Source organism: Martes martes (assembly GCF_963455335.1).
Source record: "Martes martes genome assembly, chromosome: 7".
Lineage (NCBI taxonomy): Eukaryota > Metazoa > Chordata > Mammalia > Carnivora > Mustelidae > Martes > Martes martes.
In genome coordinates this window covers 70451323-70523411 of record NC_137894.1, presented here as the reverse complement: position 1 = coordinate 70523411, position 72089 = coordinate 70451323, and the positions used below count along the sequence as shown (strand labels likewise).

At 45.0% G+C, this 72089-nt stretch overlaps 1 protein-coding gene across 2 annotated transcripts; it reads left to right on the top strand.

Annotated features, from left to right (window-relative positions):
* The first annotated feature begins 27801 nt into the window (after positions 1-27801).
* ONECUT1 (one cut homeobox 1) lies at positions 27802-70317 on the top strand. Of its 2 annotated transcripts, none has more exons than XM_080808212.1 (2): positions 27802-29127; positions 63601-70317. In XM_080808212.1, exons 1-2 carry the CDS (start codon positions 28023-28025, stop codon positions 63891-63893), a joined length of 1398 nt encoding a protein of 465 aa, XP_080664338.1. In that variant the 5' UTR covers positions 27802-28022; the 3' UTR covers positions 63894-70317. The 2 variants fall into 2 exon arrangements, with proteins under 2 accessions (XP_080664338.1, XP_080664339.1); XM_080808213.1 differs by lacking the exon at positions 63601-70317 and adding an exon at positions 29306-29399.
* The last annotated feature ends 1772 nt before the right edge of the window (positions 70318-72089 follow it).

Genomic DNA, 72089 nt, shown 5'->3' with positions numbered 1-72089 from the left:
CAAAGGAACTGTACCATTTTGCATTCCCACCAGCAATGTTTATGAGCGTTCCAATTTCTCCACATGCTCTTCAACACTAGTCCATTTTTTAAATTATAGCCATCCCAGTGAGTGAAGTGGTGTCTCTTTGCGTTTGGAATTTACCATTCCCTAATGACTGATAATACTGAAGATTTTTTCATGTGCTTTCTGGCCATTTGTGTATCTTCTTTGGAGAAATGTCTATTCAAGTCCTTTGCCCATTTATTTCAGAAGTAGAATAACCCACACTTGAAGACCAATTAATGTCAGGAGAAAAGAAAAAAAGGAAGGGATTTAAGATGTATCTCCTATTTGTTTGAGTAATATGAAATTGCCATTTTTGTAAGTCAAAAATTATTGAAATTCACCAATTTAAAAGTTACAAATGAGAAACTCAGCAAACAGTTATTTTATAAAAACAAAATATGGCAACCAGATGAAAGAGCTTATTTTGGAGTGACGATAATGATTTTTATTAAACAAAAGAAGTGAAGGATTAATTTCCTATTTTCAAAAGACAGCCTTAGAGAGATACTTTGTCAAATGTAAGAGGGAGTGTTCTCTAGCTCCTTTCTTTTAAATCATGGATGGCCTCAATAAAGAGCAAAGGATAAACTTCAAACTCAAGAATACAATCTTTCAGAACCCAGAGACCTGTATCCAGTGATTGCCATTGTTCTCCTTCCTCCTGGACAAAAAGTTAAACTCCATTCCTCGTCAACACTTGCAGTTAGGTGGCTGACACTGGAATGCAGGTGAAAGTTAAAGTCATTACTGGACATGGCCCATGAGACCTCCATGGGTGGCCTTTATTACCTTCCCAGCTCCCAAACCAATGCACAGGCTCCATCAGAGGACACCAAGACAGAAGGGGCATGTATTCCTGAGTGACCACAGTGAAGGCTCCTCATCAACCAGGAACATCCATATTTCTTGAACAAGAAATAAATATTTATTAGGACAAGCCATTAAAAATTTTTAGGTTAGTTTTTTATAGCAGATGGTCTACCCTAGCTAATAAAAGCTCTTTTTTTTACAAAAATTTTATTTATTTATTTGACAGACAAGGGATCACAAGTAGGCAGAGAGTCAGGCAGAGAGAGGGAGGGGGAAGCAGGCTCCCTGCCGAGCAGAGAGCCCAGTGGGATAAATACCGAGAAGCAGGATTGCTGTTTTTAATTCTTTGAGCAACCCCCAACCGTTTTTCATTGCAGGTGAACCATTTTGCATCCCTACCAACAGTGTACAGTAAGTCCGAATTTTCCATAATCTTTCCAACACTTCTCTTTTGATTTTTAAATAATAGCCACCCGAACAGGTGTAAGGTGATAGATAGCTCATGGTTTTGATTTGCATTTCCCTGATGGTTAGTAATATTGAGCATCTTTTCATATACTTGTTGGCCATTTGTCTGTCTTCTTTGGAGAAATATCCGCTTAAATCCTTGGCCTATTTTTAATGTTTTACTATTAAGTTATATCAGTTCCTTATATATTTTGGAAATTAACCCCTTATCAGATACGGTTTACAAGTATTTTCTCCCATTCCATAAGTTGTCTTTTTTTGTTGTTGTTTTGTTTTGCTGTACAGAGGCTTTCTAGTTTGACATAGCATTACTTATCTATTTTTGCTTTTACCTGTGTTTTTGGTATCTTATCCATGAAAATAATTGCGATGATCAGAGTCATGAAGATGTCCCCTATGTTTTCTTCTAGGAGTTATACAGTTTCAGGTTTTACATTTATATCTTTAATCCGTTTTGAGTTGATTTTTGTGTAAGGTGTTAGGAGTCCAATTTCATTCTTTTGCTCGTGGATATACAATTTTCCCAGAGCCATTCATCCAAGAGACTATCCTTTACCCATTGCATATTCTTAGCACCCTTGTCAGACATCAGTAAACCATATAAACATTGATTTATTTCTGAACTATCTATCCTATTCCTCTGGTCTACATATCTGTCTTTAGGTCATTACCATTTATCTTATTTACTATAACATACATTGAAATCAGGAAGTGTGATACCTTCAGCTTTGCTCTTCTTTTTCAGGATAGATTTGGCTATTTAGAGTCTTCTGTGGTTCCATATGATTTCTAGAATTGTTTTTTGTCTTTCTGAAAAGAAATGCCATTGGGGTTTTGATAGGGATGCATTAAATCACAGATTGCTTTGAGTAATATGGATGTTTTAAGACTATTAAGTCTTCAAAAAAGAAAAAGAGTATTAAGTCTCCCTACCTATGATCATAGGATGTCTTTGCATTTATTTGTGTCTTTAATTTCTTTCATCAGTATTTTGTAGTTTTCAGTATATAATTCCTTCATTTCTTTGGCTTAGTGTATTCCTAAATATTTTATTCTTTTGATGCTATTCTAAATCAGTTTGTTTTACTAATCTCAGTCCTTTTCCATTGATTTGTTTTTAGTGTATAGAGACATAGCTGATTTTTATATGTTGACTTTATATTCTGCAACTTTACTGAATGTATTTATTAGTTTTAACAGGTTTCATTTGGTGGAGTCTTCAGGGTTTTCTGCATATAAGATCATGTCATCTGCAAACAGGGACAATTTTACTTCTTCCATTCCAGTTTGGATGCCTTTTATTTCTTTTTCTAGCCTAATTGTTCTGGCTAGGACTTTCAGTACTATGTATGTTGAATAGAAGCGGTGAGAGTGCACATCCTTTTTCTACTCCTGATATTACTGGAAATTTTTACAGTTTTTCACCATTGAGTATGATCTTAGCTATTGGCTTTTTATAAATAGCCTTTATTTTGTTGAGGCAATTCCCTTCTACTCCTAGTTTGTTGAGAGTTTTTATCATAAAAGGGTGTTGAATATTATCAAATGCTTTTTCCGTATTGATTGAGATGGTCATGTGATTTTTATCCTTTATTCTGTTAATGTGATGTATCCCATTAATTGAGTTTCATATGTTGAACCATCCTTGCATTCCAGGGCTAAATCCCTTTTGGCCATGATATATGATCCTTTTAATATGCCATTGAATTCAGGTTGCTAGTATTTTGTTGAAGATTTTTACATCTACATTTAAAAGATGTCTAGTCACCAAATATCATGTGTGGGGAAAGGGTTCCTCCCACATTTCCAACAGGCAATTATCAGATACTAGCTGGGTATCCTACAATTCAACTCAATTGTAATATCTACCCAAAGATACTATCAGATCCCACTGGTGTTTAGGCCTAAAAAACTGTCCCCTCCAACTTCAGATGCCAGTCACAAGTTACCTGTACTTCTGACCAACAGATTATAAATCAGCAGTTCCCATAACCCTCTCCTTCGGTAAGATTAATTTACTAGAGTGGCTCACAGAACTCAAAGAAACATATTACTGTCTATGTCAGCAGTTTATTATAAAAGGATACAACTCAGGAGCCGATGAGAGAGATGCATAGAGCAAGGTATGGAGAAACAGTGTGGAGTTTCCATATCACTCCCCTTGAACCTCCATGTGTTCACCAGCCCAGGAGTTCTCCTAACCCTCTTTTTGGAGGCTAATGGAGGCTTATTACTAGGCATAATTGATTAAATCATTGTTCATGGTCATTGGTTCAACCTCCAGCCCCTTACCCTCACTGGAGGATAGGGCATGGAACTAAAAGTCCCAACCCTCTAATCATCTAGTTAATTCTCCTGGTAGCCAGCCCCCATCCTTAGATGAGATCTGCAAGTTGTCTCATTAACATAACAAAAGATACCTGTACAATTCTCATCACTTAGGAATTCCAAGTGTTTCTGGAACTCTGTGTTAGAAATGGGGACTAAGACCAAATATATGTTATAAATCCCAATATCACGAAGTCCATCAGAGATATTGGCCTATAGCCTTCTTTCTTTCAGGCTTTGTGTGTGTGTGTGTGTATGTGTGTGTGTGTGTATTTTTAAAGATTTTATTTATTTATTTGACAGAGAGAGAAAGACAACAAGAGAGAGAACACAAGCAGGGGAAGTGGGAGAGGGAGAAGCAGTCTTCCCACAGAGCAGGGAGCCTTACGCAGGGCTCGATCCCACTAGGATCATGACCTGAGCCAAAGGCAGACGCCCAACAACTGAGCCACCCAGGCACTACTCCTTTGGGGTTTTTGTCTGATTTTTATATAGGGGTAATGTTAGTCTTGTAAAATGAGTTTGGAAGTATTCCTTCCTCTTCAATTTTTTGGAAGAGTTTGAGAAAAATTGACATTCAAAAGTTCCATTTTTCGAAAAAAGACAGTCTCTTCAACAAATGGTATTGGGAAAATTGGACAGCCACATGCAGAATGAAACTGGAACATTTCCTTACACCACACACGAAAATAAACTAAAAATGGGTGAAGGACCTCGATGTAAGAAAGGAATCTATGAAAATCCTTGAGGAGAACACAAACAGCAACCTCTTCAACCTCAGCCGCAGCAACTTCTTCCTAGGAACATCGCCAAAGGCAAGGGAAGCAAGGGCAAAAATGAACTATTGGGACTTCATCAAGATCAAAAGCTTTTGCACAGCAAAGGAAACAGTTAACAAAACCAAAAGACAACTGACAGAATGGGAGACGATATTTGCAAACAATATATCAGATAAAGGGCTAGAATCCAAAATCTACAAAGAATTTATCAAACTCAACACCCAAAGAACAAATAATCCAATCAAGAAATGGGCAGATTTGCAACGACATGGATGGAACTAGAGGTTCCATCCATGCTTAGTGAAATAAGTCAGTCGGAAAAAGACAACTATCATATGATCTCCCTGATATGAGGAAGTGGAGATGCAACACGGGGGGTTAGGGGGGTAGGAGAAGAATAATGAAACAAGATGGGATCGGGAGGGAGACAAACCATAAGTGACTCTGAATCTCACAAAACAAACTGAGGGTTGCCAGGGGTAAGGGGGTAGGGAGAGGGTGGTTGTGTTATGGACATTGGGGAAGGTATGTGCATGGTGAGTGCTGTGAAGTGTGTAAACCTGGCGATTCACAGACCGGTATCCCTGGGGCTAATAATACATTATATGTTAATAAAAAATTTTTAAAAAAATAAATTTTTTAAAAGTTCCATTTTTCTTCCTCTCCATAGCCATGACCTTAGTTCAACCCATCATCTCACCTGATGGTGAGATCTTCCTCAACTTCCACTTCTAATTTCAACCTCTATTATTCATTGCCCATACAGCAGCCACAGGAATCTTTTAAAACATGAATTAGATCAGGTCACTCTGTTAAAAATTCTTTGATTGCTCCCAGTTGCATTTGGAATACGATGCAGATGTCTTTAACATTTGACCCAAAAGGCCTTTTGTAGTCCAGTCTGTGCCCAAGTCTCCAATCTTGTCTGGTACCACTGTAGCACTCAACTACTATTCTTTAACTATCAAATTAGTCCATCTTAGCAACATATATTTCAACTTTGTTGGAGTCAGCAGAGGGAAGGTGGCATACCATCTATATCAGCAAACAAAATAAATGATTATCCTGATATTATCTCTGTCCTTTTTCTTTCACATTTAACATTTCCATTGCCTTATTTGTACCTCTCAAATAAAATTTTAAAAAAATAAATAAATAGAGGCACCTGGGTAGCTCAGTTGGTTAAGCATCCAACTCTTGATTTCAGCTCAGGTTGTATTCTCAGGGTTGTGAGATCAAGCCCTACATTAGGCTTCACATTCATCAGAGAGTCTGCTTCTCTCTCTCTCTCTCTCTCTCTCTCTCTCCCCATCTCCCTCTGCCCCCTCACACTCTGGCTCTCTGTCAAATAAATCTTTTTTTTTTAATGAATAAATAGAAATAATTTTAAAAAGTTTAAATTTGGGACGCCTGGGTGGCTCAGTTGGTTAAGCTGCTGCCTTCGGCTCAGGTCATGATCCCAGGATCCTGGGATCGAGTCCCATGTGGGGCTCCTTGCTCAGCGGGGAGCCTGCTTCTCTCTCTGCCTCTGCCTGCTTGTGCTTTCTCTCTCTCTCTCTCTCTCTCTCTGACAAATAAATAAATATATAAAATCGTTAAAAAAAATAAAAAAATAAAAGGTTTAAATTTGAAACAAGTAGGCAAATACTATTGTTCTTCTTTGACCTCAACTTAAATGTAAAATAAATGTTTATGAACTTCAGTCTATAATTCATCCTGTGGAGTAATATTAAGGCAGCATCAAATATACACCCCATATTTCAAAAAGTCTTAAGAACTAGAATGTTACATCTCTAACATTTATATTTAAAGAATCATGTTTTAAACATCTGCATCATTTTCGTCTCTGAAAATTATGATATGATTCCAACTCAGATTATCTCTATAGAGCAAAATGGCATTTGGTTTTTTTGGTTTTTTTTTTAATTTTTATTTATTTATTTGACAGAGAGAGAGATCACAAGTAGGCAGAGAGGCAGGCAGAGAGAGAGGGGGAAGCAGGCTTTCCACTGAGCAGAGAGCCTGATGTGGGACTCGATCCCAGGACCCTGAGACCATGACCTGAGCCAAAGGCAGAGGCTTAACCCACTGAGCCACCCAGGTGCCCCGCAAAATGGCATTTGTATTGTCACTATGACAAAAAGAAAAAAAGTCTTGAAGTATATAATGTTAATAAGGGACTATCACTAATTTTCTAATGTCAAAAATCTAGTTAGGGATCTTTGATATTTCTTTTCTTTTTAAAGATTTTATGGATTAAATAAATAAATAAATAAATAAAAAGATTTTATGGATTTATTTATTTGAGAGAGAATGAGGGAGAGAGAGAGAAGTGGGAAGGACAGAGGGAGGAGCAGACTCTCCACTGAGCAGGGAGCCCGATGTGAAGCTTGATCCTAGGACTCCAGAATCACAACCCGAGCTGAAGGCATATGCTTAACCGCCTGAGCCACCCAGGCATCCCAGCATCTTAATATTTCAAAACAAAACTAAAAACTCAGAAAAACATGGAATATCTTTATCAATATGGTTCAAGATTTATTTTTATCTGAATGAGAAAATTTATTTTTAAAAGAGAGTTTTTTATTATATGTACTCACTTGTTAGTAATCACAGATTTTCCTAAGAATGAGGAGAATTAAATTACCTAGGGGAGCTGAAAATACTGGTTATGCATGCCTATTTAAGGTCAACACAAAGAGTACTAAACAATGCTTTCCCACTGCTTTTATTTTTTTTAAAGATTTTATTTATTTATTTGACAGACAGAGATCACAAGTAGGCAGAGAGAGAGAAGAGGAAGCAGGCTCCCCAAGGAGCAGAGAGCCCAATATAGGGCTTAATCCCTGGACCCTGGGATCATGACCTGAGCTAAAGGCAGAGGCTTTAACCCACTGAGCCACCCAGGTGCCTCTGTTTTTGTCATTTTTATATTGGCCTTCCTGTCCCCAGTCTCCTCATTCTGCCACCAGTTATTTTCCTAAGCAATAAATCAGATCATCTCATTTGCCTGCTTAAAAATTTCGTTTGGAAAAAAAAAAAAATTTCATTTGGTTCCCTGTTGAGTAAATTATAAAATCCAAGCCCAACTTGGCAACAGGGCCCCTCACAGGCCCCTATTGTCTTTCTTCTTGAGCTGTGTACCATTATGCCTACCAGGCTGAGCATTCGGACTATGCGACCTTAGCACAAATTATTTCTCTTTACCTCTGTGTCCCCTACATCCTCATCTTCACCTGCTCAACTCCATCTCCTCTTGAGCTTGAGGGTTTGCCTCCTTGGGTAAAGCCTTCAGTGACAAAACTCCCTGCCCCAAACAGCTACCCATCCTCTCTACTCTCACTGCTTTCTTCAGATCTCTAAAATAGCATCTAGATATCTGTCACCTCACTCAGATCAAGAACAACAACCACTTTGTTTCCTCTTGACTCCTGTGTGCCTGGCACACAGTGGGCAGTGGATGGCTGAGCAAACACTACATTTTTGAAACTGCCAATCACTTTCTACCCTATTTCTAAGAGTTTCAGGTACAATTCATTGTAACTTTCTTCCAACAGGGCCACTGCCCTGACTCAGGAGGCCTAAGAAGTGGATAATGAGAGTTCTCTAAGCCCATACCAAGCATTCCCCTAAAAGGAATGATGTCCTCAAGAACTAACACTCTTGGACACACCTCTGGGAACCACGGGTCAAAAACATTTCCCATGGGTATCTCAAAATAAAATTAAATTAAATTTTAAAATGGGGAGGGGAGTCTGGGTGGCTCAGTAGTTGGGCATCTGCCTTAGGCTCAGGTCATGATCTCAGGATCCTGGCATTGAGACTGTGGCAGGCTCTTTGCTCAATGAGGACTCTGTTTCTGCCTCTCTCTCTCTGCTCCCCCACCCCCAACTCTCTCTCTTTCACTCTCTCAAATAAATAAAATCTTCAAAAAATAATAATAAAATGTTGGGGATAGGGGTAGACTTGCAGAAACATTTCCCTTTCTATTTTATGGAGCTTCACACGGTGGAAAGAAAAAATGAGAAAGGAAGACCCAGAGAGCAAGGGGGTGGAAAAGCAAGACAAAGGGGAAAGAGTGAGTTAGCCAATGTCAGACTGCTATGTTGTCTGGGTTATACTTCGTATTACCCTGCTACTTAGGGAGTCATCTTCAGCCAGTCTGTGTTCTTTTATATTGATCTTTCTAAGCCTAACCAAAAATAAAAAGGAAAATTTGGTTTGTACAAAAAAACAAAATGATGTGATTTTACTAGGATATTTACTAAATAAATATCTTGTCAATATTAATGTCTGTATTGCAATAGGTAGTATTTATTTTATGCTAGCAAATAGCAGTTCAGGGTTTCTATTGTCTCTGCCACCAGCAACATTTAACAAGCCAATTCCATTTTCCCCTCAGACTCTTTGAGAAATATTATCAGAATAAGATGGCTTATCTTTCCAACATTTCAAGTTTAAATTGTCCGAAGATTCTCTTCCTTTCTTCAGCTGTTTACCCTCAGTGTCCAGCATCTGCAGAATCAGGCCCCAGAGTTAGATTAGTCCAGAGAGTTTCTAATTTCGTGAACTCTCTAGTCTGGCCTGATTCCTGCCCCCCTGGGATATACAAAGCTGCTTCTGGAGTCTTTCTAAACATACATGGACTGTTGTGTAAGGACATTTCAGTGATCAGAGTTTATGACTCAGAGCTTTTAAAAGTCCAAATTCTGGTATCTGTTTTACACTGCCTGCTGGACAGGGTTTCGGCCTCCTGCTTCTCTCCACTTCACATTATAGAAACTAGATCCAATAACTGATGAGACAAACATTTGCAAATATTGTGTTAGATTATGATAACAAGGTATTTTAGAGAAGACAAGAATAAATAAAAGGGACAGAAAGGTTAATGAATATTTGGAAGTCATTTATGAATTAACCAATATCAATTATCTACTATATGCCACACAATTTCACATTCTTCCATTTAATCTTTAAAGTAATCCTGTGGGACACCTGGGTGGCTCAGTGGGTTAAGCCGCTGCCTTTGGCTCAGGTCATGATCCTGGGGTCCTGGGATCGAGTCCCGCATTGGGCTCCTTGCTCAGCAGGGAGCCTGCTTCCTCCTCTCTCTCTGCCTGCCTCTCTGCCAGCTTGTGTGTGTTCTCTCTCTCTGACAAATAAATAAAATCTTTAAAAAAAAAAAAAGTAATCCTGTGTCATAGACATTAATTATATCCACATTAAAAGAGAAAGTTGAGACTCAGAAGGGTTAAATCCCTTGCCCAAGAGTCCCACTGCTAGTGACTATCACAGGATTTGAACTTAGATCATTTGACTCCTGGTTCAGAATTCTTTTCACTGCACCACTCTGTAGAAAAGACTAGTATATTCCATTGTTTGAAATTTGTCATCCATTGTCTGTGATCCACCTTATAATGTAAGTCTTACTAAAATAAGTTTTTATTATAGTACAATCGCAAAAAATTACCTTGTCTGGAAAAATAAAATTGAGACGTTGTACCTATTCTTAGGATCATCTCACTTAAGCAACAACTGAGAAAGGTGGAATCTATAGAGGCTTGATACTATTCCTAGGTTCCTTTACAAACAGGAATAAACCTCCGTCTAATGCAGACTACTCAGTGCTCCCTCCTTTTGGACTAAATGGGGCCCTTTTACTGAGGAAGCTGCTAATATGGCATCAAGCTATTAATGGGAAAAGCATTTACTTTAGATTAAGAACAGTGTAAAGTAGAGCGGGGGCCCACTATGACTGGCTATTAGGGATGTTAATTAAATATTTATAATGTCTAAATTAGCATAGTGAAAGCTCAATTCATCAATTTGTTCTGGTCTGTTTGTAAGGGGAAAAAAGTAACTCCAAATGCCCCTGAAGAAAGATGCTTTGTGAGTCAATAGGAAGATGACTGAACAATTTATTATGATTGTGGTAAACTTTTTATTTTGATTTTATTTAAAGTTACTTGTTGCAGCACCTTACCTTAAAGACCATTTACCACAGTCAATATACTGGAGCGCCATGCATTATTCATTGCTATCCAATGAAAAATTTGCTAAGGTGCTTCAGTGCTGAATGTCTGATTGATTAATTGATTTCTTGATAGTAACTTCTAAAAAGTAGGGGCTGGGGTTTAACATTGAGAACTGGGGCTGGAAGCCAGAAGCCCTGGATCCTTCCTCCATTACTAACAAGCTTTCTGAAGGACCTAGTTTTCCAAGCTTTGAAATGATATCTTGCTAATAGAGTTGTTTTCTGGCTTCATGGTTAATAATTGAGAGGAATAGTTGGATCTTCCACTGAGAAGGGTTAAGTATGTGGCTGCTTTTCCTTCTGTCTAGTGTCAGGAAGCCAATAATATTAACACCTAAATGCCCACAGCCTGTGAATGCTTAAAGAATGTATTTTCTGAATTCCATTAGCTTTAAAAAAATTTTTTTTGCCACATTTTATTATGGGAAAGTCCCAAAAGGGAAAGGCCAACTGTCCAGCCTATTTTCAACTGTAGATGAGACTGACTGGATTGGAGACTTTTCATCACCAACACTTTAAATGGAGTTGTCTGTCGCTGTGTAAAGCTCATCACCATTCACACGTTTGGATAAACTAATTATGGGAGAAAAGTCTGGAGTTTTTACAAACATGGTCTCCCCACACCAGACCAGCGGTTTCAGATCACACTAATGAATGTATTTTTTACCCAAAACTAAAAATTTTAAAATAAATCTTTATGAAGATGTTTTAGTTTGTCTTGGCTATAAGAAACTGTTTTCCCTTCTATCTTGTAGGTTTTCTTTTCCTATAGAGAAGCGACCAGAAATACAGTTTGACCCCTCTTTATATGGGTGCATCTGATCCCTCTCTTTTCTTTCCTCCTTCAGACAAGCTGGCCTTCCCTAGAGGGAGAGCTGGCGTGAACGGGTTAAAGGTTCTCTGGTCAAAATGACCCAACAGAAGGAGCCCGGCCCAGAGCTGAAATCTAAGTGCTAATGACCGCTGCCCTTCACCCCGCTGCTGTCCACCGGCCGGACCTGCGGCCGGGCGGGGACCAGGGCTGAGAGAGGGCACAATGTTCTGCATTTAACATTTGAACTTCTCCTATGCAAGGCAGCAGGCCGTTTTGTCCTGGGGTCGCTGACCCTGACTCCCCCATCAGCTGCCCTGAAACCTTAATTGAATGACAGATGGTCATCTTCGAGGTCGCCAGAAGCTGCGTGCTGCCAGCCGCGCGGGGGCTGCGGCCCCAGGCCCCAGCGGTCCTGCCCCGACTCTGCCAGCAAGGGGCGGGCGGCAGAGGCAGCAGGCGCCATGCGGAACACACACCCGGTCCACAGGCACGGCGGGGTCGGTGGGACAGGCAGCGCTCCGGGAGGAAACCAAGGCCTCAAAGGCCCGCGCGGGGCTGGGGGAAATCGCCGGATGCTCTGCCAGCCTTGCAGGCCGAACGCCCACGCTAGGCCTACAACAGGGCTCTCCCGCCCGCAGACGGAAGGCTGGTCCAGTTTAGGGCCCTGGGAAGCGATCACGGCAGGACAACACCGTCTTCAATGCGGGAAGGCTCAGGTTCCAACATCCTAGGGGCCCCACGCGTCAAGGTCTGGAGCCTGTGAGGCCTAAGGCCAACAAACCAGTGTCCAAACGCAGGACGCTCATCTCTAGGCCTGACCCGCCCTCCAGGGCCCGCAAGGAGACCAGGAAAAGGCCAGATCCCGCGCCGCCAGCCCTGCCGCACGCTGCCTGCCCTAAGCAGCCAGGAGCACCTTCGCTCTAGCGCCGTTCCTAGCAGGAAACCACCCGAGCCTCGCTGTGTCTGCGGGCCCCCAGCCTCCCAGGCTAATACCTGCGCGCTGGAATCTCAAAACCACCCCACTGTGGGAGCAATCAAGGCTCTAGGGTAAAAGATGGGCACCCAGAAAGGCGCCCGGAGGCACCACGTCTAGCCGCGCTGCCTCAGCAGCCCGCCCGCGCCGTAGTGTTCTTTTTTTTTTTTTTTTTAAATAAAAGCTGCGAGTCCTACAATTACTAGGATTACAGTGAGCGGGTATTGATCTGCAGCCGGCATTGTAGGATCAAGCAGGCGGGCGGAGGCAGACATCTCCGCCCCACCCCTCGCAGCCACCTAGTCCTGCAAAGCGCTAAAAAAACGTTTCTAAATGTTTGATTTCAGACGCACCATCAACACCTGCTGCAAAAGAATGACCTTCCCCCCTTCTCCTACCCGCCGGAGCGGCCACACCTCCTCCCCTCCACCCGTGGGCCTCCGAGCCCGGAGCCAGCTACGCCGCCACCTTCAGCCCCCCCCCTTTTTTTTCTTTTTTCTTTTTCTTTCTTTCTTTCTTTCTTTCTTTCTTTCTTTCTTTCTTTCTTTCTTTCTTTTTTTAATTACTGAGGGGAAATATACACATAAGCAAAAAAAAAAAAAAAAGAAGAAGAAGCCTCCCCGGCAGGCGCGAGAGGGGGTGGTGAGGAGGCCAGCGAAGGCGGTAATGCAACCCTAATGCACAGATAGCTGACATCAACTTCCGTCAGGCAGCTCCTGAAGATCGAACCTTTCGATTGTAACTGGGACAATTTGCATAGTGATTCCCTTTCAGAGCTTTCCCGGGTCCTTAACAAGCCCAGGCAGCTATTCAAATGCAAGTTGCAACCCCAAATGCGAGGCTGGCCTGACCAAAAAGAGCCATCCGGCTGCTGGGAGAAGCGAGACCCGTGCTCTGGTTCTGATCCTCCTCTGTTCTTCCTTTTTCTTCCTCTTCTCCGGTTCCTGATTTAGCTGGGAGCTGTTTATTTATGGCTGCAAATGTGTGAGTGCGAGGGAGAGGGAGAATTGATCTTTGCCTGGATTTAAAGATGGAGCCGAAGGCGCTGGAGGGAATTTGGGTTTGTGCGTCTGACTCAGACCCTGCGCGCCAAAGCGGGCCGCTTGGCACCGAGCCCGAGGTCTTTCTTTCTCGCACCCCTCACCTCGCGACCCTGCAGGAATCCGCGGGCCCAGGAGCAGCCTGGCTGACCCACCTGCCCCGGGCCAGGCTGTCAAGAAAGGCTTCATGGAGGGGGCCAACACGTCCCCGTCTTTAAAATGAGCACAATAAAAGGTATCACCTGCGACATGTGCGGATTATTTTTTTCTTGGTGTTCACTGACGCGGGAGCGGGGTGGGGCGGCTTATAGTTCTTACGGAGGGGGGAATCAGGGGGCCTGAAATTAGGCTCCCCAGTTTCCCGGTTTCTTTCACATTTGAAATTATGCAGATTGACTCTCGCTTCCCTCCCTCCTAGGGGGCAAATCCTCCAACACGAACCTGATCGCTTGTCACAGAAGCAACTTGCCATGAAATCCGCTAATGCGCCGCGACTCGCCCACCGGGGTAAGCCAGTCTCACAGGCGCGTGCGGGGGGAGGGGGCTGGGTAGGCCGGAGCTGGGGCTCCAGGGGCCCGGCCATGCAGGTCCGCTGCTGAGCTTGTAGCCACACAAACAGGGTGGGAGCCGAGGGCGGAGGGCAGAAGCCGCGTCACGGCCCGGGAGCCAAGCGGGGGCGCCCCCCTCCCGCCTGCCATCCCAGCCACTGCCGCTAACCCGTCCTCCTGGCGAGTTTAAAGTAGCAAATGAGGGCTGGGAGGAGGCCTCCCAAGCAGGGTTTAAATATCCCGGCGTGCCCAGCTGGGTGGCCGGTACGCGAGCGAGTGTCTGCGGCTTGTGCGCGGTTCTCCTGCGAAGCAGCGAACGGCTGCAGAACCGCACCTGCACTGGTGCGCGTTATGGAACTGCGGCCAGTGGAATTCACATACCGGGGCAAATCCCCCGAATGGAACTTTCTACACTTCCCTAGACTGCTTCCCGCTTTCTGAATCTCCTAGGTTGCTCGGTTGTCCCTCCAAAACCAGTCCAAACCTGCTAACGATGATCACAGGCCACTGTTCTTGCAGCACTGACCATTATTTCTGTGGCAGAACCAGCTCCTCTGGTCAGAGAGCAAAAAACGGCAGCTAAATTTGTGTCTTTTCTTTCTTTCGCTTTCTTTCTCTCTGTCTCTCTGTCTCTCTCTATTTTTAAGTGATGAGAAAATGTAGGCTTCTTAAACCCACAGAAGCAGCCAAACACACATTTGCCAATGTTCTCTGCTTATATTGGTTCTGCTGCAGGAAGCCGTCTGTCCATGAGCTTTTTCGTTGTACTTGTTTTATGCAGAGCACTAGGGATATTTTTCTCATTTTTAAAGTCTTTGTATCTTAAAAAATATATAGAATGCTTTCCTGATCGTTTCACAATAAGTTTCTAAAAGACCAGATAGGTAGGGGGAGTGTTTGGAATTGGATGGTGAAAAAAGCAGACTGGAAGATACAAATAAACCCAGTGCAAATTGAAAACAAATTGAACAGATGAAATTATTATGAAAGAAGATGAGAGAATTAACTAGTCTGGAAAGAGCAAGTTTCGGGTCTGAAGTGTCCAGATTTAATGACCATAGGTAACAAATTGAAAAGAATTAAATCTATGCCTTTGCCTGTGTATGCACCACCAAAGAACACAAGTCCTCCTGGGTATCTTGGTCAAGTGCAGGTTTATTTTGAGACTTTTCAAGGGACAGGTCAGTTTGGGGATGTTTTCCTAGTTTTTCAGCAAACTATAACCAATTAGGTGACCTTTAGTTCTGGTGCAAAACAATTTAAAATTTATTTCTGGCTGTAGAAAAAAAGTGAAAATTTTAATGCCCTGATAGTTAATAAATTACAGGTTTCTAAGGGGTTAATTTGATATAAATAACCTAATCTTCAGTGAGCACAGAGGGAGGAAGGTGAAGGCCTTGGCTACAGGAAACCTCTCTGGTGGTGATGGAGCTTTGTGTGTCTGAGGGGAGTGTGAGGAGGCTCTGAACCTAGCTTTGGGTTTGTTGCATCCCTCTCCCTCTCTTAAAACAGTAACTCAAGATGTAAGTAAAAGTGTTTTCATTTTTTATTGATCCTGCTAACATCTTTCATTATCCAGCATGTAGCCACAGCAAATTATTGCTCATTTGATACCGAGAATTCTATTGACCATCGCTTTCATTGGAGAGAGAATTCTAACTACTCCGCTGCTTTATAGTCAGTCAGAGCTAAGGCTGAGGACGTTCCTCTGCTAAAACTGAAGTAAATTGAGCCCTCTGCCTCTAGGAATTGATGGAGATGTGTTCATTACATCAGGCCACGTGAACATGCATAGAAATCTGCTTTTTACTCTGCCGACCTTGCCCCCATTCATGCAAAAGGTCGGCCCCTTTGGAACAGATCTGCCGACTTGGAGAGCTAGGCATTCGTTTGCCTCTCCTGGATCCCTTCTGGCAACTTCCTTCCATCTCTGACCAGGGTTGGGGTGATGGAAATGATGCAGTGGAAGCATGCTCCTCTGGTCGATCCCGTGCTCAAAACCAGCCCAATTTGGACACCTACAGAAATCATTAAACCTCCCCGTTCCCAAAAAAAAGAAGCCTCATAAAAATATGCGGATGAATGACTTTATGGTCTGGATATTATTTCCTAAATTAAACTGACCCACACACACACCAAGACCCCACCTCATCAGAGAGGGCCAAGTCAGGGAGGTGGGAGCTCCGAGATCAGCGTCTGTTCTCTTTTACTGTTGGCAATGAGCGTCTAGAAGAGAATGTAAAGAGAAGGCAAATCCTGCGCCAGCAGCGGTACAAGTGGAAGCTCGAGCCTAGTGAAGGTCTGACCTTTGACCCTCAAACCCGCAGCTCTAGGGCTCTCAATGCTGGAGAGGGAGGCCAGTCGGGAAAAGAGGTTGGAGAGAAGGACGGGGAAGGGAAAGGAGAAGTCGAGTTTGTTGGTGGCTGATTCTGCCTTGACACAGGAAGGAGCTGGAGCTACCACACAGCAGAGGCCACGCGACGCCCCAACCCTTGGTACGCTTTCCTCCTCCCTAAGGCTGCTCCTCAGACCCCGCCCGGTCAGGACCCACGCCCCCTCGCCTCTTCCCTTTGGACGTCTCCGGGAAAGGTGTCCTACTCAAGGGTGCGCTGGCCGGGCGGGGCGGGAGCAGAAAGCGACATCGAGTCGGACACCGGGAGAAGGCTGAGCGGGTGGGGCTCGACTTCTAGCCGGGTGACTGCGCCCAGCCGGGACTGTCAGATTTCCAAGGAACACGCAATCCACATCCGCTTCACCTTAAGCCCTCGACCCCAAGAAGAGGCCAGAAGACCTTGGAGAAGCCATGTCCCGGAGGACTTCGTAGAAGAGATGGTTGGGTTGGGTTTCATTTCCGCAACCTCTAGAAGTCCTCTCGGTTCCGGAACAAAGGAGAGCCAATTAACGACTTTAACAAACGCATCCGCGGTGTGTGCAGCCGATGAAACAGCGCCAGCTCCAAATCCGAAGGCGCATGGGACTCTAAGGGACCAGGCTTGGTATTTTCCTAATGGTGCTAAGTGCGCGTGAAGCTATTCACACTCTCTCGCAGGCGGCGCTCCATGAACCCTAGCGCAGTTGGGAGCCACTTTGTTCTAGAACAAGGCAGTGAACGAGTGGGAGCGTGCTCTGGGCACGCTGGTCTCTGACCCAAGAGCAGCAGCTGAGAGATGAGGGTAGATTCTAACTCGGCTACCGGGGATGAGGGGTCGGGGAGGGAAGTTTAAGCCGAGATTCACATAGTGGATTTTTTTTTTTTTTGCATTTTCTTTTTGTTTTTAACGTAGCTAAATAAACGCCCCCCCCCGCGTTGGTATAACCAAAGCGCGCCCAATAGAATCGTGTTCCTCGTATGCGCGCACCGCACCGCCGGCCACACTTGGAGAATCCAGTCCACAGAGGTTTCCGAAACCCCATTTTCCTGATTGCAACCCAGACTCTGGAAACCCACGAGCCTTCGCGGGAAGGGAGCCTGATTCCGGCCAAGCAGAGGGTCAGGCGCACACACTCACCAACCCATACACGCACACAGGACCGGAGGCTGTGCTTACTGGGATGGAAGATCCAGGGTGGCTGGGTGGTGATCTGGGAGGCTGTGACTGAGTGAAAGCAGTGTCATCCTTAGAGTTATTTAAGAGAACAAGACCTGGGACCTGGATTTGAGTTAAAGAAGTTAGGGGCATGGGACACTTGGCCCAGCATTTCTTTGGATTGAAGTGGAACTGAGAACTGAGGAAGCCCAGGGCATTGCAGCAAACTGGCGATTAGGAAATATATTATCCTTGCACACACAGCTGCACATATCTTCTCCGATGACGAGCTCATCCCTAAACAGGGGGTCTCTGGCACCGTCACTGAGTGTCACAGCTGCCCTTTCAGCCTCTTCCAGATTTTGCCAGGCAAATGAAATGAGCAGAACTCCATAGTAAATTATTTTGTCCAGCCCTCTGTCTTTTTATGAAAATAAAAGGCAACACTTTGTCATTTTTAATCATATAAGCAGACAATAAACCTAATTTCGTTATTGATTTTTTTCCAGAATCAAGTGATTTTGTGCAGTGTCTGTTGTGTTTCCTTTCCAAGGAATGGCCGCTTGCTTGCTGGTAGATTGTGTGGGTATAACGCTAAGTCTACGCAGCCCGCCTGGCGATTATCTGAAACATGCAGTTGATTGTGGACTTTGAAGCTGGATAGCTGAGAAGCGTCTCTTCCTGAATGGCAGGAAGTTTGGTTTTTGTCTAATTATCTAGATAATGGTTTCAACTGGGCTGCCCCTAGAGCCCTGGGATAGATTTAAGGTACTCAGCTGGTGCTTTGCCGAGTTTTGGCCTCAGAGATTCACTTTGTTGGTTGTTGTTGTTTGCTTGTTTTTTGTTTTTTCCCAAAAAAAGTCAAATAAATAAAAGTAAAAACAACAACCGAAGATTCTTACTACTGTCAAGGGCCCAGATGGCACTGTGAGGAGCATTGGCAAGGGGGACATACTCTCCCTATTTGCGAAGTTCCAATTCCGGGAAAGGAGTGCCACCTGAGCTTTGGGCCACTGCAAAGGCTCAGCTGAAAGTGTCAGGGCATGCCAGTTACGCCTAAGGGGCCTAGAGAGTGTTCCCTCCGCATCCTGAGCTCACTTGCCTTTTTCCTTTTTCCAAAACAAGATTATTTGATGTCAGAGCAGAATGGAGTCGGCACCTTTGTGGGAAAGTCTTAAGGCACAGAGAGGTGAGCCAGGCCTCCACCTAACTATAGAAGGAGAAGGAAGAAAATGAGGGGAGAAAGCTGCAGAGAAGAAAATAATAAAAAATGGAGAGGGAAGAAAAAAGAAAAGGAATGGAGGAGAAAATTTAAAAAGAGGTGGAGAGGGAAGAATAGAAGAAGGAAGAGGGGAAAGAAATAAGAGAAAGGAAATGGGAGAAATAGAAAAGATGGTGAAGGGCAGGAAGGAAGAAAAAAGGAGGAAAAACAAAATTTAGAAGAACAAAGAAAAAAAAATTACCCCATCCTTCAAAGGGAAACTATAATTGACCTGGAACATATAGTCAGCTCCAGGTGGCTCCTACCCCCTCCTGAAATGGAGAACAAATGACAGTCTCAAGCATAGATTAAAAGCCCCCCAACTTCCTACTCGAACCCAAAAGACTAAACTCAGGACCGCGATGTGAGGAGCGACCCACCCACTACCCTAACATCTTCTGCTATAAGGAGGCCCGTATAATCTGCTGGGAGGGGTCGTCCTCTCCTCCCCACTCCCCACCCCGCCCCTCCCCCCGCCTCCACTTCAAGGGCCTCAGACCCAGCCAGTGGGAGGGAACCTGGCGGCCCTATGCCCCCCACAGGGGGATGGAACCTCGGGCCTGCGAGTGACCCTCGGGCTTTGACCTTTCTCGCCGTCCTCCCGGGTCAGTATTTAACCTTTCGCTCCCGGGTTCCTGGCCCTCGGCTGGGGAGAAAGGGAAAGTGGGTCGATATTTGGGACCAGCGGGGAGGAGGGGGGCGGCGCCTAGGCCGAATTACTGGTGGATGAGGCCCAAACCAGAGCGCTAGCTCCTCTCCCAACACTTAGGAAACCGAGCCTCCAGGATCCCGCGCTTGCCGGGCGCTGAATGCCAAGGCCCAGTTACACCCGGTGCCTGGTAAAGAGCCTGCTGAGGCACGGCGGAGGAGAATGGGCGTCAATTCCAGTTTTCTTTCCCTGTTTAAGCAGTTTCTCTTTATCCAACCTACTCCCCTCTCAGACAAGAGCCCCTGTTCGCATTTTGGGGATCCGGAGACCCTTAGCCCGTTGTACTGGAGGCGACAATGCGGAATCAGACTTCTGAGCCCCCTCAAGCCCAAAGTGTTTGACTCCTCTCTGGGAGTGGGTGCCAAGAAGACCAGTGAAGAAATCGGCCATAGTCTGGGCTGCCGGGCTCCAACGACAGCTTCACTGTCCCCTCTGGGAAAGCAGACATCAGCCTAGCTCCCGCTCCATTCCACTAACTTCCAAAAGCGCCCGCAACCAGCGCCCTACAGGGCTCTCCCGGCGGGGATGGGGGAAGGTGGGCAGCAAACCGGAGGCTACAGAGGCCAGCGGAGCGCCCCCCACCCTCAGCTCCCCGAGGCTTGGGGTTTTCGCGGTCTCCCCAGCTGGAGCCGAGGCCGCCAGGAGCCAGAGCGTTAGGTTCAAATGCATCAAGACTCTGAAGTCATTTATCCGGTTTCATAAATAATTTTCTTATTACACTTAGGCCCGATTCCTGCCCCCTTCCCATTTTTATTGCGGGGTTTCAGCGGCTAAAAAGTTTCTAAGTCGTGTGGGCCGTTGTTTTCCTTTTTCCATCATTAACATCATTAATATACGCTATCAATAACCCTGTCGTTCCGAGCCGAGTTTCACGGTATTGATCCACGCAGCTATTCATCTCTGCCATGCAAGACACGGAATAATTTTCGCATTACAGTAGCTTGGATTTGCTTTTAATTCATATTTAAAGCTGCAACCGGCTCGGTGGAGCGCTCTGCGAAAGACTAGAGGCGCCTAATTAATAATAAGTTAGAAACGAAGGAAGGCACTGGCGAATAAATAATTAATACAGACATCTATGTCTCTTTGAATATTGCTCCTTTAAAAATTTAGACTTACCAGGACCATACTGTAAGTCTGCAATTTATATTATGGGGATGATTTAAGAAAGCTATTTTTTTTCCTTGAAATACAATACTAAATTATTTACAGTGTTTTGCAAACCTAAGTTCCTTCATTAGCTAGCCCCTCCGGTTTGTTCCTTCCAGGTAGAAAACACCCTTTAAAAAATAATAATAATAAGCACTGTAAGAATCATAAAAAAATCTCCCAACAAAAACCGCCGGCTGCGATTAGCTGTGAGAGTCAAGGGTGGGGCATATTGGCCTGGAGAGTCATGTATGGACTCTAGTTCTCCAAGGAGTTGGGAGCTGCCATATAGGGGATTTGTTAGGGAAGATAACAAAATCCAAAGTACTGAGCAGCGACTTTGGGCAGCTGCTGGTGCCGGCAGGGACAGAGTTTTAAGTAAACTCAGAGTCCTCAAAGAGCCTATGGAAGGGAGGAGGCTGGGATTTGGAATGTTCCTGGTTCTCCCCCAATGTAAATTGATAATAATAACAATAATAATATCGGGATTTCTAGGGAAAGATTATTGAAATACAGGACTGGGTTGCAGGTTAGCCAGGAACCACAATAGGTGAGGAGAATCTACAAAATACAAGTGGGTAGAAATGACTGAAAATCGGACACAGTTTTTGTGTGAGAGAGACTAGGATTTGTTTGCAATATTGTTAGCAATATTGATTTTTTTTGTTACTTGGATTAATGTATGTTAAACAGAAAAATACAGGCATTAGTCAAGTACATTATAATCATCTATTGTTGAGAGTAAAATTTCTTCCCCAGGTGAGTGCCAGAGACTTGAGAGGCAGTTGTAGGGACCTCAAGACACTAAGGCTTAGGTTGGGGCAGCTGAGCCACCCGGGTCTGGCAGTGTGAGGAGAAGGAGGCGGCTTTACCTCCAGCCCACTCTTCTCTCCCTTTTAGAATTACAGCTTTGTATTTAACAAACCCGCTACCCAGAATGTGTCAGGCTTGACCTCTCTGCTGGGTTAAATGATGATTAGAGAAGATGAGAGGTGGAGGTATTCTTGGCCACCCGGGTCCCCCAAAATTCCTCACCTCCCCCTCGTATCTTCCCCACAGCCTCCTAGCCCCACCTCCAGGTGTCTCGGCCTGGTACCCATGGGTACAACACTCTCAGGTCTTGACCCAGGGCTATGGGCTCCCACATCCCAGCGCTGGTAGCTTGAGGTCTGGCAGGCTGGGTGGTGGGGGGTGGGGGGGAGGTGCCTGCACAAATAAATGCAGGCACACACAGGTTAGGCCTGAAAAAAGACACATGAGGTGGAGAGGGAGACACAGGAGTAGCTATTGACAAGCACCTGCAGACCTTCCCAACACGGACCCCTGGACCTTGAGTGCCCACAGGCTCAGAGAAGCACACCTCAGAGAGAGGACGCATACACACACACACACACATACACACACACACAACCCAATCCCTAGGGATGCCACCCCTAGGACCTGCCTCCTCGCCCGGCTTTGGTAGGTTGGGACCCAAGGCTGTGTTCTCAGCTTTCCTTCTCAATGCCTCTCCCAGGCCCTGGGTCACCACATTTATGTGGCAAGATCTTGAGAGGCACGCAGGCCCCGACGCACAGGTGAAGGTCTTTGCGGAATTCCAGTGAAGCTAAAGGGCACGGAGGATCAAAGGGGGACTAGAAAGTGAGCTTCAGGATTAGAGGGCAAAGTTCTGAGGAAAATATTTCCTGGCACCTGAGACTTCATAATTCTGTGCCTGCATGGCACTCGGGCCAAAGGCAGGCTCGCTCGCCCACAGCACAAGGAAGGGGTCCCATACTCTGAAGATGGGTTCCCGTGCCAGTCACGGGAGTGATGGGATCAGGAAGCCGAGACCAGCAAGGCCGACAGGGCCAGATGGGCAAGAAAAGAAAGAAGAATGTGGAAAGTATGAAGGGGAAAAGAGAGACGCAGGAAGGGAGGAAAAGAGGAGACTAGAGAAAACAAAGGACTCATGGGGGCCCAGCAGACCGTGGAGAGAAGCACAGGCAAGGGGTGGGGAGCCCAGAACACCGGCGTTTCATTTTTAAATCTTCTAGGTGTCTGCAGGTCAAATAAAGACAAGGGCAGTAACGATTATTCTGTTAAATCTATGGTACTTGACTGCGCAAACACTAATTGATTAGACACCAAAATGATTTGTTTAAAGAGTTTTCCTTCCCAAGTGCCGCTGTTCTCGGGCCCTGATGGAGGTTATCCTGTGAGGCTGCGGAAAAGCCCGCCAAGTAGGCTGTATGCCCGACCGCAGAACCCGCAATCTACACGGGGTAGGGGTGGCTGGGCCAAGCCTCTCCTGCCTCAGATTTGCGACTGGGCTGAGACCCGCGACTTCGCCCTTCTGTTCTTCAGGGCTGGAGGATGGAGCGCCCCGAGGCCGTCATGAGCCGACTTTGCCCTCTGCCTGCCTCCCTTCGCTCCGAGTTTTGCTCACTTAGGGCCGCTTTGATCTATCTGCACCATAAGGGACCCTTCTCCCTTGCTCCTGTCCTCCCTAGCTCCTGGCCTTTGTACCTTCTACCCTGGCATGGCTAATCCAGAACGGAGCCCCAGAAGGGTGAGACCGAAGAACAGCCTCAACCATCGCCCCAGAACTGAAAAAATTCATCGCTCCCCCGAAGCCATTATAGGTCTCCTTCGTAATATACTTCAACTGTATAGAGATAAGATCACGAAAGAAAATCCACTGAAGGGTTGGTGAGTGAAGGCCAACTCTCCCGGAATAGAGCTGACTGCGTCCAATGCCAGGTCCTCTGGCCGGAGCACCTCCCGGAAGCTTTGGACAATATCCTCAGAATACACCATCTCTCTTCAGCGCTCTGAGCCTGAGGCCTTAAAAAACGCTCACCAAAGTGAAATGGATTTAAGCCCGAAAGAAGCTGCCTCTAGTTTATAAAATAGCCCAGGAGAAGAAGTAATCAGAGACGCTCAAGGAACAGTCTAACATCCTGAGACTGCTGCCTCTTGCATCTCCCAGAAGGCAATCTTCGAATCTTCTAGAACCCAGAGTCAGGAGGGGTTGGGTAAGAAACCCAGAGAGCCCTTCACCAGCCATCTTCTCTTTGGGATTTAGAGAGGGTGGGTAGGAAATGAAACAAAGAGAGTGCAAAAGTACAGAGTTATATATATGTATATATTTTTCATACACATACGTACTTATGTCATGGGCAAAAGCCATAATTTAGGTTGTTAGGTTTTCTTTTTTTACCTTAAAAAAAGAGAAAAAGTTTAACCTAACAGATGAATAAAAACTACATGCTAAATAGAAGATCAGAGATTACCAAAGAGAGCTAGAATAATTGGTTACCACTTCCTCGGCCCCCAGAGAGTAGGAAGAAGCCATTGACTAATTTAAAAAAATTTTTTTTTCAATAGTGAATCACCAGGGCGCTTTGAATTTTATGGGTGTTCTATGCTAAGCTAACAACAATTTTCTGAATAAAATTTTTGCAGAGGTGTGAAGAAGGACAGGAGAAGCTGGCAGGAAGCACCCAGGATCAAATCCTTCATCGCACAGTTATCAAGTTCCCTACCATTGCCAGACACCAAAGAAATGGTTCCTCACCAGCAGGTTAATTGTAGACATGCTACAGGCATCAGAAATTCTGGTGAGTTCCATTCTGAGACTCTGGCCAAGGAGTCAGCCTCCCCTTAGAGCCCTGGATGGGGGACTCTGCCCTGACACCAGGTTTGCTGTTTGTGCGGTCAACAAATGGGAAGTAAACATTGGATGGCTCAGTGGGGCTAGAAACATTTCTTTGGAATAGTCCTGAAAACTGGGACTGGGGGATATATTACACCTCTATTACTCACCAAAAAAACTAAGGCAGGAACTCTGAAACTGATTGAAGATTCTGAGAGAAACTTATGTGGCCAGCATTTGGAAAAAATGGCCTTATTCTCAGTCTCTATTCTAAATATGGTGGAGTTGCCTGGCAAGCTCTGGTCCACTCAGTAGAGGAAGGATTATACCTGCCCAGGCACCACCACCTGACTTTTACAAAATAAGCGGTCTGAAATCCTTGTTTCCACGTTAAAAATATTGCCAGTAACAAGCATCCAGTCCATAGTCATATTTCCTTTTTTCTTAAATGTATATACAAATGTAATTTTGTGGTGGTGATTGACCCTATTTTTCTTTCTTTAATTTTCCTGCAGCTACTCAAAATCTAACCAGCTGAGAGTAAGCCCTCCCCTCAAACATCTTGGCTGTTATTAAAAATTGAACAGCATCCTGTAATTGCATACACTGACCAACCAAGTAGTTTTAAGGGACTCCTCCTTGGGCTCTAATTCTCTAATTCCTCATAATGCACCTACTGGATACCAGGCATTGTGCTGGCACTGGAAAGGGGAAAGGAAGGGAGGGAAAAATTATGAAAAGCTATCCCACCCCTCCAGCAGTTGGCAATCCATCTACTCTCCTTCCCACACATACACACACGTACACTCACCTTTAACTAGGCCTAAGAGCATCCTTCCCACTCATGACACATCCTTAGTAATGGGAAAATTTTCCAAAAGTTCAAATAAGAATACAACGTTTGCTTAAAAATCACTGCAATTCAGTCAACTACAGGTAAACAATGGTAATGAAAGGCATGAAAAGCCAAGAAAGATTAGGGAGATTTGCAAACCAAAGCCAAGTCCTGCACACATATTAACTCAACATAGATCTTTCCTTTGGCTTCTCCTTTAGGGACAAACACTGAACCAGACCTTCTTTTCACGGGGCTTGTGGGGGAAGTGTTGAACTCACCTGAACTCAGCCGTCTTTAGGTAGGCTCCAGGGGCCCTGCCGGGAACCATACATGAAGGAGGGTTTCCAGGATCAAGTCCCTAATAACTTACACAAAGAGAAAACCATGAACAATTTGTGCACTTAGTGGTATTTACTTCTTTCTTTTAACAAACTGTCTTTGGGGAAGAGAGTTGTCATAAGGGCAAATCAATCCTTTCAGAGATGATTAAAATGGGGTGTGTGGGGGAGACACAACAGTTTAGCTCAAAGGTAGCCTGCTACTGAAACCCACTGTTCGGTCTTATATGAGAGCTACATGCTCTGTGTTACAAGAAAAGAGAACCAAAAAATGAGAAGGAACCAAGGATGCAGCTTCCCACCAATATATTGTGATCCACTAGGCAGAAAATATGTTCTATGCTTTTGTGTCTATGTGTATGAATAGTTAGATGTAGATATAAGTTGAAATAGAGTAATTTTGTTTTCTGAGCTCCTTTGTGTCAGTGTGTTACACACACACACACACAAACACACACAATTTTTCTTCTCTGGGGGCTTTAAATTCCTAAATGTTCACTGTGCAGGTAGACACTAAGTCTACAGAGATGGATTCCCATCTCCTAGGCCTCTGTGGGCATTATTTGGACAAGATAGGAGTGCCTGTGGTGATGAAGCCAGCCAGATTAGCCAATCCCAGCACAAGGCTGCCGCTTTCAAGGAAGTCAGGTTGGACTATACCCACTGGCCTTGACCTACTTGGATCATGATGTTGCCCTGATTGTGCCAGGGAACTGGATAAAGAGATGAGCCTGCTCATGCCTTAGCTGGTGGGAAATTTCCCCCAAGGATTGGTTGACCCAAGTGTCTGCCTAGGGTACACAGTCACCACTACTCCCACCACCCCAGCCCCCGCCTTTCCTAGGAACTAAGAACATTTTCAGCAGAGACACTGTCGGTGGGCTCTGATTCAGTAACTGCCCCAGGAAAGGAACATACAGTCTAAGTTTGGCCCAGCAAAGGCCACACACACTTTGTTCCACATCAGATCCAGATACCCAGGCTCTGAGAGGCTGTCCCCCATTGTGACCACAGCTCGCCCCGGGCTGAGGCTCGGCGCTGACCCGGTCGTAACTGCCAAGGGCTGGACAATGGGCACATCTGTCCTTTCTCTGAGGGATGAAAGCACCTAAGCAGACAAGGCTCTGCCTTTTGTTACGGATTTTTTTTCCTTTCTTTTGTAAATGAAAGAAAGCCTCGGCATGTGGTAGCCGGGTGTACGTCCCACACTGGGGGCCTCCCCACGCGTCCCCACCGAGCCCAAGGACCGGGTTCGATTCCAGATTGGAGCGTGATTGTAGGAAGCGGACAATTATGCCCGAAGCTGAATTGATTTTCAAATCTGGAGGCTTCTCGCGGGGACGCCGGGAAGAGGGCGTCCCTACGGGCCAAGCGGAGACCAGCGCGCCTTTCCACTCTGCCGGCGTCAGTCCTTCCCGCAAGCAGCGGCCTCCAGGTGCTTTACCAGGAGAGCGGTAGAGGAACCGCAGGAACAGCCCAAGCCTCAGCAACCCCACCAGCACCCAGAAACTGAAGTGGGAACCCACCAGGGCACTCCCCACCCCCCAACACACACACACACAGTCATTCGCGGAGCAGCACCCCGCCTTATTATCAGCTGAGATGAAGAAGGACCCAGGCGGCGGGGAACAACGAGGTATGGCCAGGGCCAGAATTCTTGGCTTGAGCGTTCCCTTCTCTGGCCCGTGGAAGAGGAAGGGTGGGCAGAGGGTAAATAGTCACCAAGCTGACCAAGGCACTTAAGATATTTACTTCTCTTCCCTCCAAAACTGCCAAGCACCTGAGGATGGGAAGAAGACGGGCTCCCAGAAACCCTCTGGGAAATACAGCTCGGTGGGCCAGGGTGGAAGGAGTAACGACACAGGCTGAGGCTCTGAGGGCAATCTACACCAAGAGGTAGCAGCTGGAGAGAAAGGTGAGGACTTTCCGGTCTTGGCGCACCACCCGGGACAGGAGCCCGGCAAGTGCTACTGGGTGAGAGCCCACCCGAGCCTTAGAGTCGAGACGGGCGCCAAGTCTCCTGGGGTTGCGTTGGTTGCCCCAGGTCGCGCTCCACGCCAGGCCTTCGCACGTGCGCGCCGCTCCACGGCCATCCCGCGCCGCTGTTAAGGCGAGGACCGCCCCCCCCCTTCATCATTTATACAGGGACGTCACGGGCCGCGCGCGCGGGGGCGAAGGGGGCGGGGCCGAGCCGCGCGCTTGCGCGCTGAGCCCGGCGGGCGTGAGGGCGGGCCGCGGCGGCGGCGGCGGCGGCGGCAGCGGCGGCAGCGGCGGCGGCGGCGGCGGCGGAACCGCGGCCACAGAGTCTGCAACAGTAACCGAGCCATGGCTGGAGCTGGCCAGCGGCGCGGGCAAGCAGCAGCCGCGGAAGACGCGCGGACTGCGTCAGGGGAGCCGGGGGCCTCAGAATTCTAAGAAGGAGAGGGGCGAGAGGGGCCCAGGGGCGGGCGGGCGGGCTGGGGGCGCCGCTCTCGCCCAACGGCACGGATCCTTTTTGGAAATTAATATTTAAAAAAAAAGCCGAGGACGCAGAGGGGAAGGTGGGGGCAAGAGGGAAGGCGAGACACACAGAGAGGGAGACAGAACCCCACAGTGAGAGGAAGGAAGGAAGGCAGGCAACAGTCGCCGGCAGCCGATGTGAAGACCGGACTGCGTGCGCCCTTCGCCGCCTCTGCCCGGCCTCATCGATGTTGTGTCCGTCGCCCGCTCGCCCGGATCACGATGAACGCGCAGCTGACCATGGAGGCGATCGGCGAGCTGCACGGGGTGAGCCATGAGCCGGTGCCCGCTCCTGCCGACCTCCTGGGCGGCAGTCCCCACGCGCGAAGCTCCGTGGCGCACCGTGGCAGCCACCTGCCCCCCGCGCACCCGCGTTCCATGGGCATGGCGTCCTTGCTGGACGGCGGTGGCGGCGGCGGCGATTACCACCACCACCACCGGGCCCCCGAGCACAGCCTGGCCGGCCCCCTGCACCCGACCATGACCATGGCCTGCGAGACTCCCCCAGGTATGAGCATGCCCACCACCTACACCACCTTAACCCCTCTGCAGCCGCTGCCGCCCATCTCCACCGTTTCGGACAAGTTCCCTCACCATCACCACCACCACCATCACCACCACCACCCGCACCACCACCAGCGCCTGGCGGGCAATGTGAGCGGTAGCTTCACGCTCATGCGGGATGAGCGCGGGCTGGCCTCCATGAATAACCTCTATACCCCCTACCACAAGGACGTGGCCGGCATGGGCCAGAGCCTCTCGCCCCTCTCCAGCTCCGGTCTTGGCGGCATCCACAACTCCCAGCAAGGGCTCCCTCACTATGCCCACCCGGGCGCTGCCATGCCCACTGACAAGATGCTCACCCCGAACGGCTTTGAAGCCCATCACCCGGCCATGCTCGGCCGCCACGGCGAGCAGCACCTCACGCCCACCTCGGCCGGCATGGTGCCCATCAACGGCCTTCCTCCGCACCACCCCCACGCCCACCTGAACGCCCAAGGCCACGGGCAGCTCCTGGGCACAGCCCGGGAGCCCAACCCTTCGGTGACCGGCGCACAGGTCAGCAATGGAAGTAATTCAGGGCAGATGGAAGAGATCAATACCAAAGAGGTGGCGCAGCGTATCACCACCGAGCTCAAGCGCTATAGCATCCCACAGGCCATCTTCGCGCAAAGGGTGCTCTGCCGCTCCCAAGGGACCCTCTCGGATCTGCTGCGCAACCCCAAACCCTGGAGCAAACTCAAGTCCGGCCGGGAGACCTTCCGGAGGATGTGGAAGTGGCTGCAAGAGCCGGAGTTCCAGCGGATGTCTGCGCTCCGCTTAGCAGGTGAGCTGGGCGCGTGGGGAGATAAGGGATTGGGGAGGCTAAAGAGACTGAAAGAGGGAAGGAAAAAGAGAGAGCTGGGCACGCATCATCCCATCCTCCTTTCCCCAAGGGGAGGTGGATAGTTCCCTGGGCCTGGTAGAGCTAGCGACGGCTCCTAGGAGCAGACGGTCTCCTCCAGGACTCTGTACATTGGGCTGCGGTAGGCTCCGGGAGCTGAGCGGTACTGCCTGAGCGAATGCGGGGACGTATTTGTGCTCGGAGACTGTGCTGGAAGCGGTGGCCACCAGAGGCGAAGAGAAACCCCCGCACCTGGACGGACACGGTCTGTGCGTCGCTTCTCAGTTGGGCACTCCGGGTTTGGGAAGAGGGAGGCGATTCTTGCATGGAACTGTGCGCAGATACTGCCCGCTCCTACCCCCCAGCACATATCTGGGAGTTGATTTGGTGCGTGCCGGAGCTGCACGCCCACGTTTGGCTGAACTTGGTGCGGTGACACCCCCCCCCCACTTTTTTGGCGCGAGGCAGTGGTGGGAGGGATGGGAAACACCCTCTGAGAGTTCCGGCAGAAGGTTCTGAAGCCCCCGGGAAGGTGTGTGTTTGGCGCCGAAGCTGTTTAAGAGTTAGCAAGCACTCTGCCCTGGTAATCGGCTGTGGCAAAGAGAGGAAGGCAGATGGTGCCGAGGTAAGGGTGAGGGCGGAGGGACAGCAAGGGAGCTTACAGCTAAGCCCAAGGACCGCTTTTGCTGCAGACTCATTTACGACTTCATATTTCGTTTTATTCCTCTGCATTATGTTTTGAATGTATCCCCATGCATGGGGGTGAGAGTGTGAACATGACCCCCAAGTCTTGGAGCAGAGGTCTTCCGGCTCCAAAACCCGGGAGTTGAGCTGGAAGGTTTCCGAGGCGGGGCACAGACAGCGCCTATCCTTCTTAGCCTCTCTAAGCCAAGGTGCGTGGAAGGCTCCGGGAAGCTGGTCGAGGGGACAGTTTAGCCCAGTCTGAATCACGCCAGATATTTCAAGCTGATTCCGCGACCCCTGAGGGCAAAGAACACACGGGGAGGTAGAGCCAAGGGCAGCTGAGGGCGGACACGGTTTGATGAGACCCTGCCGACTTGATTGACTCCTGGGTCGGTGCTACTCACCGCCCCCCCACCCGCCGCAGTCTCAGCCTGGTGCCCTGGCCTGAGTCCTGGCCAACAGAAAGGTAAAAGCCAGAATGAGGGTTTGTTAATTAACTGATCGTTCTCCATTAATTCGTCCCTGGAGAATGAGAGACAGTCAATCCGATCAGAGCCGGGGGCACTGAGCCGTTTCACAGTCTAAAATCAAAGCGAGAGGCCGAAACCCCCTCCCCCACCTCATGCGGGCCAATGAGAAGCTAGAGGGAGGCAGGTGCCGGCGTGCCAGGGAGCCTGCCGCTGGATCTGGAAGCAACCCCAAAGCACTCTTTGGGTCTGGGCACTGGTGGCCTCCCTCCTGCAGATCGAGTTCTTGAGCTTCTGCCCCGCCAGTGTTTTCCAGCCCAGCCCTGTGCTCACTGGTTCCAAGCAAAATCCCCAGCAGGCTAGTGCAGCTTGTGCCTGGAAGTTAGGTGAGGTGGAGATAGGAGGACAGGAAGGCAAGGGAGAGATTGACAAGGTGCCCTCTGGGGCTCCCACAAATCCATTCCCTGCCCTGTGTGCATCCACCATATCGCCTCCCACCCCCGTAAGCTGACCGAGACCAGAGGGCAGCTCAGGTTCAGGAAGGGGTGGGAGAAAGGGATACCCTTCTCCCTGACTGCTCAGCCTCTGCCGGCCCCAAACTAGTGGCTTTTCACAAGCCCATGTCAGCCTCACGCCCAGCTTCAGAATCTTGTACCCAGGCAGTGCTCACATACGCCTGTCAGTGGGGTGGGGAGAAATGGAGGAAAGGATTGGAAATGAAAAGCGATCCCTCCCAGGGAAGCATGCCCCACCCCCCGCACCCCGAAGGTTCTTGCTGGAGACTTCAATGACCACCTCTCTCCACTGCCCCCTGTCGCCCCCTGGAAAATCAGACTGACAGGTTCTGTTCAGAGATGCCCCCCAACCCTGGAAACCCGGCCTTGCGGTCTGACCTACACGAGTGGGCGCCTCAGTGCTGTTGAAGTGGGAGCACTAGCACTGTGACCCTCCTGTGGGAGGTGTGGGCTGCATGCCAGCCAGTGCTGACCCTAGCCAGGAGGCTATGGAAGGGGTGACAGGCTGGCACCCAGCTGCCTAAGACGAGTCATGCTTTCCCGAGGCACTTGGCCTTTTTCTTTGGGGGAAAAAAATAATAATAATAAAAGGAAAATTGGAGACTCTGGCAGCCAAAACTTGGCGTTCAACCCCAGGTGGAGTTGCAACCTAGGACCCAGATGGAGCTTCAAGTGTTTAATTTTCCTCTCTTTAATTTAATTAAAGGGGTGGGAAAGGCTGGGTTGGGGGCACTTGCAGAGCAAGCCCAACCGGAATCAATCCCATTACACTTCAGGAACCACGACCTATTTTAAAATCACTGAAAAACCATGAGCTGTCTCTTTAATATTTTCATTTCGGAGATGTGGTAAGGAGGGAGTCAGGCCATTTCCAGACTCTCCAAATGATCCTAGGAGGCTCAATCGCAGACTTAAACAAACGCATTGCAGGGCACTTTCGCCAAGGCTGTGGGACATTGCTTGGGGGAGGGGGGTTCCCACCACCAGCCTCCACGCACAGAGGTGTCCCTTGCAGTTTGGCTTGCTGTTGCTCTAAAGACCCCTCCACCTTGTCCTTACCCCTCAGGGCGGTTCCTTCACTCATTGGCAGAGTGGTTTCTCCATGCCCTTCCCTGTACCTGAGGTTCCATGAAGTCTGTTGCGGAGAGTCAAAACCTCCACACTTGGCAGCATGTTTGGGGAGGCGCCTTCTCCTTACAAAATTATATCGGCTTGGTGGAAGATGGGAGATGGGAGGAAATTCTCGCCAAATTAACTACCTTTAAAAAAATCAATACGTGTTCCCTCAATGTAATCTTGCTGCTGCCCCATTAAAGTACAGTGCAGCTAGGCTGGGGGCTGCATCTCATCTGAGGTGGGGTGGGCGGGCCGCACTATACGGGTGGGTGGGCTCCTCCGCCTCTGACGTGGGCGCCTATTAAGACTTGAAGAGATTAGTTTCCAATTAAAGATTTCTGAAGGCTTTGGCCCCAGTAGGGGAGCTGCCAGCATCTGAAGAGGCTGCAACGCGCACCCACCAGAGGGCAGAGCACCGCATACTGAGGAGGCAAGGCCCGGCGGGTTGGGCAGAGGTGGGTGCTGGGCCCCTCGGACTCTGAGGTACCTGAAGGAAAGGTACCTCCAAACAGCCCTGGGGAGACTGCCCAGTCTCCCACACCTGGGACTTCGCCCGTTTCCTGTCCAGAATTTGCCCCAGAAAGACCTGGAGGAGAGCCGGAGCTGGGAGAGAGTGGGGGTGGAGGAGGGATGTTCGGCCAGGAGGTGGCCATGAGAAAGTCTCACAGGGACCAACCTGGGTTGTGTTTGCCATAAGTGGCCTTGCGGTCTGGTTGATTGATAACTGGCCTCCACGCAAGTCCATTTGCTTTTTGTTAATATTTATCCCGGCGGGTGACATTTCAACTGTCCCCCCCCTTCCCTGGGCCAAGTTAGCCAAGAAGTAGCAGTGCAGTGTTGGGCCTTGGGAACCTCATTTTCCCAGATCTCAAAGACTCCTGGGCCAGGAGGAAAACCGGGACTGGGACTCGGAAACTGGAAGGGTTCCTGGGCCCAAGAGAAGGCCCCAAGCAGACTGGTTGCCTCTCTCCCCACTTCTCACACAGTGCAGCTGCTCCCAGCGGCTGCTGCGGTTCAAACAAAGGGCCTGTGGGGCGCGGCCAACCGCAGCCAGCCTCACAGCCCCTGAGCCAGTGGGACTGACTGGGAGGGGGTGTGGAACAGAGGGATGGGAGTGCCTCCTCCAAAGGCTTGGTGTAGCCTTCTCCCTACGTGCTGTGGTGGGGGTGGCTAGTTGTCAGGAGGAGTCCCAAAGAACCTCCACCCCCTCAGGGTGAATGATGGCCTTTCGGAGCCCTTGGAGTCGGCTGGGGACCCCCACCACAGCACAGCAGGAAACCAAAAGTTCTCACCCCAGTCACCAAAAGCTCCCATGGGCCTTTGCACCCATGCCTGACCCCTTGAGGGTTTGGGGACAATCGTTCCTTCTTGCACGCCCCAGGAGCACAAACCCCAGTGAAGGGAGGAAGGAATGCCTAGTGTTAAGAAGTGTGCATATGGTGAAGATTGGAGCCCACTGTTTGACAACGGTAGGAAGACCTGCTTCTGAGTCTTGAGGAGGTCTGGTAGTTATTGTGTGGTGACCCTGGTGTCGGCACAAGCAGGCTGGCCACCTGAGACAAATAACCCCATTCTGATGGTCCCACCAGTGGGTGCAGCCCAAGCTACAAGCCCCTTGGAAATGACCAAAGGGTGATTAGGGTCAGTCAGAGCAACCCGCTGGCCCCAGGGCTGTAGTGGTCACTAGAGACCCAGGCCCTGCCATAGCTATTTGACAACTGGCACTTGGGACAGACTGTGCCAACAATACCAATTTTAGCAACAAAATAACTGAAAGTCCAGGCTGCATCTTTCTTCATCTTCAAGCTTTGATCCTCAGTGCCCTTCAGGGAGCTGGCATCCTGCCCTCCCAGATGCCCTCCATGGGGGATCCTGATGGGCTGTGTGGTGCGATAGCTCTTCACGCCCCCTGCGGGCTGCCGCCTGCCACCAGAGAAGCCCTTGGTTCAGTGAGCTGTGGAGAGGAAAGGGATGCTTGCTGTGGCTTTGTTTTTACATCGCTGTACTGCTGATTTACAAAACAACAATTATTTTCTGGTAGGAAAGTCGTGTGGAGGAGGAATATATCTTGGTCTCCAACAATGTCTGGTTATTACCCCAGTGATGAGACAAAATTGCCAACCCCCACATTATACCCCAACTCTGACCTCTCTAAACAAGATACGTGTTTGGACTTTCTATCCAAATTATACTTTTGCTGGCACGTTTTTATTTGAGGAAAGCAGGGTCAGAGTAGAGAAGGTGACCCTGGCCGGACTCGGGTAGGAGGTTGGGGCTGGAGGATATAGTCCTAGGAGCGTGGATTAGTGGTTCCTTTGTTTTGTTGTTTCCCCTTCTAGCTAACTGACAGGAGTCAGGAGGCAGCCCTGAGGCTTTGAGCTTGGAGGGCTTTGTTTCCTCTTGAGTGGGGTGGGTGAAAGGGCCTGCCGAGGCCGACTGGCCTGGAGCTCTGGTGCAGCGTCAGGACCCTGGACAGGACCCCACCACCCCAGTCTGGCCCTGTTTCTCTTTGCTGCTGGAAAGTGGGTAGAATGCCTTTGAAGAGTTGTAGTAAGGAAGCGAGAACTAACAGCTAATATTCTGAAGTTCATGAGAAATCTCGAGGCCCCGCCAGGAACATTCACCAGCACAGTCAAGTAATCAAAAAGATCAAACCTATCTTTGTCGATAATTGATCTTTTCCTCCCTCCCCGGCAGCTTTTCTGTGTATGTCTGAGTACACATGCACACCTGCTTATAAAATCGGAATTCGAGTCCCTATGGGTGTGACAGGGGTTGGATCATTAAGCTAAAACGTTCAATTCAGTCCCTTTGATCCGTGCTGGGGAAAATCTATAGTCATCTCTAATCTACGAGGTCTTTAAGAAGGTTGTTACACGAGCTGTTTTGATGTCATCATTTCCACATTCATGGCAAATTCAGCTAATCAAAAGGACATTGCTACTCAAAGTTCTCAGAAGAAATAGTTCTTACAGGGTGTATCGGTAAAATTTATTTTTGATTTCCTTGTACAAAAGAAAATCCTCAAATCTGATGGAGTTGGATAATTTAAAAAGAGGTTCTCTGTGTCTTGCTCCTCAAAATCCATTGTTAGAAGCCTTGCCCTTCAATTAAGTGCTCAGTGCTCTTTGTAAACTCCGCATATTAGAATAGTTAAACACCAGATTAATGCTTTAATTCAGCCAAGGAGCCTTGATGGATTGGATGAGAAATGACTAGTTTCACTTCAGTTAAAATAGCAGAATTTCCACACTCTTGATAAAATGGAATGGTCCCCAGCCTAGGGTAGCAATAGAAGAAGGGTCTTATAGAACTCATGGTAGTTAGGATAGATTTCTCATAATTCTGGTAAAAGCATTCAACAAGTATTCATTAAATACTATTTTCATCATGTCTCTATTTAAATAAGATGAATAAGCACTTTTGGGAGAAGAAAACCACATTATTTCTACATGAGAAGTGTCAGCCTCATAAAGTTCAGTAAAACGAAAAAACTGATTTCTTATGTCTGTGAATTTATTGCACAATCATAAATTCCTGTCTTCTATCAATAGATTTTCACAGGTTTTTATTTTGTGACAAATAACTTAATACTAATGAGGTTTAATTTGAAGTGATAGGATTGGATTACGTGACTAGACCAATCACAGTCTGATGATTTTGATGCAAACATAGGAACTTATGTTTTATTACTGAGTCTTGCTATAGAATCATCTACCTTGTGTTTCTCCCAAAAAGTGTTACATTATCATAAAGTTGGAAAAATACTAGCTTCTAGAATCTTTCTTCTCCTTTAGATGAGACAATCTGGTAAACCTCCCAGCTGAACAGAACCAGTCCCTGAAATACTACCCATCCAGTTTGTCATGGCAATTGATACATCCTATTAGTTGGGTACTGTACTGGGACATATATGATCTAATTTAATATTCTATTTCAGTGGCTCCCAAATCTTGCTCCACTTTCGAATCACTTAGGGACCTTTACAAATATGATTCCTAGCTAAAATCCAGGGCCTGACCTAGGCATCGGGATTTTTAAAAGCTCTGAGGTGATTTTAATGAGCAGCAAAGTTGGGGAACCACTAGTTTATGTGGTAGTTACTATTATTTTCCCTCTTTCTATGTTCACTAAGGTTACATAACTTATCTCTGGTAACACAACTGGAAAGCAGTGATACCCTGAAGTCAGCTTGCCCAGCTCAAAGCACAGAACCCTCTTACTTTCCACCCTGTGCCTACTAGTATGGATCCACAAGGTCAGTGGACCAAGAATGTGGAGGTGTCCGATTTATTGTCATAAACACCTGATCTAGAAAGTGTCTGCATAGTAAAGGTCTTCCTAGTGGAGAATGTGTATCTTCCTTTGCGACTCACAAGGAAGGTTACTTATGGAAACTTATTTCTTTTTTACTCAAGACTTAGAGAACTTTTATTGCTGTCTTTTGAAGAAGCAGCCAGAGGCAATGTAGGGCAGTATGAGAGCTAGACATGGAACCGAGGTCTCCCTATCCATTTGTTCACTTAAACAGTTATTGGTGGGCAAGACCCAATCATTGGATGTGTTCTGTGGCTAGGACTGGCCCACTGGGACTCCTGCCTGGAGGAGGGCCCAAAGACCCAAACCTCCCATGCTTTCAGGCGTTGGTGTTCTGAGATCTGCATTTGCACAGCAGTTACATTTCTTTGCTTCAGATCATTGCCTGTCTTGCTATCCCAAGCTTGCCTGTTACTCATGTTTTAGGATCTGTACACAAAAAATAATAAATTAACTAAAACTCTGTGTGTAAGTTGGCAATCATCCAGAGGACAACTTAGAATTTCCCTCAAACACTACGTGTTTCCAGTTATCCATGTGTCTCTCATCTTCCTTTGCATATGCCATAGGGTACTCAGAATCGACAGTTTCTGAAATCACTGCTTTCGTTTTTGCATCTGGTGATGATCTCATAGTCCCAAAGAGAGGTTATCAAAGGAACACAATAAACTATGAGCTTTTCGCTTTCTTTCCTGTTGTCTCCTAAAGCAGATCAATGGCCTCGGAAATTAAATAAATAAACGAGTGAAGCGCGCCACCTAGTGACCTCCATGCTCACTGCAGGTGAAGTGCGTGAGAGGAGTGGCTAACGCGATTCAAGTATTGATGGAGTCACAAAAATCGTTCATTAAGGCAATTTAATCTTTGCTATTAAATGTCCTTCCAATTCATTTGGGATAATTAAGATGCAGTTAAAGTGATTAAATTCTAATTACTTATGCTAGACAAAGACATATTTGTCACACTAATGCGGTTAACTAAGGACTCAGAAAGAAAGTTAACATTTACTTCAAATGATGCAACTGGAAAAATCAGTTCCTCTTTTCATCATTAATCCAGAGAGCCGGGTGATTATGTAATGGCACTGCAAGCTCATTAAGTAGGGGAAGTGCTGATTAAAATGACTGCTAGGAGAAAAACCTGAACCAAGAGCTCCTCAGTATTTCTGTCAGCAATCCCAGCAAAATGTCTTGGTCTTCTTTCCTTCTAAGCCCCCCACCCCCAAAATAGTAAGCAGCTCCCCATTTAAAAAGGGACACCTCACAGAAAGCCTTTATTGCCAGCCTACAGACATGGTTAAACCAAAAGATATTTTTATGTGGTAAGTGGAGTCTCAGCATAGGGAGGAGCTAGGCAGATGGGCTAGGGAATTCCTGAAGTCAGCAGCTCCAGAATGAAAATGTCTTCTGAAGGATTCTGAGGCCACGTCCCTTCACAGAAGCTCCCTTCCAAGTAAGCAGCCCTTCTCCCCCTCCCTAGATCCACTTTTACTGCCTTTGACTCCAGAGGACAGATTCCTCCGCATGGGATCCTACCGCGTTTGATTGTTACGCACACTCTGAAGATTGCTAAGTATACCTCAGATGCAAATAGGCCTTTTTCAGTATTTTTCTGCATTCTCATGTAAAGTCATCTAAGATTATAAACCGTCAAGTTACTGAGGCTCTTTTACCATAATGTCCTCAAATAATTCCCAGCCTCTTATGATAGCTTGATTATGAGAGCTCATTAGAGAGAGATGAATTGAAACAACTGGGTTTGAAGTTTGCCTCCTTCATAAAAATGGCTTCCTAAGGTGGTGCTCAGCATTTGTCCAGGGTGGGGAGGATGATCAAGGATGAAGATGGTCAGTCATAAAATTGGGGATTATTTTCACCAGGAGATAGGTGTCTTTTAGCCCTGTTAAATTTGCATACTGAAAATCATAATTGTGGAGATTGCATCTTTCCTCTTTTTATCTCATTGGACTTAAATATTATCCCTGTTTGCTTCATAAGCAAAGACTTTAAAGTTACTAAATTCATCAGTTACATAAGTCAAACTACTATGTTTAAAAAATAAATTGGCAATTACTTGGATACTTACAGTTATTTTTAATTTAATCAGGTTATGGCATTTTATATTACTAAAATAAACAAACAAAGTTAAAAACCCTGGACTAAGAACCAAAAGCCCCAGAGACAAGTTCTCATACTAATTAGCTCAGAGAACTTGTCATTTACCCTGTCTGGGCCCTTAGTCTCCTTAAATAAAGAATGAAGGATTTGGCCTTAGGGCCCTTCCAGGTCCCACATTCTATGATTGATTGCCTTCTGGGATGCCTGTGTATCCACAGCAAAGTCTCTCGTCTCTATTTAGTGCACTGTCCCAAAGTCAGGATTCAATGAAGTGTAAGCTTCAGGGGCTCATCTCTTGGGCAAGGTCTCAGGTCAGGCTCTACTGTCACATGGTCAAGAGAAAGCAGCCCGTCCAGTCAGGAGTGCCACCTTCTGGCACAAAAATGCTACAGTCTGAGATTCCAATTCCCGTGTCCTAATAATACTAGCTATTGGTGAGGATTTGGATCAACAGGAATTTGTACACTGCTGGCTGTTTGGGAATGTAAATTCGGACCATTGCTTCAAAAGATAATTTGGCATTGTCTCATAACCCTGAACCTATACCTGTCCAGTGGTTTTACTCTTTGGCATATGCCCTAGATAACTGACAGATGCTGCTGGAGATGTGTACAAGACTGTAGCAGAATTGGTCATAAGAGCAAAGAAGCCAGAAACATCCCAAGTGTTCACTGACAAGGACACATAAATTGTGATATATTCCTGTAATGCAGTAGTATACTGCAATGCAAATGAATGGACCACAGCTATATACAAGTCTTAGGAACATAGTTGAATTAAAAAAAAAAAAAAAGCCGTGGACAATCACACATCAAAACAATACCACTTTTCCAAAGCTCAAAAGCAAACAGTGCTGAACAATTTATTGTTTGGAGATACCTAAGAATGTGGTAAAGCTATTTTCAAAAGGCAAATGAATAATAAACTCAGATTCCAGAGTTACTCCCAGTTGGGGAAGGTCAGAAAATAAGTAGCTTGACAAGCCAGTGATGTTGCAGTTCTTTTGTTGGACGCTGCCCTCACAAATGTTCATTTTGTTACTAGGCTTCCTATCTTAAATATCCATTATTGTTCCTGGAGGTAAATATTTTTAACACTGGGGAGGAAAAGATTTTTTTTCCTGGCTCTCCAACCCAAACAGCTTGGACCAGACAAACCCAACAGCATTTGTACCGAGTTCCCAGCCACATACTAAACGTCAGCCCTCTGAGAAATTACGTTCTGCCAGTTGTGGACAGGACATAAGAAGTGAAAAGAGGATGTTTATCACAGCACTGTCTACAAGAGCCAAATTATGGAAACAACCCAAGTGTCCATCAACTGATGAATGGACAACGAAGATGTGACATGAGGGTGCCTGGGTGGCTCAGTTAGTTAAGCATCCGACTCTTGATTTCATCTCAGGTCATGATCTCAGGGTCACGAGATTGAGCCCCGCATCAGGCTCCACACTGGGCATGGAACCTGCTTAGGATGCTCTCTCTCCCTCTACCCATCCCCCACCCACTTGCACACTCTTTCTCTCTCTCTAAAAATAAATAATAAAATATTTTTTAAAGGAAGATGAGGTATGCACATACAATGGAATATTACTCAGCCATAAAAAAGTATGAAATCTTGCCATTTGCAATGACCTGATTGGAGCCAGAGAATATTATGCTAAGTGAAATAAGTCAGTCAGAGAAAGACAAATACCATATGATTTCACTCCTATGTGGAATTTAAGAAACAAAACAAATGAGCAAGGGGAGAAAAGAAGGACAAATCAAGAAACAGACCCTTAACCATAGAGAACAAACTGCTGGTTATCGGACGGGAGTGGGCTGGGGAAAGGATGAAGTAGGTGATGGAGATAAAGGAGTGTACTTGCTGTGATGAGCACAGGGTGATGTATGCAAGTGTTGAATCACTATATTGTACACCTGAAACTAGTATTACACTGTATGTAACTAATCGGAATTTAAATAAAAACTGAAAAAAAAGTGAGAGAAGAAATTTCATTAGATATGGAAAGAGAGGTTTGTTTTTCATTCATTTGTGCACCAGCTACAACACTAATGTGCTCAGTACTGGGGACGGTATATACAGCCGACTTGTCCCTTAAGACTCACTGTCTAGTGGGGAAGAGAGACAAATAGCTGTTAGTTTTCTTCTTGATTGTTTTTTTTTTGTGTGTGTGTGTGTGCCAATAAAGAGAAGTTTGGGGTGTGATGAAAGGACAGTTTTGAAGATCTGGAAAATGAATAGGACTTAAGTCAGAAATGGAAGAAGAGGTCCACAGACAGAAGGAACAGTAGTATGTGTGGAGGCCCTGGTTGAAATATGTTCTGCCAAAGATTTCTAGAATCTGAATTACTATATAGCTGAAAGCTTGTTTCTTCCCTAGGATAGCTAAGTGACATAATACCTTTCCATCAATAACAAATGTGTTCTCAGGCACCTGGGTGGCTCAGTGTGTTAAGTGTCTGCCTTCGGCTCAGTCTATGATCTCAGGGTCCTGGGATCGAGTCCCTCATCAGGCTCCCTGCTCAGCATAGAATCTACTTCTCCCTCTGCCCCTTCCCCTGGCTCATGAGCACGCTCTCTTTGTCTCAAAAATAAATAAAATCTTAAAAACAACAACAGCAAAAGTGTTCTCCAGGGTTTTCAGTGCTGGGAAGGAGTGGGAAGAGGGTTTTATATTCCTCTAAGAGTGCAAATCACATTGGTGGAGGAAGGGTGGGAAGATTGTGTTGGTTAAAAAGCTTGCCAGATGAGGGGTGCCTGCATGGCTCATTCAATTGAGTATCCAATTCTTGGTTTCAACTCAAGTCATGCTCTCACGGAGCATGAGATTGACAAGCCCCAAGCACAGCCCAGCATCGAGCCCCCCCCAGCACCCCCAACCAGCCCCCCACATGGAGCCCCACCTCCAGCTCCTGGCTTCTTGCTCCTCGGGGAGTCTGCTTGAGGATTCTCTCCTTCTGCCCTTCCCCCCACCCCACCCCCAACAAGCATAACCACCTGCATGCTCTTTCTCTTTCTCTCGCATAAATAAATTCCCAGGTGATTCTAATATTACTCCAAGTTGAGAATTAGGACATTGATATTGAGAATTTAAGGGCAAGTGACCTTTATTTTTGCCCCTTTAGTTATTTTACCATTTTTCTGGAGTAATCTATAGTTCCATAACTTTATAGGTAGAAAGATAGATACATATAGATAGATCCTGATATAATATATAGTGGAATGAAGTTGTCAGATGATGTATGCTTTTGAAAGAAAACTTGATGAGATAATAGAAGAGCGATAACAAGAAACTAGCTAGGAAAGAAATAGATTATGAGAGTCTGATTGTGTGTCATTATCAGCAGAGGTGGAGGAAATGGGTGGGCAAAATTTGAGAGATCTATCTAAAGTAAAATTGAGAAGACATCGTGGAGAACGAAAATGAGAGAGGAAAAGACTCCTGTGGTTCTGATTTAGAAATCTGGGTGCTTGGATATACCTTTAGCCATAGGGTCGTTGTGTGGGGGAGACATGATGTTAGCATCATGCTAATGAGGTGACGATTGTTTCAGTCCATTGGGTCTGGTTTTATTTCCCAGTGCTGGTGGATAGTGATGAGTGCTTTCATTCCAGCCAGCTGCCTGCATTGGGCCCATATGAGCCTTGAAGAACCAGTGTCCAAGGTTAGCCCAAATCTGTTCCCTAGTAGAGAAACAAAAGCAGTCCCCTGTAACGTAGGGCAGAAGCCCTCTCTCTATGAGCAAAGCCAATGGGCAGAGGATAGAAGCGCAGATATGTTGGAGGGCAGGCAGGTGTTGCCAAGTCTTGTATTTTGTCACCTTCACATTAGTTTGGGGTAGGAATTAATCCTTCCAAAGTCAAATTTTGTTTTTCTCTAATCTAGTTTACATAGTTGTCACCCCATGAGCCCCAATTTTTTAAAGAATTATTTTTAATTAATGTTTATTTTTGAGTATGTGCTATGTGCACATCGTGTTTTGAAAGTTAAACAACATAGAATGGTAGATAGAGAAAACGAAGTTCTCCTCATAATCTATTCCTCAGTACCCAGTTCCCCTCTTTCTAGAGGCAACCCTTGTTACCAGTTTCTTAGGTATTTTTTTCCAAATAAGAACTTCTAGGAAGAAGAGTGAATGCTTCTTGTTTCCTTTATTCTGCTCTGTTTACTGACAGTTGCCTTCCTAGAAACGTATTTACATACCCAGCAAGGTGCTGCCCAGTGAAATTGTCTGAATATTGCAATTAAGGAGTAGCACAGGGCGACCACCCTTCTGGGTATGTTGAACGTGGTCTCAAGTGCTTCAGTGGAGGTTCCTTTAATCTAGCTCTTTCATGAAAGACAACTTAATGTAGGAAAGTTGTTCAAAATTTAAGCTTATCTACCACCTTGCCTCCCTACTTTAAAATAATACAATACCTGGGCGCCTGGGTGGCTCAGTTGGTTAAATGTCCGCCTTCGGCTTGGGTCATGATCCTGAAGTCCCAGGATCGAGTCCCACATCAGGCTCCCTGTTTGGCAGGGAGTTTGCTTCTCCCACTGACTTCTCTCTCTCTCTCTCTCTCAAATAAAAAATCTTAAAAAAAATACAATACCCAAATATAGCTACTTCAACACAAAGAATTTTTTTCAGTGAGTTAGTTATTGTACTATATATATGTGTATACACACATATACACACACACATATATATATAAGAATATATATATATTCTTAGATCCTGCGTTTGTCCTGACATAGCTTTAGTAAATATGTTTTTTTTTTAAGACTTTATTTATTTATTTGACAGATAGAGATCACAAGTAGGCAGAGAGGCAGGCAGAGAGGGAGAGAGAAGAGGAAGCAGGCTCCCTGCTGAGCAGAGAGCTGGATGTGGGGCTCGATCCCAGGACTCTGGGATCATGACCCGAGCCGAAGGCAGATGCTTTAACCCACTGAGCCACTCAGACGCCCCAGTAAATATGTTTTTTACTATGTGGTGCCTTCCTACTGTGTCCAATCACTTTGTGTCTTATTTTTATTTTTTTATTTAAAAGATTTTATGTTATTTATTTATTTGAGAGAGAGAGAGCAAACACAAGCAGGAAGAGGGTCAGAAGGAGGAGCAGACTCCCCGGTAAGCAGGGAGCCTGATGCCGCTCGATCCTAGGACCCTGGGATCATGACTTGAGCTGAAGGCAGTCACGACTGAGCCACCCAGGCGCTCTGTATCTTATGCTTTTTAGTTCCAATTATCTCAAAAAAACAAAATAAAACAAAACCCCTTTGTAAAGTATTAATGTTTGAGCACCTGGGTGGCTGAGTCAGTTAAGCGTCTGCCTTCAGCTCAGGTTGTGATCCCAGGGTCCTGGGATTGAGCCCTGAGTTGGGCTCTCTGCTCAGTGGGAAGACTGCTTCTCCCTCTGCCTGCCACTCCCCCTGTTTGTGCTCTCTCTCTCTCTCTGTCAAATAAATAAATAAATTTTTTTTAAAAAATAAAGTATTAATGTTAAGGAAAAGGATGACAAGAATCACCCATAAAACCCCCACTCAGAGATAACCCCCCCTTTTTGTGAATGTCCTTCTAATCTTTCCTCAATGGGATGATACATACATACTAATTTATAACTTTTAAATTAAAAATCCCATATTATTAAATTTATGGTAGAACATTTGAAAATACATAAAAGAATAATGGGGACAATAAAAATCCCTGATAATCCTGTCATCCCTCTCCCTCCCAAATAGCTCATGACCAGCATGCATTCATTTAGCAGATATGAATAGACAAGATGTTTGTGATTTGCAGGTCTGAAGAGATGGACAAAGAAGGACAAAGACAGTTCCCTCTGCTCTAATGAATGACACAGCCGTCAGAAAAATTATACAAAAAACATTACTGATTATTTGTTTTACTCCTTTAAAAATAATTTTTCTCTAGTTATTAAAGTAATACATGCTAGATGTAGAAGCTTTGGAAAATATGAAACATCGGGGCGCCTGGATGACTCAGTGGGTTAAAGCCTCTGTCTTCGGCTCAGGTCATGATCTCAGGGTCCTGGGATCGAGCCCCGCGTCAGGTTCTCTGCTCAGTGGTAAGTCTGCTTCCCCCTCTCCTTCTGCCCCTCCTCCTGCTTGTGCGTTCTCTCTCTCTCTCTCTCTCTGTCTCTCTTGTGGGCACACCAAATAAATAAAATCTTTTAAATAAATAAATAAAAGTACAAAGATAGAGATACATTAAATTTTTATTTTTCACAAAATTGAGCTCATAGAGAATTTACAATTGACAGTGTCATTAAGTATTTTTTTAAATGTTATTATTTACTTATTTGACAGAGAGAGAGATCACAAATAGGCAGAGAGGCAGGCAGAGAGAGAGGAGGGAAGCAGGCTCCTTGCTGAGCAGAGAGCCTGATGCGGGGCTCGATCCCAGGACCCTGGAACCATAACCTGAGCCAAAGGCAGAAGCTTAACCCAGTGAGCCACCCAGGCGCTTGATAGTGTCATTAAATAGTATCCAAAATCTTGATTTAAAAAAAACTTTTTTGGAAATTATTTCAAGTTTTTTTAAAAAATAGTCCAAAGAACATCCGTATACCCTTTTCCCAATTGTTAACAGGACCGGTTGACCAGCTGTTAGCATTTTACCCCATTTGCTTTATCATACGTGCACACATGGTCAAGTGTTCATGCTTGCTCTCTGTCTCTTTCTCATATACATACACATACACACAGAGAAATTTTTTTCGTAAGCTACATGAGGGTAAGCTACATCCATCTGGTCCCTTTGTGTATTTCCAGGAGTAAGGCTATTCCCTTATGCAACTAGAGTTCACTTTCGTTAGTTTACCCAGTAATGTCCTATATAGCATTATTCTCCTCCAAGACAGGATCCAGTCCTGAGGTAAGCTGTCATATCTCCTTTCTTCTTTGATCTGAAACAATTCCACAGCCTTTCTTTACCTTTTATAATACCGACATGTTGGCAGCATATGATACCCACTTTTTATTTTTATTTTTTTTATTAACATATAATGTATTATTAGCCCCAGGGGTACAGGTCTGTGAATCAGATCCTCACTTTTTAAAAATTTTATTTATTTGCCAGAGAGAGAGCACAAGTAGGGGCATCAATCAGCAGGCAAAGGGAGAGAAGCAGACTTCCCGCTGAGCAGGGAGCCCGATTCGGGGCTCCATCCCAAGGACCCTGGGATATGACTTGACCCGAAGGCAGATGCTTAACCAAAAACCACCCACATATCCCCAACCCCCACTTTTTAAAAAAAAAGATATTTCTCATTTTGTGTTTGATGGACGTTTCCTCATGAAAGGATTGAGGTGATGCTTTCTTACCCAGAAAGCTGCATGGGTGAGGTGTGTCCTCAGGGATCACATCTAGAGGCCCAATGTCTGTCTGTCCCTCCCTTGATTGGTGAGTTCATTTCGATCACCCAGTCAAGCTGTTGCCAAGTTTCTCCACCGTATAATCACTGTTGTGGGTTGGTATTTTTTTTTCCTTTCTTACAACTAATAAGCAGTTTGTGGGGAGATACTTTAAGGTGCTGTAAATACCCTATTTCTTTTCAAAATTCCCCATGGATTTAGATTCTACTGATTCTTACCTGATCTAGTCTTTATCACAATGGTTTCAAAATGAGTCTCCATCTCCATCAGTCCTGCCAGGTTTAGCAGATAGCTCTCAGCTTTCTTCATTGGCAAGAGCTCCCTTCCCTTTCATTGATTCTTCCACTTACTATCCGTATAAACTCAGACATTACTTTTTTTCCCCCAATGCTTTATAATTCATTACTGTACTCACCTTCTTCAGTGCTCAAATTATCCCAAATTTGACCAGTGGGGAACCCTTTAATCTGGCTCCTGTGTTCTTGGGACATTCTCTCTTTTTTTTTTTTTTTAACTTCCTGGTGTTATAATAAGATGTACCAAGCTCATCTGTTACCTGCTCTGTCCAACTCTTGAATCTGCCACTTTAATGAGCCCTGATGTATTATGGTGGGGAATGATGTTAGAGACCAAGAAGTCCTGGGCACTGGGGGTAGCTGCCAAGGTGACTTTGTTTTGGGATCCCCCAGAAAAATCCAGGAAATATATGTGTGCTTATTTATACACATACATACAAATATACATATATATTAATACATAATATACACATAAACATGCTTATGTACATATTTTTTAAATCATGAATTCACACGAATACCTCTGTATCCAATTGTAAAATATACCCACTGAATTTTTTCTTGCCTTCTCCTATTCCATATTTGTACAGGCATACCTTGGAGGTATTGTGTGTTCAGATCCAGACCACTACAATAAGACAAATATAGTAATAAAGTGAGTCAAATGAATTATTTGGTTTCAGTGCATATAAAAGATATGTTTATACTACACTATTAAGTATAGAATACCATTATGTCTATGAAAGTTGCATACCTTAATTAAAAATACTTCATTGCTGGGTGCCTGGGTGGCTCAGTTGGTTAAGCGTTTGCCTTTGGCTCAGGTCATGATCCCAGGGTCCTGGGATCCAGTCCCGCATTGGGCTCCTTGCTCAGCAGGGAGCCTGCTTCTCCCTCTGCTGCTCCCACTACTCATTCATTTGTCTATCTTTATTGCAGTATTTGTATCCCCTTTCCTCTACAGTAAGAACCCTGGCATCCATAACATCTCTCTCTTTCTTTCTCCACCACCCATACTTACTCATTTACTCGATCTTATAATATATCTAAGATAATTTCAAAATTGCTTCATCCATACCCATAAAATAAACAAACCTGTTATAAAAATTTTTAGGTAAGGTTCATTTGCAGTTCTTCCCCCCATACCTGTGCCCCAGCATCACTTGGGAACCTGTCAACAGTCCTACTGATTCAGAAACTCTGAGGTGGAGCCCAGGAATCTGTGTGGGTTTTTTTTTAAGATTTTATTTATTTATTTGACAGATAGAGATCACAAGTAGGCAGAGAGGCAGAGAGAGAGAGAGGAGGAAGCAGGCCCCCTGCTGAGCAGAGCGCCAGATGCAGGGCTTGATCCCAGGACCCTGGGATCATGACCTGAGCTGAAGGCAGAGGCTTTAACCCACTGAGCCACCCAGGTGCCCCAGGAATCTGTGTTTTTACAAGCTCTGGAAGTGACTCTAAACCTGAAGTTTGAGAAGCATAGCCGGAAATTTGCAACATGGGTTTATGATATGTGTATGTGTGTGTACACAGAACAGGCTATTCCTAGGTAAAGTGGTGCTTTAAACGTATTCTAACCCTAACAGCCATGAAGCTGGTCCAGTGCAAACTAATAGGGACTTTTCTGTCACAGCATGGGTATGGAGGTGTAAAGTAAAAGAAAATAAACACCCCAGTTCTATTTTCTCTTCCTGGTGCCAGGAGGATAATCAGGAGGCAGAGTGGGCAAGTGTGAAGGACCATCACTTGCCAGAGGGGGTGGCCTGCAGCTCCACATCTGCCCCTCCCCCGCCCTCCTCTGCATTGGACGGTTACCAGTACCCTCAAGATGGAGGAGGTGTCATCTGTGCTTAAAAGCTCACAGCCCTTAATCTGTTCCTTTCTGTTCTCACCCAGACTTGATTTGTGTCCCTTGATTTGACAGCATCCCTGTATTTGACTGAGCGTGTATGGGCCAGTCACCACCCAGACTTAGCAAGGACAAACACAGTATCTTTCTGTCCTCTGAAACCCAGCGACCCCACCTATAGGTACTTCATCTGGGTGAGGCTGACTGCCCTACCTCCAGCTTGTTTCAGTGTCCCCACCCAAATTCAGCCCTTCAGCATCTTCTTTTCCACTCTGTTACTTCAGCCTCCTCCCCGAACCCCGAACCCCCTTCCATCTCAACCATAGGAGTGGTGGCTGCACCAGGTTCCTTTACCAGGGGCTCAGCCCCCCCACTTTCACTGACTTCACAGTTACAATTCAGAAATATCCCCCACAGTACCATTAAACTGCTTCAAAACAGTTATCCCGTGAAAAGGATTAAAGATATCTCATGGAATTTCATTGTCTGTACATACTCAAAGTTTAGTCTTGTGTCTTGGGTGTATCCATTTTCTGTGGGGCCACATCCAAATTATTTTTCCAACAAGGATGCTGAATATGCCAAAGAAATAGTCCACAACCTACTGTTAGGGAACTCTTGGTCTAGTGAGAGAGATGAGTAGATAAATAATTGTCTGGGGAAATGGTGGGGAGGTGGTCTGATCATAGGAGACAACAGTTCTGTTTGGATGGGAGAGGGGGTAGAGAAGGCTTACCAGAAAATGAGATATTTGAGCTGGGCTTTGAGCACCCGGGGAAAATTTTGTATAGAAAAGAAAGACAGGGGTGCCTGGGTGGCTCAGTTGGTTAAGCGGCTGCCTTTGACTTAGGTCATGATCCCAGGGTCCTGGGATCGAGTTCTGCAGCGGGGTCCCTGCTTGCTTGGTGGGGAGCCTGCTTCTCCCTCTCTCTCTGCCTGCCACTCTGCTTCCTTGTGCTCTCTCTCTCTCTGTCAAATAAATAAATATTTTTTTAAAAAAGAAAGAAAAGAAAAACAAGGAAGGACATTCTGGGTGAGGGAACAACTTGAGCGAAAGAAATAGAGGTGTGAAAATTCATGGTGGATCTAGGACTGACTTCTGAGCAGTGTGGCTCAGCAGGGGTGGTGGACAGGCAGTAGTAGGTAATAAGATGGGAAAGGCAGTTGCAGTCAGTGTCAAGGTCCTAGAATAGCCACCAGCAGCTTTCCTTTCAGGTTCTTGAGAGGCCCTTGAGAGACTGATTATACATGCCATTGGGAGAATAGCATTTACAGTTTGACTCTATGGACAACCTTCCAGAAACGCAAATAAGGAAAACCACTAATTTGAAATTTGAAATTAATTATGGAAAATTTCTGATAACTTCGTGAAAAGTCAAAATTGTAGGTTATTTTTTTTTAAGACTTTATTTATTTATTTGACAGACAGAGATCACAAGTAGGCAGAGAGGCAGGCAGAGAGAGAGAGGAGGGGAAGCAGGCTCCCCGCGGAGCAGAGAGCCCGATGTGGGACTCGATCCCAGGACCCCGAGATCATGACCCGAGCCGAAGGCAGAGGCTTTAACCCACTGAGCCACCCAGGCGCCCCAAAATTGTAGGTTATTTTTAAAGGAATTCTATTTTGGGCGCCTGGGTGGCTCAGTGGGTTAAGCCTCTGCCTTCGGCTCAGGTCATGATCTCAGGGTCCTGGGATTGAGGCCCACATCAGGCTCTAAGCTCAGCAGGGAGCCTGCTTCCCACCCCCACCCCCCCAGCACTCTCTCTGCCTGCCTCTCTGCCTTCTTGTGTTCTCTCTCTCTCTCTGTCAAATAAATAAATAAAATCTTAAAAAAATAAAATAAAATAAAGGAATTCTATTTTATAATTTTCAATTGCTACAAATATTATAAAGTATTATACATGGCTACTAATTCAAGAAATAGGATCAACAAACTGAGACTTGCAACACAGTAGGCCCAAATGAGGTAATAACACATCAAAAGCATGTAATTCATCAAGTCTACCATTTGTTTTGATTTTTTGATGAATCAACATCAAAATCAATATCACACTTCCAATTACTGGGGTCTAAACTATTGAGGGGCTCTTTAAGATGAGGTATACCGATATGATAAAACTCCAAAGGATCAGGCATTAAGAGAAATGTAGGAATTTAAAAATCAGAATTTCTGCACCAGGCTTTCAGAAAAGAGCCACGTTACCTTTTGTTACTAACTGAACAAGCAGGTACAAGGCAGTGGTGTCTCTTCCCACTGGTTCCTTTGAAGCTGCAGTGCAGGGGAAAGAGCTTCATGGAAGGGTGGTTCTGGTAGTGGGTGTTTCTTCCCATGAGCCTCAAAAAGCTTGAACTTGTGCTTAGGATAATGTGTGTGAGTGAGTGTGAATGGCCAGCGAGAGGACAATGCAAGTATCCTAGGGATAGGAAAATGTATTCATTCAACGAGGATTCTCAGCTCACCGTTCTAGCCCAAGTTCAGCCTGTATGAGAAGGAACGCAGAACAAATGAGAGAAGACAAAGTTTGTGGGGAAAAGAACTAATACGGTCTAGGGTCACAGAGAGTAAAAGCTGGTAGGATTCTCTGGTGTCCCTCTGGTTTGTGCCCAAGGAACACCTGGGCCACCCTTGTCATCTCCTCCAGAACCATCAGCAGGTCTTCCCCAGGGTATCATCCCAGGTCCATCATTTACTGTCAGGGTGACATTGGGCCAGGTCCTGGACCTTGGAACCTCAGGCTGCCCATCTGCAAACTAGAGGTAACAGTCATATCTAGCTCCCATACTTGTTGAGAAGCTCTGTAAGGTGATAGACATATGGAGCATAGCACAGGGGAAGCAGCTACACGTTTCAACCGCTCCTGTTCCAGCCCTCCCAAGCACAGGCAACCTCCGCCCTCTGGATCATAAAGTCCGACAGCCTTACCTCTTGGGCTACAGACTGTTGAGCTCCTTCTCGTACAAGCATTAGAGAAGAGAGGTTGATGGCAATATTTTATATGATGACTCCAGAAGGAGTCCGGGCAGCAGATGCATGGGAGGGCAGGTCTCCGTCCTGGACTGCTCTGTTGAACAAACCCACAAGGCAGGTTGGTGAGGGCTTTGGGTGACTTTTCCAACCAGAATTTGATGGAGCACACTCTCCCAGCTTTAGCGGCTCCTGTCTTTCTTTTTCCACTTGGTCAGCTCAGTTTTGTGTAGCTTCTTCTCCAAGCACACGTCCCCATGAGATAGCTATCCCCTGCTCCTTGGCATCCCTACTGGAACGAGCTTCCCTCTCCCAGGCCAGTGGGGGTGTGTGCTGTCCCCACACTGCCCGAACTCTCTCCGGTTCAATTTCCATGTGCCCACTCTCCTAGACAGTCTCTTTCAGCCACAGAGAATCACGGCTGACAACAAGCCTGCTGCCCACTGGCCCTTGTTCCTGCCCTGTTCACCGTGGCTGCAGGTTCCCTGGGCTCCCTTCCCTCCACTGCTCCTGCCCATTTAACCATTTGGAGGAAGTTTTCATGAACGTATGTCCACTTTGCTGACACGTATCTACAGGCTGAGTGGGTTGGAGGTCCCCACCCAATCAGCAGTATACCCATAGGCAAGTCATCTAACCTGTCTGACATTGTTTCTTCATCTACAGAAAAAGAAGGAATACCCATTTCTACCTCACCTGAGTTTTGTGGAGATCCCATAGAAAGGTTCAAGGGTGATGTTTAAGCACTATAGAGCAAGATACAAGGGTGAGTTGTAGGGATCATTTCTGGCTGGGAATGTTTGTTGGCAGGTTTCTAGCAGGCCAGCCCCATGCATGCCCAGAAGAGTCTCCATGGGGGCTCTGGCTATCCACAAACTCACAGACGTGCACAAAGCTAGCTTGTGGCCAGCAAGTCATACTCGCTCCACTTCCCCCTGCTGGGCTTTGAGGTTTCCAGACAATCTGTGCAGGGGTGCACTCCCCATGCAGAGGCGGCCCTTGACCGTATCACGGGGAACTCACTGGCGTTGCTGTTCAAATGGTACATTGTGTGTTCTTCTGTGCCCTCTAAAGCTGCCACTCAGCAACTGCCTCATTCCAGAAACAACCGGGGGCATGGCAGATAAACCACGGTGTAGCAGAATAACGCAAGGCAAAGCAGGTGACATGGACCCAGCACTCCCAGAGTCACAGCTAGAATCCAGAAACTGTTGCAACGCACTCACTAGCCTGATCCCTGCAGTGCTCAGGAGCCTGCCATGGTCACTTCCAGGGTCTTGCTTTTTACGTCTCTCTCAACCACTGTCTTTTTTACTGAAATGTGTTTTATTTGCATTCTTGCTCCTCCAGATAGAGTTTGTTTTGAAAGACAGCTTCGGGGCCCCTGGGTGGCTCCGTCAGTTAAGCATCTGCCTTTGGCTAAGGTCATGATCTAGGGTCTTGGGATGGAACTCACTGCTCAGTGGGGAGTCTGCTTCTCCCTCTCCCTCTGCTCCTCCCTCCTATGCTCTCTCTCAAATAAATAAGATCTTTTTTTTTTTTTAAGAAAAAAAGAAAGAAAGAAAAGAAAAGCTTCAGCTGTCAAGAGAGGGTCTTTGAGGGCTCAGTAGACATGACCAGCCGACCCCTGCTTTTCCTTGGCACAGTTTAGAAGAGGTTCCTTCTTAGTGGCAGACTGAGTGATCACAGGGGACTCACCCTGTGTGCATGCCCAGCAACTTCTTCAGTAAACAATTTTATTAAGATATAATTTACCTCCTATACAATTCGCCCATTTAAAGTGTATCATTCAGTGGTTTTAATAGACTCACAGGGCTGTGCAACTAGCACCACAACCAGTTTTAGAACCGTTTCATCACCTCATCCCAAAAGAAACCATATACCCACAAGGAGTCACTGGCATTTCCTCCCACTGCCCACTCAGTCATAGGTAACCACCAACCTGTTCTGTGTCCCTGTGGATTTACCTATTCTGGCCCAGCTGCTGTTTTATCCTTTCTTCCCTACTCCTGAAGTGAGCTCCCCTGAGCAGAATGTACAGGGATCTCTCTGGCAAGCCCATCAGGAATCTGAGTAGGATTTTAGGGTGTGCCTTTATGTTACCAGTGCACCCCACCTGACCTTGAAGGCATTGGAGCAGTAGAGGACCTGAGAGCCTTAGCAGCTGCCTGGACTCTCTTCCTCCCAATCCAGGCTGGACCTTCCCTGAATGACGTGGGACATCACCGGCTTACCAACTCAAGAAGATTTCAGCACCAGCATTGGCCTTTTTATTCCCCCCTAAGATTTTACTTATTTGAAAAGAGAACGAGCAGGGGGAGGGGCAGGGGGACAGAGAAGCAGGCTCCTCACTGAGCAGGGAGCCCGAGGTGGGGCTTGATCCCACAACCTGAGATCATGACCTGAGCCAAAGGCAGACATTTAACTGACTGAGCCACCCAGGCATCCCACCAGGACTGGCCTGTAGGGCGAAGACACTGGGTCTCTAGCTGGCCCCATTTAAAATGCCACAGTTTCATGGCGCTCTGGAAATCTCAGCTTTCCCCTTTACTTCTTTCTGAACCACCTCCCCTGGAATCATGTTGAGGCAGCAGACACTCAGGCAGTTGTTTGGAGGGAGAAAATACTTGGCCATAGCATGGGGACTCACAGGGCACAAGCCATCTATGAAGGGGGAAGCTGTAGGCATACAGTCCTCTCTCAGTCCATTACGTTCAGACCCCCAGATGAATCTGATTTGAATTGCCCAGGTCTGGTTCTTCTCTGGATCCCTCAGTCATTTTACCCTGCCTCTCTGGGGTTCTCTCTCCAGACATCAAGGCCAAAACTTGCCCACCCCACAGGGTATGTCCCTAAATTTCCTTCAGTCCATTAAATGTGGTCCTCACAGAGCAGTTGCTGGATTCAGTAATGCCTCTCGAGTGACAGACACAAGTTTTACCCTTCATTTGACCCCAAAACTGTCTTATTCTATCAGATAGTATGACTGCCTAGAAGTGAGCCCGTTTCCCTGATTTTCACTTGTCTACATATGCATCCACTAGTTCCTCCCACCCCCCCCCAAAAAAAAATCACATAGTCTCCATAGTCATCCTTAGGGCAAGGAAGTTAAGCTAGAATTTTCTAAAAGATCTTTACAAATTATGTCAAATTATAACACAATTTATGGAGTCCAGTTTTCTGTTCCTATCTAATAATATTGTCTACTGTACACACAGGTGTTTTTCCCCTTCCTACTTCATTGAAAGGTGCCCTGCCCCAAAGATCTTCTCTCTCTAATGCCCCCAACCATCTCCTAGGAGTGAGATGGAGGTAGTAGTGGTCCTTGGACAGTCTGACAAAAGATGGGCGTGTTCTAGGGCCCGGGGGTGGCTCAGTGGGTTAAAGCCTCTGCCTTCGGCTCGGGTCATGATCCCAGGTCCTGGGATCAAGCCCCAAATCGGGCTCTCTGCTCAACAGGGAGCCTGCTTCCCCCCTCTCTCTGCCTGCCTCTCTGCCTACTTGTGATCTCTGTCTGTCAAATAAATAAATAAAATCTTTAAATAAATAAATAAATTTTTTTAAAAGATGGGGTGTGTCCTGGAAGGATTGCCCAGCTGTTCCCTAAAGTAAATAGTCCAACCCTCACACTTGTCCAGGTGCCCATGAATGACGTAGAAACCAGTAGTCCTGAACAGGGTCTGTACTGCCTGCCACTTCCTCCTGGAGTGATGTGGAAATCTGTTTATTCACATCAAGTCATACGGCTACACCTTGAAGGGACTATAAGCTCTTTAGTCCAGTTCCTTCACTATACATATACACTAAAGGAACCTGGGTATGGCTTAGTTAAGGGATTTAACCCAGTCATTCAACTAATCAATGACAGAGTAGGAACCATAACCCAAAACTTCTGATGACCAGTGCAATGCTTTTTACAAAGCCTTCCTCACTCATAGACTGGGAATATCGAGTACACTCTGACTCTCCCGGACCCACAGTGTACTCTCAGCAAGCACACAGTGAAACATACCCAGCTTCACTGCCCCCAAGAAGACAGCCTTACTCTCCTCCACATTTCCATTTTATGTGAAGCAGCCAACTCTAGGACAAATGATCCAGAAAGTCAGGAAGCAAGTTAAATAAATCGCCCTACAATTGTAATGAAAAAGTAGCAACTCAGTAAAAATATAAACTATAATTGTTTAATGGCTCAGAATCCTAGGTGGGCAAATGCTTAACTGTTCTCAGCGTCTGCAGTACTGGTTGTTGTAAACGCTTTAATCTCCAGAGCTCCTGAACTTTAGAAGTTGAAGCAACTATGAAGAATGTAATTTTATGTGTATCACCTTCATTCAGATGGTGATCGGGATCAGGATTATTGGCGGAGCTGGCTGATATTCCTGCAGAGCCATTACTCACCTGTTTTGAGATGCCATAAGGTGGGAGAAAAGGGAAGCCAACATGGGAGCACCTGGGTGGCTCAACTGGTTAAGTGTCTGCCTTCAGCTCAGGTCATGATCCTGGTGTCCTGGGATTGAGTCCCACATCAGGCTCTTGGCTTGGCAGGGAGTCTGCTTCTCCCTCTGCCTCTCCCCCTGTTCCTGCTCACTCTCTCTCTCTCTTCTCTCTCTGTATCTCTCTGTCTCAAATAAATAAGATCCTTAAAAAAATGTTAAAAAAAAAAAAAAAGGAAAGTCAACACCGAGGCTATATACTCTAAATGAGAGTAAGGTTATGTTGGAAGTTTTTTGAGGTGATCATAGACTTTGGAAACCAGGAGGGACACTGCAACTGTGTGTTATTCATTGACTCACAGGACTTTTGCATCCATAGGGGCCTTGAAACATAGTCTGCTCATTTAAAGAAGGCAGAAAGGTCAAACGATATGTCCAAGTTCATGCCACAGGCTTGAGTCAGAGCGAAGATTATTCCAGCCTACTCTGCGAATCCAGTGTCTATACTTGCATTGTGATCAAAGAAGAGGGGAAGGAGTAAAAAATTAATTTGCCAACATCTGGAATATTCCCTTAAGGGCTTATAGTTTTAATAATCACTTCAATATATATTATCTTCTTCTTTTTATTTTTCTTTTTTTTAAGATTTTATTTATTTATTTGAGAGAGAGAGAGACAGAGATATAAGAGAGAGAACACAGTGGGCAGAGGGAGAAACAGACTCCCCAGTGAGCAGGAAGACCAACATGGGTCTCGATCCCAGGACTCTGGGATCATGACCTGAGCTGAAGGCAGATGCTTAACCAACTGAGCCACCCAGGAGCTCCCAGATATTATCTTCTTAATGCTTATTATAATTCTGTGATGAAAAAAGGCCATTGTCCTCTATTTTGTGGCTGGATGAACTAAGGCTCAAATAAAGTGGGGGACTTGCCCAAGATCACACATCTATCAGGGGCCACAGAGCTGGGACTTGAGCTGTGTCCTTAGCCCAGGTTCATCTATAAAGTTGTCTTATCAATCTGTCTGGCTTTATAAATGTCCCCCAGGCCAATATGTCTGTACCCACATGTTCCTAGACCAAGTCTTGGCAGACTTTTGCCTAACTCAATCAGCATTTTAGATGTTGTAAAGTCCTTTGTGTCATTAAATCAGGAAAATGGATACAAGCTGATGAAGGAATCCTTGGCTGACAGCTGATTCTTGGATGTTACTGTATGCCATGTTTTATAAAGTATGTTCTAAGAGTTTCTTAAACCCTAGGTACAAAAGGACTAGCTGTTTGTTTCTAATTTTCATCTGTCCTGGAAGAGTAGTTTTTTTTTTTAAAGATTTTATTTATTAGGCACCTGGGTGGCTCTGTCCTTAAGCGTCTGCCTTCAGCTCAAGTCATGATCCCAGGGTCCTGGGATTGAGTCCTGTATCAGGCTCCCTGCTTAGCGGGGAGACGGCTTCTCCCACTCCTACTCCCCCTGCTTGTGTTCCCTCTCTCTCTCTCTCTCTCTCTGTCAAATAAATAAATAAAATCTTTTTTTAAATTTTAGAAAAGAAGGGGCACCTGGGTGGCTCAGTGGGTTAAACCTCTGCCTTTGGCTCAGGTCATGCTCTCAGGGTCCTGGGATCGAGCCCCGCATCAGGCTCTCTGCTCAGCAGGGAGCCTGCTTCCCACTCTCTCTCTGCCTACTTGTGATCTCTTTCTCTGTCAAATAAATAAATAAAATCTTTTTTAAAAATTTAGAAAAAAAATGTTTTATTTATTTACTTATTTTAGAGAAAGAACACAAGTGGGAGAAGGAGCAGAAGGAGAGGGACAAGCAGATTCCACACTGAGTGCGGAGCCCAATGGGGGCTTGATCTCATGACCTCAAGATCATGACCAGAGCCAAAACCAAGAGTCAGAGGCTCAACCAACTGAGCCACCAGGCACCCCTAGAACAATAGTTTTGATAACGCAGTAAAAAATGTATTATTAGAACAATAATCACACACTTGATTATTACAGCAGTATCACACTGCCATAAACATTTCTAATTGCTTATTCGCAATTTTCTGTACTGATTTTACTGCAGGTCAGTTAACAGTTCACAGACCAGCATGGGTCTGCCAACCACATTTTGAGAAACACTATTCTAAGCAACGCCATTCCTGAGAGAAATTCCCTGAAGAGAGCTCCTTAATCAAAGAAGTTTGGGAGACCCCATAAGTATCAGTACACATTAGTATATTAAATTTGGGAGACCATGTTAGTATCAGAGCACCTTAACATATTAAAGGCTCTGAGAAGTCCTGCAGTTTCATCATTAATTAACTCAGCATTTCCCAAACTGACCTCAAAACTCACTGTTCATGCAATACCTTTCAATATCCTGCAGAATTCATATTTCTGGAAATACAGTTGGCTCAGTCTTGCCAGCTATGTACAAAGCACGGGTCCCAGGCATGCCTAAAATGAAAGCCTTTGTCTTTTACCCATCTCCTCATGTGCTTCCTTTTAAAAATAAAAAATAATTCTTTACAATCTTTATTCTTTTGGTACACAAAGTCCTAGCTGCCTTTTACCATCTCCCATGCCTATTTCTACCTCTTGCTTAGCACTCACTGTGGGTGACCTTGCCCACAGAGAAGAAGATCAAAGTCTTGTGTCCGAGACCACCCACTACACTCTGCCACTGCATATTGCAAATGTATCTCTAGCCTACCTTCATAAAGGTGACTCATGACAGGTCGTCATCCTTTTCAGCCCTACCTTTCACAAACAATAAAAATCCTCTTTCCTATATTCTCATTGTATGATAAATATTCCTCTATTTGTAATGGTAACTGTACACCTAAACAGAATGTATAACTTTAACATAAAACACAGGCAGTGTTGTTCCATGAGCAGTGGTACCTCATGTGATGCCTCACTCCACTGCCCTACTCCTGCTTTCCACCTTGCACACTACGTGGGCTCTCGTGACCTCCGGTGGATGGTCTCCTACCTTCTGATGGGTAATCTCAATCTTGAAATGTATCCCATGGAAATTCCAAAGCATTGCTCTCGTTCATATTCTCTTGACAGTTCTAACCACTGTCATTCTGTGTAAGCTGTGGGTTGTTCCTCCTAACTTCTTTGTTACGGTCACCCAGTGACCTTCAACAAGCTCTAATCTACTCTTCATCCTACTGATACCTCTGCATTCTTCCTCAAGCAACTCCAACGTCTGCACAGAGCTGCCTCCAGATAGACCACAGGTACTGAGTCACACCCACCTCTCTATAGTCACCACCAGGTAGTGAGCTCCTCTTCTAGCCAGGCACTATGCTAGAATGCCCTGGAGATACGAAATGAGTCAGCCAAGCTCCCTGCTGCTGGAGAATCTCAATTCCCAGGCTCTGACGTCCTGACATGTGTAAGAACATCTGTTGAGATCTCAGGGCAAAAACTTTCAAATTGCATTTCCCCAATATTAGTATTGCATGAGACATTAATAGAAAGCTCCTACTAAACCCACTTCTAGGGCTAAATAATATTTGGGAAACATAATTATATGTGCTAACATATATTGTGAATTTTGAAGAAGAAGCTATATATATAGTAGGTTTTGCCAAAGGTACTTGACCTGCAAACCATCTTTTCCAGGAACCCATTGGAGACAGTATCATTCCTCTGACACCATTTGGGAAATGCTGGTTTGGAAGTAGCTATAGCCCACTCAGTCCTGCCAAATGCCAAGGACCAGACTGAAGTGATTCCAATATACAGCCTGGTTAGGTGGAAAACGGATATCTCTGGGTGATTTCCCTTAGCTCTGTCTTTTGAATAATAAATAAGTTCAGTCTGCACCTGATGCTCAATTACTTACATTTCCATAAGTATATTGTGTAATTTACCATCTAGAGCTCTAATGACTTCCCAGTCTATAGTCCTAGCCCAGACCTCCCTCCCCCCTAACCCAAGAGCTCCAGGGCCCATATATCGTGCTGTCTGCTGGACAACCACCTATTGGAGATCTTTAACAGAATGTCCAACAAGCACTTCAAATGCAATTTGTCCCACGTAGAAGTGATTACTGCCCTCATAAAATTCTCTTCTCCATCTGCATTCCCTGATGGCCTCATTACCACCTTCCAATCAGAAACCTGGGACTTGTTCAGAATTCTACCCTCTGAGCCAAGTTGTCATTAAGTCCTCCTGGTTCTATCTTCTAAGGAGCTCTTGAATTTGGTCCCCATATTCCACCCCCCACTGTCATTGTCTAATTTGGGGTCCTCACTATGCTGGTTTTCTTAGGTCAGATTTTCTGGGAAACAGACTCTGGGTTTCTGAGACTTGAATGTAGCCAGAGTATCTGAGAGAGCTATGGAGAATAGTCCCTTTTGGGGGAGTAGAGGATGAAAGACCAGGCTGAAGAAGTTGAACTTTGATAGTGGCCAGAATAAGCTCAACCAATTCTGTGGGGTGCTATAGAACTGGGTGATCCCTCAGAATTTTCCCAACATGATGCAAAGCGTTGGGGAGGGATGCATTCCCCTACTCCCCTCACCCCCCACTGGATATAGGCAGCCTCCCACCCCACCCCCAGGGCAATTCCCAGAATGGCCCTCAGCTGAGGGCCACCAGCCACCAACTCTTGCAGCAGGTGGAGGAATGAGTGCTTTACTCCTGAGGGAATTGGGATGGTAACGGCATCCTTGTCCCTAATCTTACTGCTTTTCATTTTATCCCCAACAACACCACCAGAGGGTTTTTTCTAGACCCAAATTTAATCACACTCTACCCTTTCTCAAAATCTTTCAGTAATGCTCCTTATCAACAAAATAATTCAGTTGTGATCTTTTTCTACTAACATTTATCAATCCTTCATGAGCACTGCTCCCCATGCTGGGCATGAGTTTGTCCCATGTCTCTCATTAGCAAACTCCTACTCATCCTTTCAGACCCCGTGTAAGCACCCCCTCCTCTATGATGCCTTCTTTATTTTTTTTTAAGATTTTATTTATTTATTTGACAGAGATTACAAGTAGGCAGAGAGGCAGGCAGAGAGAGAGAGAGAGGGGGAAGCAGGCTCACCGCCGAGCAGAGAGCCCGATGCGGGGCTCGATCCCAGGACCCTGGGATCATGACCCGAGCTGAAGGCTGAGGCTTTAACCCACTGAGCCACCCAGGCGCCCCTATGATGCCTTCTTTAATATCCTCAAGCAGGAGTAATAATCCTGTATATTCTTTATATAGATACAGTCATTTACTTCTGTGATCGTTAGACTGACTTCCTTTAGAGCAAAGCCTGTGTCATATTCACTTGTGAAGATGAAGGAATGAATCCATCAGCCATGTACATCAGTATTGTATAAAGCTGGTCTACATGGGCTAATTCAAACTAACTAGAGGTGCCTTCCATCTAATCAGCTGTTCTTTCAGAGACTTAATCTTGTTGCCCACTGAGGGCTCTCAGTCCCCAGGGGCAGGGATTTTGTTTGGAGAAATTCAGCTGGTTCCATACAGGTAGCTCAATTTTGAGCATTTAATACAATACTTCCCACTATGTTGATGCTGTCTCTCATGTTGAAAAGGAAGATAGCCAGTGACCTACAGGATTTGTTATAAAAGGTACCATATGGCATGACTGGCCTCAAGATCTCTCTTTTACAACTGAGCTTTCCCTGGGAACCTGGGTGGCTCAGTGGGTTAAAGCCTCTGCTTTCGGCTCAGGTCATGATCCCAGGGTCCTGGGATCGAGTCCCACATCGGGCTCTCTGCTCGGCAGGGAGCCTGCTTCCTCCTCTCCCTCTGCCTGCCTCTCTGCCTACTTGTGATCTCTGTCTGTCAAATAAATAAATTAAAAAAAAAATCTTAAAAAAAAAAAAAAAACTGAGCTTTCCCTTTGTGTCCATTCTGAAATTCTTGCCCTCATAGTTCCCTGTGATTGGAATTGGACCAGTGGTACTTTGGTTGGGGTAAATGCATGCTAGGGCCTAGGCAAAGTAATTCATCTATAGAAGAGAATTTCTGTGTCTATTTTTATTTTTCTCCTTTCAAAATTTTTATATTTTTAATGTACATCATATAGTAGTAGAGTAGCACATATATTTAATTTATAAATAAATAATGTTAGGGAGTGTACACTAAAAACATTTTTTTACTAAGTCACACATGGTTAAAAAAAAATTGGAGACCCCTAGATTGGACTCCAAAGACTGGAGTCTTCTTCAGCCTTCTTTCATTGGCTTTTCAGCTGATCTGACTGCTGAGCTAAGGCCCTAGGGAAACTCTAAAATCCAGGAACAATTAAGAATGAAAGATAGGGGCCCACAGGAGAGCACGGCTAGGTGAGGAGAGCACAGAGACTGCATCTACGCAGAGCCAATGAACCACCATCTAGTAAGACATTGAGAACCTGGAATACAAAGAGGCTAGAGGTAGAGCGGAGGATATCCCTCCTACCTGACCCCCATTACATAAGGGACCAGACTCTAGCCCAGTCCTGAACTTGGGGCTTGGAGACCAGAGCATCCAGGGTCAACCTCAAACTCTGGACCCACCCCCACCCCTAACCTGGGACCTATCAATCTCCCATGCTCAGCCCCGAAGCTAGGATCTGGGACCAAGGCATTCTCTTGAACCCTGGACTAAGGCTTTTCCACATCCCACCCCAGCTTTGAATGCAGGTCAGGGCATTGTCAAATCTTGAACCCAGGATGCAAGTATTCCCAGCCCCCATCAGGACAGAGGATTCAAGCATCTTGACCCTGCTGAACCTTTGGTTCCAGGTGACCCCTGCATTCACCATTCCCACTTGCCCCTCTCCAGCTCTGTTTAGGGATTCTGCCCCTCCTCTCTAAAGTTCCACATTGATGAGGACCAAGGGGTAGGGTGGGGCAAGGTGGGGGTAGTCCTGATCCAGAATAGAACATCTGTATCAGTGTTACTGCTACAATAAAGGCTGTTGTATCACTCAGGCCAAGAAAGGAAGGGAAGGAAGGAAGGGAAAGAAGGAAGGAAGGGGGAGGCGGGGAAGGGTGAAAGAGAGGAAGAAGGGAAGGGAGGGAGGGGGAAAGAAAGAGGGGGAGAGGAAAGAAGGAAGAAAGAGTGGGAGGAAGAGAGAGGGAGGGTGGAAGATAGATGGAAGGAAGAGGAACAGTCTCTACCTCAACCAGGAAGATGCCCCATCTGCCTCTCACTGTGACTGGAGCTCACGTCAGAGTATAGCTGCCAGAAATGAAGATAGTACTGGCTGCTCCACAGTGCCTATGTAGGATGATGAAAGGCAGCAATCCGATTGGAGTCAGGACACAGGAGCTTTGTCTTAAGTTGCATTAGCATAACCAGAGCATCATTTTTACATAGATTATATGGTTATTTCGGGATGGCCATAGAGACTGATTGATGGGGGAATTGGGAGTGGTCTCTGGTTTCCAAGCCCCAAGTGTACACTCCCTAACATTGGAGACTGTTTGATGGGTATGACAGCATGCTATCTACAGTTTCCTTACATACGGAGTTGCCTGCGAAACAAAAAAGATCAGAAGGAGAACAAATGCAATTTCTTTTTATATTGTTTTCAGACTCTTAGGCTCTTAGTATTCTACCAGGAGCAGACTATAAACCCTTCAAAGGGTACAGCCACTTCTGGCTAATAAGATTTTGCATGTGTAAAGCATTTCAGTTAACATAAATTTTGCATGCACTATTTCATACATCCTTACCACAACCCAGCAAGGAAGGGTTTTTTTTTTAATTTTTTTTTTAATTTTTATTTATTTTTTATTTTTTGTCAGAGACAGAGAGAGCATAAGCAGGGGGAGCGGCAGGCAGAGGGAGAAGCAGGCTTCCTGCTGAACAAGGAGCCTGATGCTAGGACCATGACTTGAGCTGAAAGCAGAAACTTAACCAACTGAGCCACCCAGGTGGCCCGTTATTCTTATAACCATTTTGCAGAAGGTGATATAAAAATTCAAGCAGCAAGATTGTTTTGCCAGAGCACTATCTTCTGCAGACGAAGTATCTGAGGCCAAGGTGGAGTTCATTGGTTTACCACTCACGACAGACAAAGAGCAGATGCTTACAAAGCCAGAACCCACACCCAAGACTCACAGAACCCCATCTCCTCCAAATTCTCCATCCTTATATCACACTTGCCTCTCATCCCGCCATGGTACTAGTATTAGAGCTCAGCAACCACAAAGTGGTCCATGAGGAATGGCAAACAAATGTTACTGGCTCTGCCTTTCTACTCTTGAATCTCCTGGGCAATTTGTTCTAACATCCACTGTGATTTTTTTGCAGCATGCAAAAGGAAAGAACAAGAACATGGGAAGGATAGAGGCAACACACCCAAAAAGCCCAGGTTGGTCTTCACAGATGTCCAGCGTCGAACTCTCCATGCAATATTCAAGGAAAATAAGCGCCCATCCAAAGAATTGCAAATCACTATTTCCCAGCAGCTGGGGTTGGAGCTGAGCACCGTCAGCAATTTCTTCATGAATGCGAGGAGGAGGAGTCTGGACAAGTGGCAGGACGAGGGCAGCTCCAATTCAGGCAACTCATCTTCTTCATCAAGCACTTGTACCAAAGCATGAAGGAATAACCACAAACTAAACCTCGGTGGAAAAGCTTTAAATAAAAAAAATTTTTAAAAGACCAGGACCTCAAGATAGCAGGTTTATACTTAGAAATATTTGAAGAAAAAAAAAAGTGTTATTTATAGTCCAAAGAAACCAAAGACTTAGCTCACCTGCATTCTGACTTTGTTCGGAGACACACACTTCAGCGGGGCAACGACTTGGCAAGAAAAACCATGAGCAGGAAAGCACCACTGGATCTCACACCTTCAATCCATGATCATTCTCGCTGTACTTGGCTGTTTCGTGGTTTGGAGCATAGTGATTTTGAGCCATTGAGTGGACCTCTCTTAAGACCAGACTTTCTCATCTGTTCCACCATGCCTCGAAGGTGTATGGTGTCTCAGTACTATGTGTGGGTACGTGAGTGCATACACACACACACACATACACACATGCACACACCACCAGTGGTTAGGGACTTAGGCAGGGCTGGTCTTCAGGAAGGGTTGTGCTATAGGGGTGCAACCAACATAGTGTGGGGTTGTCTGAGTTCATTGGATAGGAGTGTGATTTCGCTCGTCTAGCCTAGCGTTTGAACCTGCCAGGCCCGCAACCTAAATGCAGATTCAAACCCAGCAAAGAAAATTTGAATGACACCTAAACCAGTGCATTCTCTTTGTTTGTTAAGGAATGTTCAGATATTTTTTAAGAAATGAAACAAGAGTCCATCCATTAAAAAAAAAAATCACCTAGGTACCAAAGAACACACTTAATATTATAGTGCAGGTATTTTATTGCAATGATTTTAATAACCAAAGCTATTTTTACACAAGATACTATGTAAAGTTATACGTATGAACTGATCTAGCTGTAATACACATGCCACATAGGATCATGACTATTATTTATGACTCTTGACGCATTTGAAATATTAGTTTTCAGAACTGGCAAGAAAGAATGTAGCTTCAGGGAAGCAATTAATATCATAAGAGAGAGGTCAGTGTAGTGGACAGGTACAGCCAGATGGCACACTCCCTTGCGGGATCCGTAAATGACACTTAAGTAGACACGTAGACATGATGCCATAATCTGTTTATAGCTGAGAAAACCTGGGGATTCTTCCATACCCCATTTGTAAATTAAAAAACTAAGTTTAGCAGAGCAAGTAATTAAATTAGAAAATTTGTTCTAAGTAACGCCTTTTTAGTAAAAGACCACTGAATAAAGGATTCATACTTAGGTTAATTTGACTTAAAGTTGCTTTATGCATTTGACACCAAATACCTTTTTAAAATACTCTGCAAACACACAAAGTGAGCAGACCAACATTATTATTAAAATGAACTATCCAGTATTTGTAGCCAAATTGATTTCATTGCCAATCACAGATATTGTGTGACTTGGACATCACTAGAAATAGCAGATCCAACTGAGAAATGGTGGAACAGCGTAGAAAACACCAGAGTTCTAGTGGAAGATTTTAGGTTGTCTAGGCACAAAGCTATTTATTTCACTAAGCATAGCCTCCAAAGTGTACTACATTCTTTCTTGCTACTGCATTAAGCTGGAAATTTTATGACATGGAGTTCACTCTCTAACGGAGACAGATAGAACCCTAGACCTGAGCTTCTAAATACAAAATTTTCAATTTCTATTTTTCCGAATCACTTAACCACAGCTGGAGAAATCAAGGGGGAAGAAAAAAACTGACACAGTTGTAGTAGTAGTACCCAAGTGAATCACTTGCTTCCCAGAAAAATTCTCTCTGAATGCCAATGAATTGTAACTTTTCATAGCAGAGGATCCCTTTGTACTATTAGGTAAAGAATTGTGGTTAATTACCACACCTAATTAGAAATATAAAATGAAATGTAATCTCCACAACAAGTTGTTGATTGAGAGTCATTAAAATGTTAAAGAAAAAAAATTTGAACCATCTTGACACAAAAACCTAACTCCCTAAAGTCAAATCTGAGCATCTTGTCTAGGTCTAGAAGAGACAGACACCTGGAGAGATGAAGCTATCCCTACAAGCCACCTGGCTGTCCTTCATATCTGCTATAGAATGAGAAAAGCAAGCCAACACATGCTTCTCCTTTAATGAAATAGCGCATTTGCCTTGACACATTTTGTCTTAGTATTTGTTTTAATCTCACACCAAATTCCAGCTTAAAATTTTCCCTTCCAAACATGGCACAATTACACTTCAACTATTGGAAGAGACCATTTCAATGGCCTCCCCTAGAGATTTGCTTAACATATAATCTTGTCAATGACATAAACCAAAAGGAGAAAAATGATTAACTTTTTGTCTCTCTCCGGAATGGAAGGGGCCAGGAGTACAGCTATATACTTATAATTTAGGAGGGGGGAAAGCCTTATTTATTTAAAACAAGAGAATTTTAAATGCAGGGAAACTCAAGCTGTGTCTACACACAATCTTACCAAATTCAGCACCCCAGGAAAAACAAAAGTTGAATTAGAACACCATGTTTTTTTGTTTTGTCTTTGCTATATTACCCCTTCAGATTAATCTAATTGCATTTTACATTTTTGACCAATTATTTTGGTACTGTGTAGACACAGCCTCAAAGAATATTGCTACATTTCTAATATTCCCATCATAATGGTTTTTTGAAAAATAATCCAGTGATCCTGTTTGCTAACACCAAAGATAATTTTCATACCAGCATTGAATTTGCACCCATTACGCAATTTCAGGGCCTAGAGATATATTTTCTCATAAACAGATGCACAAATCAGAGCCTGAAAAGCAATTTTTTTACTAGACTCACAAACTTTGCTTTTCAAAATCATAATAGACAAACTCAGCTTCTCATGAGCAATACACTCGTTACATCATACATGACTGATTATTGATTCTAACTTGGCATGTAGCATTAATTTACAGCTCAGGTTTCTTAACCTACCACATTCAGTGGAGCAGATCACATGCCATTTGCTCACCCATTATTTCTCAGTCCTTTCGCAAAATTCACCCAAAAATGTACCTCACACTTTCATTTGTATGTTTGTTTATTCCAGTGCTACACTCACATGTTTTGGGGGTTTTTTGGTAGAGGAAGTTAGACTATGTTTGACCATCAATCATTCAGGTCCTTCTCATGACCAGAAGCTTCCCTGAAAGGGGGCAAAGAGAGAGAGTGGGAGATGTGACGTCTGGACACTCCAAAAGCCCAGATTTCAGTAAGTATTCAGGTAAATGAGTTCTGGATGTCAGGAACTAACGGAAGCAGCTGGCATAGACCCCCAAACACACAGAGAATGTGGAGAAATTCAGACGTTCCAACTGAACATGTCACTCACTCTGCCCCCCCAAAAAGCGTAATTACTTTTCCAGGACAAACAAGTGAAAGTACTACGCTACTTTTGGACTCATGCCACTCCCATTGCTACCCCAGGTGAATGATCCGTCTTTGCAGGTTAAATGCAAACTTTGCTATACCAAAGAGTCCTAGGACATTTTCACATGAACTCTAAACGCATTTTCCCTAAGAAAGGTCCTCCCTTCTTTGTACATAAAGGATGAAAACTATGCATTTAGCAAACAAAGAGAAAGCACTTCTCCCTTTCCTATCTAGTTGTTTAGGGTGCATTCAAACACCAGAGGCCATTTTGAGATGCGATTGGCCTTCTGGATTATTCTTGTGGTGTGGTTAGCTTTACAGTACATTTGGTAACTATTTCCTAAATAGTAAGGACAAAGAAGCAGAAGGTAAGAAATAGCTACTTCCACGTGTTAAAAAAAGGAAAAAAAAAAGGAAAAAAAGGAAAAAAAAAAAGAAAAAAAGTGTAAAAATCTACTATTTATAGTGTGAACCAAAGACGCTACCTCACTCGATTTCCATTGGTGATTTTAATCACATTGATGATACCAAAGAATACCAAAGATATGTTCATGCACGGCCTTGGTCTGCAGAGGGAACTCCACCTTTTTCCCCTCCCCACCTCCCCTCCCTTCCTCACTCTTCACTCAGTGTGTAAACTTGTCTTCATTCTTAATAATAATGATACGAAATGATAACAACAACATTAGGAAATACTACTCTTACTACTGCTAGTTCTACTTGTAAATCTCTAGGCAAACATGTTGCAAACTTTGTAAACTCCTAGGACGAGTGCCTTGCTTGAACCAAAGTGTTAAACCGCTGTTGACCTCTCACCTTATACTCTTTGAATACCTCAGCCTCTTAGAAAGGCCACTAATGAAAAAAAAAAAAGGAATAATTATTCACCGTGGTGCTTTTTCCGTGCAACCATGCAATGAAACTTTCTTTGATACCAAAGGATGACTCCCCCCCCCAATTTCTTGCTGATAAACCAAAGCTCCTCCTCCTCGTTCCCTCTTGAGGTTCCCCAACTTCACCGAGTCCCTTCACCAGGCAGGCCGTGCATCACTTTTACCAATTCCTCCAAATACCTCATAGTAATAAAGTTTTAGGGTTATGTTGTATAGAGAGTCTATGTGATAAGGCAGAACTTACTAGTTTGATAATTGTTAAGGTTACTTTTAAAAAAAACTTTATAATTCTTATTTATTTTGTAGTTTGTATGTTTGGGATGTCCCCCGCCCCCCCCCCTTCGGTTTGGGGTTTATTTTCTTGGCAGAACTGCTCTGTTGCTCAAGGAAGACTTAATTTCCGGAAATGTTCCCCCAGGTGGGTTAAGGGTTGTGTAAAAATGCAAGAATGGAATAAGAAATGATTCTCATTTTGATGGTTACTTATGAAGTTTTTGTGTTTCGTAGTAAATTTGTTTCCACAGGGTAAAAAAAAAAAATATATATATATATATATATATAATCTCCTTTTTGTGAAACTGGTTCCTATTTTTCTCTATAATGTGCTGTGATTTTTTTAATTTAATTACATTTTATATGAGCTTATTTAATCACTGCTTTAATTTATGACTGTGTAGTTTTTATGGTGTATATAGTAGAATTGAAATGGCCAAAGCTTTACGTTACAATCTTTTTGTTTTTGATGCTAAGATAAGCAGGAGGCAAGAGCTTCTCTTAACTGCAGGGTGTATCTTTAGCTTTTTCTTAGCACGCACTTCAGTGTGTGTTGTGAACACTGCCAGGATCCCCCCTCAAAAAACTTGTACATGCCAAAATGAGTGTTTCAAGGTAGTCCTTTTTGTCACTTAGAAAGGAGAAAGGCATTTATTTGTGTTCTTTTAATTTATTAATTTTTTTAAGAAAAGATTATTTTGCAGGTTAGACCTGAAATTCCAAAGAATTTAAGAGTTGTTTCATGTTTTAAAGCACCGGCATTTGTGAGATACTTTGCTACTTTTTTTTTTTTTTAAATCATTCACACGGGTATGAGAAGTAAAGGGTGTGAAAAAATCTCAAAGAGGCAAGCTAACTTGAATTTGGAAATCCTCTTAAGTTTCACCAGGTTTCTGAACTGCTTCAAGGCAAGGGGCAGTTCCTCCTGCAGAGCCGAGGAAAGTATAATGGCTTCATGCGCTAACAGAAAGTCAAGGCTGAGAGGCAGCTGGCCCATCTCCCAACTGGCTGGCGGACCCATAGAAGAAGCAACATTTGATTGCTTGGCCGCAGTTATCAAGGAAAATGCTTCACAGTTACACGTTCCTCTCCACATCTGTTTCTTGTAATCTGCTACCTACAATTTCCCCCAACACCGCACCCCCCCCACCCCCGCCAACCAAAAGGGCAAGAGTCCCAAGTGAATGTCCCTTAGCCCTGTTAGAGTTGGTCTCTTATCACTCTTCGTCTTCCCACTACTTCTCTTGTCCACACCAGAGATGCGCCCTACCCTAGGCTCCCAGAATCGAGGCTGTTCAGATACTCGGTCCTGCTTTAGGTCAGCACACAGACATAATTCTCAGCCAACTAGGGGCATCCTCAGAAATGCCGGTGCCCACTGCTTTGTTTTACATTGCTGAAATAAGTAGCTTCAACTTCATGGCATAAATCCACAGATGTAAATACTTTTCCTCTCAATACAAGGATTTTATCTTATTTTCTTTTGCAGGGGTCTTAGGGGTGGGGAAAGAAAGGGAGGGCTTAGACTTCGGGTCAAATGTTCCATTTTCTTAGAAACATTTTTATACTTGTTATGTATGTTAGTAGGGCAATAAATCTGCTCTGAGCTGCAGGATGATTGGCAAGCATTGACTAGTTATTGTTTTTAATACAAATGCTGAGCAGCGAGTTACGGAAAGCCCAGGAAAATGGTTGAGGAAGTAGACTTTTACCATCAGCAATGAAATGCTGAACAGAGTTGGATTCACAAGGTCATATTTTCTGTTTCTGTGTTAGTTTTGGTTTTTATTTTTGTGGTATGTTCTGCATTTATTACATAATCATTGTGGGCTCATTTTAGATTTGCCATCTGAACCAAGTGACAAGTATTTTTTAACAAAATAAACTTTAAAACATTGTCTTCCACTTGCTTGGGTAGTTGTCTTCATATCTCCCTGTGTTTCTTGTCCCTTCAGAAGGTAGCTCATCTGTCACTCACTTAGACCTGTCCCTTTCCCCCACTTCTATTTTTAGTACACCTTTGACCTTAGCTGTCCTTTGAGTGTGACTCAGTTTCCCTGTTCAAGTTAGCTTGATGGTTTATTATGTAAGGAGGGTGCCTAAGACAATCATCAGGTAAAAAAAAAAAAAATTAAAAATTAAATTTTAAAAAGATCAGTAGAGTAGAAAATCTTCCAAGAGCAGAGGGAGTTCTTCCTTAGCAATGAAAAAAAAAAAAAAAAAGGTAAATACATAATTAAATAATTAATTTAAAACCCAACCATGAGGGGCTTAGAAGATTTTTGATAAAAGACAAATGTTGCTGTCATTTTCTTTGTCAGTTAGAAAGCAGTGGTAGTTTCTACGTTGCATCTACATTTCAGACTAAACGATTATTGTACCCAGTTATGGTTGTTCGCTAATATTTTGTCTCTCTTTCTCTCTCCTTCTCTCTGTCCAATGCTTCTTCTGTATTTTTGTGTGTAGCAACAAAAAGTGTAATGCATTAGGCATTATTCTGGTTTATGAGTATCTCCTGTACTGCATTAAGGTTTCTTTCATTTTTTTTTTAAGCTTCGCTACTGTTCTCACTTTATGCCGTGCAATATCATCTGCTGTGTTTGCTAAGCAAAAAAGAAAAAAAGAAAAAAAAGCAAGTGATGACGCCATCATGCTTTTCAGTGTTAAAATGTTTCAGCATTTATGTAGTCACCAAAATGTAGTAAAATAAAATGTTGGATTTTCCAGCACTTTAAATTTAGACAATTCTTGCCTTCTTTTGTTTTTATTCTCCGCAATTATCAGCAAGTAGCTCATGGATTTTCTTTGGAGGAAGGATGAAGCTGAGAGGGGGACATGTTTGAGAACTCAAGCCAGTGTCCTGGTTTAAAGGATTCATCACAAGAGAAAAAAAATGATGTTCCCTGGTGGAACAGGAAGCTGTTTGTTTGTTTGTTTGTTTTGAGATTTTATTTCTAAGTAATCTCTACACCCAACGTGGAACCCAAACTTATAACGCCGAGATCAAGAGTCCCATGCCCCACTGACTAAGCCGGCCAGGTGCCGCAGGAGGCTGTTTTTAAATGGAAGTGGGACATTCTATTTGTAGATGTTAGCCATTTATATTAACCTGATTGACTTTCAGAAGAAATAAAAATTGTTATTAGAGAGAATGGCCTTTAAAAGTCTTCACCAGTAAAATACCGTGTGTGTGTGTGTGTGTGTGTGTGTGTGTGTGTCACTCAGGAACTAGGGGAAGACTGAGAAATTAGGATCTTCTTTCCTTTAATAGAGTGTAGTGATTGATCAGGACTGGTTCAGGGAAAAGGAAGCTAGTTCTGGAATTCCTGCTGTGCTGATTACTAGATTTGTGACCTTGGGCACATTCTTTAACGATTTAACTTTCCTAAATTTCAGTTTCCTCATCTGTAAAATGGAGATAAGTATCTATATTACAGGGTTGCTGTGAGGATAAGAAATTAGAAGTAAATAAAGCTTAGTATAGTGTCTGGCATATGTCAAATCCTTGATATATCTAAGTTATTTTTATTATTGCTAAATATCTTAAAATGCAGATGTTTTTCTAGTTAAAAGAAACTGAATTTCTAAGTTAGGTTTTCCGTTTTTTCAGTATAAGAGTAGGACTGTTTTCTTGGCATATTCTAGCAATTACTTTATGTTCTCTAAAGTTAGGGGCT

What these genes read in the sequence shown, in the direction of transcription:
- ONECUT1 (XM_080808212.1), top strand. Translation starts at nt 28,023, where the DNA reads ATGAACGCGCAGCTGACCATGGAGGCGATCGGCGAGCTGCACGGGGTG. An exon ending in GTCTGCGCTCCGCTTAGCAG is followed by an intron (nt 29,128 to 63,600) that starts GTGAGCTGGGCG and finishes ATTTTTTTGCAG; the next exon opens with CATGCAAAAGGAAAGAACAA.